The 72089-nt window shown below is 42.4% G+C and overlaps 1 protein-coding gene across 1 annotated transcript; it reads right to left on the bottom strand.

Moving 5' to 3' along the window:
• Nucleotides 1-16561: 16561 nt before the first annotated feature.
• On the bottom strand, nt 16562-58048 carry LOC139530566 (5-hydroxytryptamine receptor 1D-like). Its single transcript, XM_071327093.1, has 2 exons — nt 57332-58048; nt 16562-21311 (listed from the first exon to the last, which is right to left on the bottom strand). Exon 2 carries the CDS (start codon nt 20336-20338, stop codon nt 19160-19162), a length of 1179 nt encoding a protein of 392 aa, XP_071183194.1. The 5' UTR covers nt 20339-21311; nt 57332-58048; the 3' UTR covers nt 16562-19159.
• Nucleotides 58049-72089: the final 14041 nt, after the last annotated feature.

A 72089-nucleotide genomic window follows, 5' to 3' on the forward strand; every position in this document is an offset into this window, starting at 1 on the left:
CAAAACTCACAAGGCAGGCAATATGTTTCACCTCATCTTTACTAGAGGCTGCTCGTCTACTAATCTCACTGTAACCCCCCTCCAGGTCTCTGATCACTACTTTGTTTCCTTTTCTGTCTCCCTTTCCACCAACTCTACGACATCCATAGAGTACAACCCTACCTCACACAGGAAGCAGCACGGGTCCTAATCCAGGCACTTGTCCTCTCCCGTCTGGACTACTGCAACTCACTCTTGGCTGTTTTCCCCAATGGTGGAACCAGCTTCCCTCTGAAGCTTGGACAGCAGTCCCTGCCCATCTTCTGAAAACATCTGAAACCCTACCTCTTCAAACAGTATCTTAAATAATCCCCCCCCGCCCCCCAAATTAAAAACTTGAACTAGAACTTTTACTTGAATCCCACCCTCCCTTTCTAGCTCTAACTCTACTGTTGAGGAAAATGTACTTTCTTTGCCTGTGATATGAGGTTGTCCCACTTAGCTATCTTAAAATTAATGCACTAAATAATTATAAATTGCTCTGGATAAGCCTGTCTGCTAAATCGGTGTTTCCCAACCCTGTTCCTCGAGTACCCCCAAGAGTACACATTTTTATTGTAACCCTGGATAATCAGACCTGATTCAACTTGTCAACTAGTCATCAAGCCCTCAATGAGTTGAATGAGGTGTGTTTGTCAAGGACAAACGAAGCTATGTAATGTTGGGGGTACTCGAGGACCAGGGTTGGGAAACACTGGGCTAAATTACTGAAATGTAAAAATTTGGGAGATAATTATGAAAAGATTGTATGTCACGGAATGAAGGGTACCATACAAGTTTATCCTGGGTTGGGTTTATTTCAACCCTGCCCACAGCTGGCAGCACCCAAGTACACATCAATTTGGAGCGCAGCTACACGCAACTCGATCGTAATCCCCACTATACAATTTGGTTTTACAATCAATATCCCTATGGGACAATCAGTAAATTACACAATGTACATGGGACAATATTTTAAAATCTCAATATCTCTGTTTCTATTACTTAACCTCAAACCAACTATAAATTGTAGAAATATTGAAAGCATTTAATGAGACAACTAAAATGTGTGCAACATGAACATATTGTTCCATTTACATTGTGTAATTTATTCACGGTCCATAACTAGCCCCAGACATAACTGTTTGTCCTGAATACAGTCTTAATTGCTTTGTCACATTTTTTTGCATAATTTAGTCATATTTGCAAACAAGATGCATGTTTTGGAATATTTCTATTGTGTACAGGGTTCCTTCTTTTCACTCTGTCAATTAAGTTAGCATTGTGCAGTAACTACAATGTTGTTGATCCTTCTGCAGTTTTCTCCTATCACAGCCATTAAACTGTTTTAAAGTCACCATTGGCCTCATGGTAAAATCCCTGAGTGGTTTCCTTCCTCTACGGCAACTGAGTTAGGAACGACGCCTGTATCTTTGTAGTGACTGGGTGTGTTGATACATCAACCAAAGTGTAATTAATAACTTCACCATGCTCAAAGGGATATTCAATGTCTGTTTTTTTAAATTTCCACCCGTCTACCAATAGGTGCCCTTCTTTGCGAGGCATAGGAAAACCTCCCTGGTCTTTGTGGTCGAATCTGTGTTTGAAATTCACTGCTCGACTGAGGAACCTTACAATTATCTGTGTGTGTGGGGTACAGAGATGAGGTAGTCATTAAAAAATCTTGTTTAACACTTATTGCCACAGAGTGAGTCCATGCAACTTATGGCACTTGTTAAGCAGATTTTTACTCCTGAACTTATTTAGGCTTGCTATAACAAAGGGGTTGAATACTTATTAACGCGAGACATGATCACATTTCTAAATACATAATTCTGCTTTCACATTATGGTGCATTGTGTGTAGCTCATTGACAACAAAAAAAAACTATTTAATCCATTTCAAATTCTGGCTGTAACGCAACAAAATGAATAAAAGGTAAAGGGGTGTGAGTACCCTCTCAAGGTCAGATAATTACCTTGGTAATTCATAATTTAACACTAATCAATATAAAATTGGTTTATTGGCTTTGTAGTTTGGCTGTTGGCAGGTTTAAATTTGGAATTTGGCGATTAAGCAAGTTGAGGAGACTAAACTGCTTGGTGTAACTCTAGATTGCAAGCTTGGTTTACGGTAGGTGGAGGCGGGGAGTACAATATGAACATAAAATCACTTCCTTTACAACTTCCTTCACAACAGCTCTGCGAAGTGCAAGAAGTATAAATGCCCTGACTTCTGCAGAGGCCATATCACAGTAAATGCTGTACAGCCACTGCATACATTGGATTGACCATGGAGCGCTTTTAACATTAAAAGGTCTTCAGGATTGGTGGGTTTCCTGTGGGACGGTTGAGCTAACGTAGGCTAATGTGATTAGCATGAGGTTGTAAGTAACAAGAACATTTCCCAGGACATAGACATATCTGATATTGGCAGAAAGCTTACATTCTTGTTAATCTAACTGCGTTGTGCAATTTACAGTCACTATTACAGTGAAAGAATACCATGCTATTGTTTGAGGAGAGTGCACACTTTTGAACATGACAAGTTATTAATTAACAAATTAGGCACATTTTGGCAGTCTTGATACAACATTTTGAACAGAAATACAATGGTTCATTGGATCAGTCAAAACGTACACATACACTGCTGCCATCTAGTGGCCAAAATCTAAATTGCACCTGGGCTGGAATAATACATTATGGCCTTTCTCTTGCATTTCAAAGATGATGGTTAAATAAATAAAAAAACGTTTGTTTTTTTATTTGCATTATCATTTACTAGATCTAATGTGTTGTTCTCCTACATTCCTTTCACATTTCCACAAATTTCAAAGTGTTTCCTTTCAAATGGTACCAAGAATATGCATATCCTTGCTTCAGGGCCTGAGCTACAGGCAGTTAGATTTGGGTATGTCATTTTAGGCGAAAATTGAAAAAAAGGGTCCGATCCTTAAGAGGTTTAAACAACATACGTCAGTCTCTCCTGGCTCAAAGTAGAGGAGATATTGACTGCATTACAACTGGTCTTTGTGAGAGCTATTGACGTATTGAAGTACCAAACTGTCTGTTCAATCAGTTAACACACAGCTCAGACACCCATAGATACCCCACAAGACATGCTACCTGTAAATGCACAGTAGCAAATAGAGCCATTACTACATGGAACTCTCTCCAACCTCCGGTAACTTAAGCTAGCAATAAAATCAGATTTTAAAAAACATAAAACAACACCTCACGGCACAATGCGGACTGGGAAGAGACACACAGACACACACCCACACATTATTCTTAGTAATGTAATATTGTGAAATGGTAATGTAGTACTGGAGCAATGTACATTTGTATGAAGCACAATGTTTTGTACGGTGTGATGTTTTATTTCTGTTTGGACGAGTAGCTGCTGCCTTGGCAACAGCTAATGGGGATCTTAATAAAATAAAAAATGCACATTTTGCCACCTGACAACTAAGAGGGAATTCCACTCTCTAGGTGACCCTTGCCTTTACACGACCCACCTACACCCACCTCTGTGGGACTTGTCTTTGACATTGTCTCCGACATTTTCCATCCCACTGTCAGGGTTAAATTATTTATTTAAACATGATTTTCCTTTTAGCATGTCATGACTCTGACAGCGTGGTTTATGGATATGGCAAGTTACAGACATATTAAACACTCCAATACAAACCAGGGTGTTAGGAAGAGATCTGAAAAACATGGATTGCTGCAACCCCCCCCCACAGCAGGTGTCTTAAATACGTGTCTTCTTAATTTGTTTGTAAAGCACTGATGAAGGCATACGGCTGAAATGTGTGCTCCGTTTCTTTTCTTTTTTTATATAGCACCTTGCACTTTTTGTATTCTTTCGCGCATGGTTTAAATTAATGATATTATATTTGCATCTCGGCCACCTTGGGTTACTCCTTTCCATGGTTTTGAGTGCGAGTACTTTTTGAACTCTACAGATATTTTCTCTCTCACGCCCCTGCCACCTTTCATTCTGGCCTGAGCGCAAACCCTCATACTGGCTTTCTTCATTCATTATAATCCACATAATAATTCACATTTCCTTTTACTGCAGGATTATTTTCCTGATGCAGCAAACTGGCTCAAATGAAGATTCCACTTCTGTAGCCGTGCACATGACCAAGCCTAAACGGAAACAATTCTATTTCATCTTTGTAATCCTCTTCACTAAGGCATGTTGAATCAATGAGTCATTATGACAACTCCCCACATACTGGTTGAATCAATGTTTCAATGTCATTTGTCAACGTAATTTGATGTGGAATTTACATGGAAAACACATTTGGATTTACAAAAACTCATCAACCAGTACTGTTTTTATCTAATTTCAAACAATGAAAGGCAGAGTGGTTTATATATATTTCCACACTGAGGTTGGAATAATACTGTGAAATTGTGAAAATTATGATAATGCCCTTTTAGTGTAAAAGCTGTTTGAAAAGATGGCCTGAAATTTCAGCCTGTTGTGGTGGGATGGAGTTTTGGCCTGCCTCCTGAAATCACCAGGCGGTAAAATACAAATATGAAAGCGTTCCAAACCTCTCTCCCAATAAAAGCTAGTTTTCAGTTTTCCCCTCCAAAGAAAGTCCTAGTTAAATTCTTGCTTGAGAAATTGCTCTTTGCTAGGAAGCTACATGTATTTTTTGATTTCTTTTTTGACCATTTTGATTGAAACAATCACAGTAAGATACTTAATTGTTACCCAGGAATGATTTGATATTGAGATAAAAACAGCTGCATTGGATCTTTAAATACAATGACTAACATGACTAGCAGGTTATTACATCATTCTAATTGCAACATAATCATCAGAACTATGTATACGTTGATCGGGTTGAAATTTCCACGTAGAAATGTAAAAAATATTTTTCATCCTATATTCAATTGGGTGGTTGGAATTATGTTGAATTTCATACTTGATTGGACATATTTTATTTGACCTTGTTTCAATGTTGATAGTAAAATGGTATGTTTGAATCAATGTAATTTTTTCAAATTCATGCCATCAACCTAAATAAAGAGGTATATTGAAATAAAATGTGAAGCCACAGTCCAACGATTGCTGCCTGAACAGTGACTCTTACTGGTAACCCTCCTACTGAGGGTTAATGCACTTCAGTGAGAACGAGTCTATCGTCCAGATGCCTACCTATATGTACCCTTAGCTTTGGAAACGAGCTGTGTTCCGTCTCAGCTGAGCTATCATGTCAACACATTTAGACATTGATCACTCAGATAACATTGAAAGGTTGAAAGTAACTACTCTAACGGTTCTTAAAAGAGCTGTATGTGAAGGTAAATTGGGAGTGATTTGGGGTTTATGTAGGGTACATTGGCATCTGAATAGCACAAAGGACAACTTGAAGCTAGGTATGCTATCATTCATCTATGGTTGATTGGAACTTTGGAAGTTTAGAAGTAGTTTAGAAGTAGTTATCATTAGCTCTATAAATAGGATGCCAAATTCGTAATATTAATAATAAACTTTTACCTTTGGATATTGTCTCTTATATATTCTGAGTGTATTAAACATTAGCAACACCTGCTCTTTCCATGACAGGCTGACCAGGTGAAAGCTATGATCCCTTATTGATGTCACTTGTTAAATCCACTTCAAATAGTGTAGCTGGATTGGAGGAGACAGGTTAAAGAAGGATTTTTAAGCCTTGAGACAATTGAGATGGATTGTGTCTGTTCCATTCAGAGGGTGCCTTTGAATGGGGTATGGTCAGTGGCGACCCGTCATTCAGGGAAGGTGAGCTCCACCTGTTTTGAGCCCTACCTGTTTAGCTAAAAATAAAAAAATAAATTATATATATTTTTTATTATAATTGGCCAAATATGCATGTTATTTTGGCATTAATTCGTGTTACATATGAGTTTTCAAACGATGTAAAAAAATAATAATCCTTGAGTTAATAAAGCCACATACAAACATGTTCTCTTGAGTAAGGCAGCTTCAAAACGCAGGTGTTTCAGCTCAGTGCTTTCTGTGGTGCAGAGGCAGCCAGCGAAAGCTCAGAGCGTAGGCGTTGGACATTACACAACAAGTTGGAAATTGAAAATTCAACAATGAGTGGTTTGGAAGGAATCAGTGGCTTACTGCGACGCAAAGCAATCACTATTTTGTTTCCCCTTCCTGCTTTTCGGTGGAGAGGGTGTGTAGTCCAAGTCTGGGTTTAAGGATTTAAAACATCTGTCTGAAAGGGACTCTTTCCCAAGCTTAAAAGGATAAACATTCACACGCAACACCATGGGCCAGAAAAGGTTGGATACATTGGCCATGCTGTCAATCCAGCATGACTTCTGCCACATTCAAAACAACTTGGTACTCGAAACTGGGATATCTCTGACTTCTGTGCGTTCAAAAAAAAAATGAAGCTCAGACTGGGAAAATTCGTCTTGAACGGTCATCCAACTCGGAATTCCATGTCGGGAACTCGGGTCGCTTTCTAGAGCTCTGACCTGAAGATCACTGATGTCATGATTTCCAGTTGTCTTGAAAACACCAGAAATCCAGAGAATGGCAAACTTTGATGACAAAGTTTGATGACAAAGTTTGCCCACAAGAATGACCCCCGCGCCATCTTGTGAGCACAGCACAACAACGGTCCAAAAATAGGCCTATGTCTTGTATGCTGCTGCATAGATGTTGTAATATGCCAGGGAGATATGTATACTGCAGCTAAGAAAGTAATACCAAGTGTATGTTGTGTAGTAAGGTGTTAGTTTTGTCCCTCTCCCCCTCAGAACTTAGCTTACACTGTTCTGACTTGGTGGTACACATGTAGCCTATAGCCAGTTTGGGAGAAATGTCATCATTGAATATTGTAAAATCTTTCATTGTCTGCTTGTATACAATCCATGCAGAAGATACTCATTCAAATGTTTATTGGTTTGCGTTCACAATTCAATATCCAGTTTGTCTACAAATTAATGCTTGATATGTTGGATTCACATCTCCATTTCAACCAAAAATCTAAGTTCAAGAATAGCGATAAATCAAACTTTAAATGCACTTTAAATAAAGTTTGATTTGATTTATTGCTATTCTTGAACTTAGATTTTTGGTTGAAATGGAGATGGAGAATCCAACATATCAAGCATTAATTTGTAGACAAACTGGATATTGAATCGTGAATGCATACAAATAAACATTTGAATGAGTATCTTCTGCATGGATTGTATACAAGCAGACAATGAAAGATTTGACAATATTCAATGATGACATTTCTCTAAAACTGGCTATAGGCTACATGTGTACCACCAAGTCAGAACAGTGTAAGCTAAGTTCTGAGGGGGAGAGGGACAAAACTAACAGCTTACTGTTAGTGGTCAAGTCCCTGAGGTTCAAGGACAAGGTAGCTGTTCTGGAAAGAGCCAAGAACTTGAGAGGAACGTATATCTTCCTAAACGAGGACTATCCTGAAGCTGTGCGCCAGAAGAGGAAAGAACTGATCCCAGTCATGAAAGCTGTTAGTGCGTGTGGGGACATTGCATACAGTGGCTTGCGAAAGTGTTCACCCCCACTTGGCATTTTTCCTATTTTGTTGCCTTACAACCTGGAAATAAAATAGATTTTGGGGGGGGTTGTATCATTTGATTTACACAACATGCTTACCACTTTTAAGATGCAAAATATTATTTATTGTGAAACAAACAAGAAATATCACAAAAAAACAGAAAACTTGAGCATGCATAACTATTCACCCCCCCAAAGTCAATACTTTGTAGAGCCGCCTTTTGCAGCAATTACAGCTGCAAGTCTCTTGGGGTATGTCTCTATAAACTTAGCACATCTAGCCACTGGGATTTTTTTCAAGGCAAAACTGCTCCAGCTCCTTCAAGTTGGATGGGTTCCGTTGGTGTACAGCAATCTTTAAGTCATACCACAGATTCTCAATTGGATTGAGGTCTGGGCTTTGACTAGGCCATTCCAATACATTTAAATGTTTCCCCTTAAACCACTCAAGTGTTGCTTTAGCAGTATAATTAGGGTCATTGTCCTGCTGGAAGGTGAATGTCCGTACCAGTCTCAAATCTCTGGAAGACTGAAACAGGTTTCCCTCAATAATTTCCCTGTATTTAGCGCCATCCATCGTTCCTTCAATTCTGACCAGTTTCCCAGTCCCTGCCGATGAAAAACATCCCCACAGCATGCTGCTGCCACCACCATGCTTCACTGTGGGGATGATGTTCTCGGGGTGATGAGAGGTGTTGGGTTTGCGCCAGACATAGCGTTTTCCTTGATGGCCAAGAAGCTCCATTTTAGTCTAACCTGACCAGAGTACCTTTTTCCATATGTTTGGGGAGTCTCCCACATGCCTTTTGACGAACACCAAACATGTTTGCTTATGTTTTTCTTTAAGCAATGGCTTTTTTCTGGCCACTCTGTGGAGTATGAGGCTTAAAGTGGTCCTATGGACAGATACTCCAATCTCCGCTGTGGAGCTTTGCATCTCCTTCAGGGTTATCTTTGGTCTCTTTGTTGCCTCTCTGATTAATGCCCTCCTTGCCTGGTCCATGCGTTTTGGTGGGCGGCCCTCTCTTGGCAGGTTTGTTGTGGTGCCATATTCTTTCAATTTTTTAATAATGGATTTAATGGTGCTCTGTGGGATGTTCAAAGTTTTAATATTTTTTTATAACCCAACCCTGATCTGTACTTCTCCACAACTTTGTCCCTGACCTGTTTGGAGAGCTCCTTGGTCTTCATTGTGCCGCCTGCTTGGTGGTGCCCCTTGCTTAGTGGTGTTGCAGACTCTGGGGCTTTTCGGAACAGGTGTACTGTATATATACTGAGATCATGTGACACTTAGATTGCACACAGGTGGACTTTATTTGCACACAGGTAGACTTTATTTAACTAATTATGTGACTTCTGAAGGTAATTGATTGCACCAGATATTATTTAGGGGCTTCATAGCAAAGGGGGTGAATACATAATGTTCCAAATTAAGCAGCAGCAGCTGAAAAGATGAGCTCCTACAAATATTGAAATTTAAATGTTTTTTTAGAGTAAAGTACATCGAAAAAAAATCAAAAGAAAACTGCAAACTGAATAGGAGACCAAACAAGCAGCAAACAAAGAAGAAAGGCTTTTGAAAAAGTAACAATTTTTCATAAAATTATACCGTTTTCTTAGCTAGCTAAGTTGTTTACCTGTTGCTAGGCAGTTGCTAGGGACATTCCTGAAAGAAGCTAGCTAGCTAACAAGGAGTGTCTAGTTGGCAGAAGAGAAGAAGGGACAAAGAAGGGACAAAGTGGGACAAAATAAGGACAGAAGAAAAGGGAAAGGGGACATTAAGGTGAAGCAGTCCTCTAAAGACACAAAAGACAATAATACAAGAAACAACACTTCTATTGCCTCTCCCTCTACGATACGCACTTCCGGTTTGGTTTGGAGCGAGTAGTTGCATTCCGCTTTGCTCCACAGGTAGTATTACAGGTAGTATTACATTTCATTTCATTACAGTACAACAGTTTGATTTGTTTGATCTTAGCTGGCTACATAGCCGTCTTTGTATCCAAGATAATTGTGTAGTCTAGAGTAATTGTCGAGGTTACCTAGCCAGTTAGAGGTTACCTAGCCAGCTACACTTTCAAACAAAGTCAACAACGCAGCCACTGCTAGCTAGCCTATTTCACCAGCCAGCAGTACTATATCATTTTAGTCAATAAGATTTTTTGCAACGTAAGCTTAACTTTCTGAACATTCGAGACGTGTAGTCCACTTGTCATTCCAATCTCCTTTGCATTAGCGTAGCCTCTTCTGTAGCCTGTCAACTATGTGTCTGTCTATCCCTGTTCTCTCCTCTCTGCACAGACCATACAAACGCTTCACACCGCGTGGCCGCTGCTACTCTAACCTGGTGGTCCCAGCGTGCACGACCCACGTGGAGTTCCAGGTCTCAGGCAGCCTCTGGAACTGCCGATCTGCGGCCAACAAGGCAGAGTTCATCTCAGCCTATGCTTCCCTCCAGTCCCTCGACTTCTTGGCACTGACGGAAACATGGACTACCACTGATAACACTGCTACTCCTACTGCTCTCTCCTCGTCTGCCCACGTGTTCTCGCACACCCCGAGAGCTTCTGGTCAGCGGGGTGGTGGCACTGGGATCCTCATCTCTCCCAAGTGGACATTCTCTCTTTCTCCCCTGACCCATCTGTCTATCGCCTCCTTTGAATTCCATGCTGTCACAGTTACCAGCCCTTTCAAGCTTAACATCCTTATCATTTATCGCCCTCCAGGTTCCCTTGGAGAGTTCATCAATGAGCTTGACGCCCTGATAAGTTCCTTTCCTGAGGATGGCTCACCTCTCACAGTTCTGGGTGACTTTAACCTCCCCACGTCTACCTTTGACTCATTCCTCTCTGCCTCCTTCTTTCCACTCCTCTCCTCTTTTGACCTCACCCTCTCACCTTCCCCCCCCTACTCACAAGGCAGGCAATACGCTTGACCTCATCTTTACTAGATGCTGTTCTTCCACTAATCTCATTGCAACTCCCCTCCAAGTCTCCGACCACTACCTTGTATCCTTTTCCCTCTCGCTCTCATCCAACACTTCCCACACTGCCCCTACTCGGATGGTATCGCGCCGTCCCAACCTTCGCTCTCTCTCCCCCGCTACTCTCTCCTCTTCCATCCTATCATCTCTTCCCTCTGCTCAAACCTTCTCCAACCTATCTCCTGATTCTGCCTCCTCAACCCTCCTCTCCTCCCTTTCTGCATCCTTTGACTCTCTATGTCCCCTATCCTCCAGGCCGGCTCGGTCCTCCCCTCCTGCTCCGTGGCTCGACGACTCATTGCGAGCTCACAGAACAGGGCTCCGGGCAGCCGAGCGGAAATGGAGGAAAACTCGCCTCCCTGCGGACCTGGCATCCTTTCACTCCCTCCTCTCTACATTCTCCTCTTCTGTCTCTGCTGCTAAAGCCAATTTCTACCACTCTAAATTCCAAGCATCTGCCTCTAACCCTAGGAAGCTCTTTGCCACCTTCTCCTCCCTCCTGAATCCTCCTCCCCCTCCTCCCCCCTCCTCCCTCTCTGCTGATGACTTCGTCAACCATTTTGAAAAGAAGGTCGACGACATCCGATCCTCGTTTGCTAAGTCAAACGACACCGCTGGTTCTGCTCACACTGCCCTACCCTGTGCTTTGACCTCTTTCTCCCCTCTCTCTCCAGATGAAATCTCGCGTCTTGTGACGGCCGGCCGCCCAACAACCTGCCCGCTTGACCCTATCCCCTCCTCTCTTCTCCAGACCATTTCCGGAGACCTTCTCCCTTACCTCACCTCGCTCATCAACTCATCCTTGACCGCTGGCTACGTCCCTTCCGTCTTCAAGAGAGCGAGAGTTGCACCCCTTCTGAAAAAACCTACACTCGATCCCTCCGATGTCAACAACTACAGACCAGTATCCCTTCTTTCTTTTCTCTCCAAAACTCTTGAACGTGCCGTCCTTGGCCAGCTCTCCTGCTATCTCTCTCAGAATGACCTTCTTGATCCAAATCAGTCAGGTTTCAAGACTAGTCATTCAACTGAGACTGCTCTTCTCTGTGTCACGGAGGCGCTCCGCACTGCTAAAGCTAACTCTCTCTCCTCTGCTCTCATCCTTCTAGACCTATCGGCTGCCTTTGATACTGTGAACCATCAGATCCTCCTCTCCACCCTCTCCGAGCTGGGCATCTCCGGCGCGGCCCACGCTTGGATTGCGTCCTACCTGACAGGTCGCTCCTACCAGGTGGCGTGGCGAGAATCTGTCTCCGCACCACGTGCTCTCACCACTGGTGTCCCCCAGGGCTCTGTTCTAGGCCCTCTCCTATTCTCGCTATACACCAAGTCACTTGGCTCTGTCATATCCTCACATGGTCTCTCCTATCATTGCTATGCAGACGACACACAATTAATCTTCTCCTTTCCCCCCTCTGATAACCAGGTGGTGAATCGCATCTCTGCATGTCTGGCAGACATATCAGTGTGGATGACGGATCACCACCTCAAGCTGAACCTCGGCAAGACGGAGCTGCTCTTCCTCCCGGGGAAGGACTGCCCGTTCCATGATCTCGCCATCACGGTTGACAACTCCATTGTGTCCTCCTCCCAGAGTGCTAAGAACCTTGGCGTGATCCTGGACAACACCCTGTCGTTCTCAACTAACATCAAGGCGGTGACCCGTTCCTGTAGGTTCATGCTCTACAACATTCGCAGAGTACGACCCTGCCTCACGCAGGAAGCGGCGCAGGTCCTAATCCAGGCACTTGTCATCTCCCGTCTGGATTACTGCAACTCGCTGTTGGCTGGGCTCCCTGCCTGTGCCATTAAACCCCTACAACTCATCCAGAACGCCGCAGCCCGTCTGGTGTTCAACTTTCCCAAGTTCTCTCACGTCACCCCGCTCCTCCGCTCTCTCCACTGGCTTCCAGTTGAAGCTCGCATCCGCTACAAGACCATGGTGCTTGCCTACGGAGCTGTGAGGGGAACGGCACCTCCGTACCTTCAGGCTCTGATCAGGCCCTACACCCAAACAAGGGCACTGCGTTCATCCACCTCTGGCCTGCTCGCCTCCCTACCTCTGAGGAAGTACAGTTCCCGCTCAGCCCAGTCAAAACTGTTCGCTGCTCTGGCACCCCAATGGTGGAACAAACTCCCTCACGACGCCAGGTCAGCGGAGTCAATCACCACCTTCCGGAGACACCTGAAACCCCACCTCTTTAAGGAATACCTAGGATAGGATAAAGTAATCCTTCTAACCCCCCCCCTTAAAAGAGTTAGATGCACTATTGTAAAGTGGTTGTTCCACTGGATATCATAAGGTGAATGCACCAATTTGTAAGTCGCTCTGGATAAGAGCGTCTGCTAAATGACTTAAATGTAAATGTAAATGTACATATGCATGCACCACTTTTCCATTTTTTTATTTATTTTTATTTTTTAAACAAGTTTTTTTTTTCATTTCACTTCACCAATTTGGAATATTTTGTGTATGTCCATTACATGAAATCCAAATAAAAATCTATTTAAATTACAGGTCGTAATGCAACAAAAAAGGAAAAATGCCAAGGGGAATGAATACTTTTGCAAGGCACTGTACATCTGCTACGACAGGCTCATTGTCCACCCTCCCTCCCAAAAGCCTGGAAGGGATGAGAGAGCCAAGCCAATGGGTTCGTAGCCTCAACCACGTAGCACACACACACACACACACACACACACACACACACACACACACACACACACACACACACACACACACACACACACACACACACACACACACACACATACACACACACACACACACCAATTGATTAATGGACAGCTGAATGTATATTATTTTATCTTGCTTTGTCTGCTCTTTTTAATATTATGTCTATCTCTGATAAGCTACCCAGGAAAGGGCTGAAATTAATATATGTAGCCTTAGAAATAAGGTTCATAAAACCAATAACTTGCTAACATCAGATAACATTCATATATTAGCCATTTCTGAGACTCACTTAGATAATTCATTTGATGATACATCAATAGCAATACAAGGATATAACATTTATAGAAGAGACAAAAATGCTTATGGGGGAGGTGTTGCTGTATATATTCACAGCCATATCCCTGTAATGCTTAGAGAAGATCTTATGTCAAGTGTTATTGAAGTGTTGTGGTTGCAGGTTCACTTGGCACATCTAAAGCCTTTTCTTTTGGGGTGTTTCAATAGGCCACCAAGTGCTAACAGTCAGTATCTAAATAATATCTGTGAAATGGTTGATAGTGTATGTGGTGTAAACAGAGAGGTCTACTTTCTTGGGGACCTGAATTTTGACTGGTTTTCATCAAGCTCTCCGCTCAAGAGGAAACTTCTTACTGTAACCAGCGCCTGTAATCTGGTTCAGGTTATTAATCAACCTACCAGGGTGTTTACAAACACTACAGGAACAAGATCATCCACATGTATCGATCACATTTTTACTAACGTTGTAGAACTTTGTTCTAAAGCTATATCCGTACCCATTGGATGCAGTGATCACAATATAGTGGCTATATCCAGGAAAGCCAAAGTTCCAACAGCCGGGCCTAAAATAGTGTATTAGAGATCATACAAAAGATTTTGCTGTGACTCTTATGTGGATGATGTTAAAAATATTTGTTGGTCTGATGTGGTTAATGAGCATCCAGATGCTGCACTTGATGAATTTATGAAATTGCTGCTTCCAGTTATTGATAAACATGCACCTGTTAAGAAACTGACTGTTAGAACTGTTCAGGCTCCATGGATTGATGAGGAATTGAAAAATTGTATGGTTGAAAGAGATGGGGCAAAAGGAGTGGCTAATAAGTCTGGCTGCACATCTGACTGTTTTACTTACTGCAAATTGAGAAATCATGTGACTAAACTCAACAAAAAGAAGAAGAAACTGTATTATGAAGCCAAGATCAATGATATAAAGAATGATGGAAAAAAACTTGGGAGAAATTTTAATTAAATTATGGGCAGAAAGACAAATTCAACTCCATCTTTCATCGAATCAGATGGCTTATTCATCACAAAACCATTTGATGTTGCCAATTATTATTTCATTGGCAAAGTGGGGAAACTTAAGCAGGAAATGCCCACGACAAACAGTGAGCAATTATATTCATGCATAAAAAAAAAGATTATAATGAAAGGAAAGCAGTGCAAGTGTGAATTTTGTAAAGTTAGTGTGGGAGAGGTGGGAAATTTGTTGTTAAAGATCAATAATGACAAACCTCCTGGCATTGACAACTTAGATGGAAAGCTACTGAGGATGGTAGCTGACTCTATAGCCACTCCTATCTGTCATATTTGTAATCTGAGCCTAGAGGAAAGTCTTTGTCCTCAGGCCTGGAGGGAAGCCAAAGTAATTCCGCTACCCAAGAGTGGTAAAGCGTCCTTTACTGGTTCTAACAGCAGACCTATAAGCTTGCTGCCAGCTCTTAGCAAACTGTAGGAATAAATTGTGTTTGACCAAATACAATTTTATTTCTCTGTAAACAAATTAACAACATACTTTCAGCATGCTTATAGAGAAGGGCACTCAACATGTACTGCACTGACACCAATGACTGATGATTGGTTGAAAGAAATTGATAATAAGAAGATGGTGGGAGCTGTACTGTTAGATTTCAGTGCAGCCTTTGATATTATTGACCATAACCTGTTGTTGAAAAACTTAAGTGCTATGGCTTTTCAACCTCTTCCATATCGTGGATTCGGAGCTATCTATCTAATAGAAGAAAGGGTTTTCTTTAATGGAAGTGTCTCTAATGTCAAACATGTAAAGTGTGGTGTACCGCAGGGCAGCTCTCTAGGCCCTCTACTCTTTTCTATTTTTACCAATGACCTGCCACTGGCATTAAACAAAGCATGTGTGTCCATGTATGCTGATGATTCAACCAAATTTTCATAGTCCCCAAATCTAGAACAAATTCAAGAAAATGTACATGAACTTCCTTCCATCTCATATTGCTCAAATAAACAGCAAACCTGGTTTCAAAAAACAGATAAAGCAACACCTCACTGCACAACACCTCTCCCCTATTTGACCTAGATAGTTTGTGTCTATGCATTGATGTGTAGGCTACGTGTGCCTTTAAAAAAAAAATGTATGTAGTTCTGTCCTTGAGCTGTTCTTGTCTAATGATGTTCTGTATTATGTCATTCTATATTATGTTTCATGTTTGGTGTGGACCCCAGGAAGAATAGCTGCTGCTTTTGCAACAGCTAATGGGGATCCTACCAAATACCAAAACTAATATTGAGTTGCATCCACTTTTGCCCTTTTGCCTCAATTCGTCAGGGCATGGACTCCACACGGTGTCGAAAGCGTTCCACAGCGATGCTGGCTTATTTTGACTCCAATGCTTCCCACAGTTGTGTCAAGTTTGCTGGATGTCCTTTGGGGGGTGGACCATTCTTGATACACACTGGAGTGTGAAAAATCCAGCAGCATTACAGTTCTTGACACACTCAAAGGCACTTAAATCTTTTGTCTTTCCCATTCACCCTCTCAATGGCACATATACACAATCCATGTCTTAAGGCTTAAAAATCCTTATTTAACTTGTCTCCTCCCCTTCATCTACAATGACTTAAGTGACATCAATATGGGATCATAGCTTTTACCTGGTCAGTCTGTCTACACTCAGTGTAGAGGTAGGCATCTGGATGGTAGACTTGTTCTCATCAAAGCTCATTACCCCTCCTATACCAATAGGAGTCACAGGCAGGAACCATTGGACTGCGGATTCACATTTCATTTCAATATACTGTACATTCTCTATTTAGGTTCAAACAATTTCACTGATTCAAACATATCATTTGAATATCAACATTGAAAGAAGGTCAAATAAAAGGTCAAATATAAAATTAGACATAATTTCAACCACCCAATAGATATTGACTATAGGTTGAAAAATATTTTAAACATTTCTACGTTGGATTTTCAACGCAATTTCAACATATGCATAGTTCTGATGATTGTTGAAATTATTTTTAATGTAACAACCCGTTACTTTAAGTTTTAACTTAATTTCAATGTTTACTACGCTGGTTAAAAATATGAAAACAGTAATGATTGACTTTTTCCCACATAAATTCCCCGTCACAAACGGCTGACAAATGACATTGAAACAACGTTGACTCAACCACTGTGTGCCCAGTGGGTTTACAGTAGCTTATGCAGATTCATTTGTTGCCAGGGAACAGGACATCACTCATTTTTAGGTTCAATCCAAAGGTAAATGCTGTCTCCTACATAGAGAAGTCAGGCTCCTCGAATGTGGGTAATGTTTAAAGTTGAATCAGTTGGATACAATAAGCTGATGCCACACTGGTGAAAAATATGTCCACATTTCATTCACTGCAACTCTCCCCTCCCCACACATCATTACACCTAGAGCAAGGTGACAACTCCTCCACACATAAACAAATGCAGCCACATAGAGAGACACAGTAAGACTGAATCTTTATATACGAATTTCTCTATTGTACTGTACCACAGACGTGTTAAGGAAGATCCGCCTCTGTATGTGACACTTCTGTAACAATTTACCATGTCTTTCCCAGTCCAATGGGGCTTTATAAGCCACTGCTCAATAATAATCCACAGATTAATTACCTTATGTCTTTCATCCAAAGAAGGACCAGTTCTTATACTTTAGAGACTCCTTCATTTGTCTCAAACATGTATGATAAGTCTATTCCTTTGGGGTCTGTAATATCCCAACCCAAACCCTCATTTATAATGAGTTTCATAGTCCTTGGAATATTTTATTCAATTTGTCTTATGCATGCATACATTTCTAGTAAGGAAATATCTGTAAGATGTATGGCACTTCATAAGCATGTCAATGAAGTTCCAATGTACAACAAATGTACAGAGACCAAACACAATGAGCATGTGTTTACAACATGAACAAATGCCACAGTACAGTGTTTATATGAATAGACCCTATATTCCCATACCGGTATTTACTAAGAATTGCGAGAGAATAGCTTATGACAGGAGTTCCCAATCTTTTTTTGCCCACGACCCATTTCGATATTTTTCCACGACCCCATCCTGTAAAAAAAAAAAAGTGATGTAATCAACGGCCAATGTTTACTTTTTTAATCGGGTATATGACAGTCTATTACAAATCAGTCTGATAGTACTTTTGACAGTATTTCATGCTGAAGGAAGTATGGTTTGAAGTGACTGAAATGCATCAGAAAGGTATTGGGAAGTTCAGAAGATCGTCAGGCAACAGTTTTGTATGATCTTCTGTGTAGAAAAGAAGTTCAAGAACCACGTTTTGATCCAACCATTTCATGCAGATTAATTAACTGATGCATGAAAAAAATCAAGATGGGCAGAAGGAAACATGAATTGCCTGTACAATTTTATAAATGCCGACAGACAATTTGTTCATGAGACATGATGGGATATTTTTGTGTCGGTAAAATTCATTATGAGAAAAATGGCGTGGAAACGCCTTTATGTGCAACTATTGATATACTGTAATAACCATCACCACTCTATGTTGTGTGGTCCTCCCACTATGACTCGGGAAATCATGCAGTTTATTAAACAAGATTAAATCAATTATGATGAACTTCACAGGGAGGTGAATGTGCAAGGTGATGAGTTTAATGGTCCTTTTCAATAAATATTGAAGGTCATATTCTGGTGACATGATGATCGATGTTTGGCTTCCGTTTGACAAATACAACCTTATTTAGGCTACTTATGTATTGATTTTTACCTTACTTTTTTTCACTCTGTACGCGATGCGCAATGCAGAGAACACCGGAATAAGAATTCTCATTTAATTACCATAGTGAATTATTTTAATGTTTGTTTGTGTCAATGAATCCCATACGGGAATGGGTTGCCAATTGGCAATTTCACATGAAAATAAAATGTCATTCATTCATACAAATAATCTCGCCCTTGTCCATAATAATCTCAATGTAGGTAGCCTACCTGCACTGTATCTGCGAACTGTTGGCTACAGCGCATGTGCCAAGACCAGAGAGGGCACATTTGCAATATAACGCAAAACCATCAGTTGAGTTGAAAATGTGATGGAAACTCATTTAACTTGAACGGCAAAAGTTACTTTTATGTGCACTACGTCATCATGCACAGGATTTTATCCTCAATAATTCAGTTCAGTTGATGGCGCATATTGTTTTTGGCAGATTTGAGAATATTCGCATGAAAATCTGTTACAAATTGGATGGAAAATTAGCGAAGGATGTTCTTTTCTCCCCAGTCTGATTTAGTACCTGGTCTTGTCCACTCTGTTCTAATGAGGCTTGTGGGCACTGTAGAGGGAAACAGAAGACACATACATGTTCCTGAGTCTTATCTTTCAGTGATGGGATCATAATATTTTGTAGTTTAAACCCCCCCGCAAAAAATAGAACCATATTTGTAATAAGAAAACAGAAACCGCTCTGTTTATTACAACTGACGTAACCCCGGTTTTATGAACCAAGCACAATTCTTTTTTTTTCCTTCAGAGTTTCTCTCGCAACCCCATTTTCAAATCAGGAGACCCCACGTTTGGGAAACACTGGGTTATGATATATTTTGTATGTACAATACTCGCATTCCCTTAGTAGCATCTCTTGAACTTGATGAGTTTGTGGAAGGCCAGCTTGAACTCGTCATTGAAGGCAGTGTAGATAACGGGATTGATGAGCGAGTTCAGGTAGCCAAGCCAGGTGAACACGTCGAAGAGCACTGGGTGGAACCAGCATTCTTTGCAGATGGCCAGTACCAGGGTGACCACGAAAAAGGGTAGCCAGCACACGATGAAGGCTCCCAGGATGATGCCCAGCGTCTTGGTGGCCTTCTTTTCCCGGGCGGTGCACAGACGCTTCCTCTCCAGCACGCTGTCAGCCAGCTTCACCATCACGCAGTTATTGAAGAGAGGCGACCCACCACTGCTTCCTCCACCTCCGTTTACTGCCACTCCTCCCGTGTTGCCTCCCCCTCCGGGGTGCAGGTGGCCCTCTTGGTTGGAGGCGGAGTTGATGGAGCAAAGGGAGGAGCCGGCCGATGTCTGGATGAGCTGGGCCGTGGTGAAACGCTTGCCGCACGACACTGGTGTCTTAAAGATGCGTGAGCGGGCTGCCACGTAGATCCGGCCGTAGAGGATGATCAGCAACACAGTGGGAACATAGAACGCCCCGAAGGTGGAGTAGAGCGTGTAGGAGATCTGATCCGTGTTCACCATGCACTCCATCACCTCCTCGTTGGCCTTGGCCTGCCTCCAGAAGAGCGGCGGCATGGAGATGGAGATGGAGATCACCCATACCACTGTTATCATCAGGCCCGCTCGACGCATTGTCCGGCGCTTGGAGTACTCCAGGGCGTCAGTGATGGCCCAGTAGCGGTCCAGCGCGATGACGCACAGGTGCAGGATGGAGGCAGTGCAGAAGGTGATGTCCGATGACAGCCAGATGTCGCAGACAATCTGCCCCAGGGCCCAGGTCTTACTCACTGTGTACAAGATGCTAATAGGCATGACCAGGATGGACACCAACAGGTCTGTCACAGCCAGCGAGCCAATCAGAAAGTTGGCTGGCGTGTGTAGCTTCCGAGTCAGGAATATGGTGGCGATGACAAAGGCATTGGACAGCACGGTGGCCAGGGTGACGATTGCCAGGATGGCTGACAGGAAGATCTGGAGCCCCAGGAGAGTGGCTTTGTCCCATAGTGCCTCTGTGGGTTCAGAGCTCTCCGTGGCATTGGTGAAGAACGGATCAACGGAGCTATTATCCTGATCCATCTTGCCTTTCCCCTTTAAACCTTTGTTCAAGGTCTAGATGAGCCACATCACCACAATCAAGTCAGGGCCTATGCTTTCCTTTGTCTTCTCGGCATGGTGCGAGGGCTGCATTGATGGGTGTCACTGTTGGTTGTCACACGTATTCATGGGACCTGATGGATCCTTTATCCATAATTTCAGTCTTGGAGACACACTGGGTTCTGAGACAAAATCTCCAAAATTGAGATTTACAGAAAAGGTGATTGCTATTTAGTTTCATATTAGAGCTTTTGATTATGCTCGTACCATTTCAATGCACAACCAATAAAGCTATTATAGTTGCTGAATCACTGTCCATTTCAGCAGACACACTAATATTGGTTTGATTCGGCAGTCTGGCTGAGGGACAGTAGACACTGATTTGTATTCTGCTCGTCTCATCAAACTCTGTTTTCTCTCTCGCCCAAGCTCTTATCTCCACTCCAGCCAGGCCGAGCACAACACCTCAGACTCTGACTTCCTATCAACTGCTGCTTTCATGGTCTCCTCCTGTTTCAATAACCCTCAGTGGGTAAAATCTACACTGAAAGATTATGGTGATACACAGGGTTGGCTCACTCTGTCTTCATTTTAAGCTGAACCAGGGTTAATGTAATTTGCGCTCAGCTCCAAAGCCTGGGCGGTCCAGTCTTGTTGATATTGAGGGTTAACTAGAATGTTAACATGATCCACTTCATTCCAAATGTTTTTGGCTCGGCCTTAGAAATTCACCACTCAATGCGATAAAGAACAAGGCATTTGCAGATTCCCAGTTGGATGAAGCACAGCATGTGCTAATATTGATTGTTGATGTGTGTTCACTGTTTTCCTGTCAAAGCTGTGTTGGTCAGTTAAGCATTCAGGTGTGATGTCCAGATGGGAAGTATTAGTACTGCACAGCTTTTGTTCTGGTTTTGCTTCCCGAAAGTCCAAGCTTCAATTGAAGCATGACAACCTTAGAATGGGAAAGATAGAGAAAGAAAGTGTGCATTAGAAGTACATACGAGTCACCATTTCAAACCGCCAACAATCCCACCCACATAAAATATCCTACATGCAGTGCATGCACATAAGAATGAACAATATGTGAGCTCGACCTCTGGCATCTCATGCTATGAGGCATATTTCTACCTGAACCCTTATGTTCAGCCATTACATACATGCAAGATTGATAATACAATATTAAAGGGGAGTGGAAACAGTAGGCTTTAGAACACCAGCTAACTGTAACTGTAAATCACCATATTGGCATTGTTGTATAACCGGAAGGTAAGATTTGGAATTCCAGAATTTCCTCAGACCATGACCTCTGCATGCATTAATGAGCAATATTTGCTGGTGTCAACCCATATCTGAAAACATGATACATATTTTGAAAGCTGAGAAACAGCCCTTTCAAATGATATAACATACAATAGCACGACATCAATCAAATGGTAATCAGTCAAGAAAAACACCCGTGAAAATGTGTACTGTATCTTAAACAAATATCCGTTTTTTCCCCAAACTGCCTTTTACACAACTTCCTAATGAAGGTGGAGAAAAAACTTAGAGAATGTTGAATCTTCTTTATGTTGTAAGGCTTGATCATCTGAAATCAGAATAGTAATACCCTTTACAGTGAATGAGTCACAGCTGTTTTATTTTCTGGAATTCTATGGAATATTCTGTGATCAAACATTTTCTCATTTTGATAGTATATTAAACACATACAGTACCAGTCAAACGTTTGGACACACCTATTCATTCAAGTGTTTTTATTTTATTTTTTACTATTTTCTACATTGTAGAATAATAGTGAAGACATCAAAACTATGAAATAACACATGGAATCCTGTAGTAACCAAAAAAGTGTTAAACAAATCAAAATATATTTAAAATTTGAGATTCTTCAAAGTAGCCACCCTTTTTTGATGATAGCTTTGCACACGCGTGGCATTCTCTCAACCAGTTTCATGAGTAATGCTTTTCCAACAGTCTTGAAGGAGTTCCCCCATATGCTGAGCACTTATTGGCTGCTTTTCCTTCACTCTGCGGTCAAACTCATCCCAAACCATCTCAATTGGGTTGAGGTCAGGTGATTGTGGAGGCCAGGTCATCTGATACAGCACTCCATCACTCTCCTTGGTCAAATAGCCCTTACACAGCCTGGAGGTGTGTTTTGGGTCATTGGCCTGTTGAAAAAGAAATGACAGTCCCACTAAGTGCAAACCAGTTAAGTGTGCCTTGAATTCTAAATAAATCATACAGTGTCACCAGAAAAGCACCCCCATACCATCACACCTCCTTCTGCATGCTTCACGGTAGGAACTACACATGCGGAGATCATCCATTCACCTACTCTGCGTCTCACAAACACACGGCGGTTGGAACCAAAACTCTCATTTGGACTCATCAGACCAAAAGACAGATATCCACCAGTCTAATATCCACTGCTTGTGTTTCTTGGCTCAAGCAAGTCTCTTCTTATTATTGGTGTCCTTTAGTAGTGGTTTCTTTGCAGCAATTCAACCATGAAGACCTGATTCACACAGTCTCCTCTAAACAGTTGATGTTGAGATGTGTCTGTTACATGAACTCTCAGGAGCATTTATTTGGGCTGCTGTCTGAGGTGCAGTTAACTCTAATGAACTTATCCTCTGCAGCAGAGGTAACTTTAGGTCTTGACATGTTCCAGATGAACTGACCTCCATGTCTTAAAGTAATGATGGACTGTCATTTCTCTTTGCTTATTTGAGCTGTTCTTGCCATAATATGGACTTGGTCTTTTATCAAATAGGGCTATCTTCTGTATACCACCCCTACCTTGTCACAACACAACTGATTGGCTCAAACACATTAAAAAGGAAAGAAATTCCACAAATAAAATTTTAATAAGGCATACACGTGCCAAGAGTGTGCAAAACTGTCATCAAGGCAAAGGGTAGCTACCTTGAGGAATCTCAAAAATAAAATGTATTTTGATTTGTTTAACACTTTTTTGGTTACTACATGATTCTATGTTTTATTTTATAGTTTGTAGTTTGATGTCTTCACTATTATTCTACAATGTAGAAAATAGTAAAAAATAATGAAAAACCTTTGAATGAGTAGGTGTGTCCAAACTTTTGACTGCTACTGTATATGCACCAAAACATATTACCAAAATATATTACATACAACCTAAAACAATGTTTATCCCTTACAATGCATAACTGCTTGCCCTTGCATTCAGGTGCTACACAAATCACATATTCTTCTTCCTATCTTTCCTGTAAAGACAACAATTTCTACAGTAGTCCTCCAGTACATTGAAGTTCACCTAGGTTCATCTAGGCTGTGAGAGTGTGTGATTGTCTGCAGCCTCAGCAGCATGTTGTCCAGTCTCTCCAGCCCCTGCCTGTCCTTGTCACTTTGGGGACAGCTTCTATTGACTGCCTGGTCTCTGTCTATTGATTGCCTCCTCACGAAGGTCTGAGTGATGACAGTCCACCACTGTCCTATAAAAACTATAGACCTAATTTACATACTGTATAGGCCTAATAGTACACTGAACAAAAATGTAAAGTGTAAAGTTTTGGTCCCATGTTTCATGATCTGAAATTAAAAATCCCACAAATGTTCCATACATTTATCTCAAATGCTGTGCACAAATGTGTTAATATCCCTGTTCGTGAGCATTTCTCCTTTGCCAAGATAATCCTTCCACCTGACAGATGTGGATATCAAGAAACTTCTCAGGGATAGGGGGCAGTATTTGGAAGTTCGGATGACTGAGGTGCCCAAAGTAAACTGCCTGTTACTCAGGCCCAAAAGCTAGGATATGCATATATATTGGTAGTATTGGATAGACAACACTCTGAAGTTTCTAGAACTGTTAAAATCATGTCTGTGAGTATAACATAACTGATATGGCAGGCAAAAACCCGAGGAGAATCCATTCATTTTCTTTTTTTTGAGGTCACCACCCATTGAAATGGCTGTCTATGGGAGATTCAAAGGAAATCCTCACAGATTTCAGTTCCTATGGCTTCCACAAGATGTCAACAGTCTTTAGAAAGGGTTTCAGGCTTGTTTTAGTTTTTAAAAATTTGCTAGAATTTGTAGTTTTTCTAGGTGGCTCTCATTTTGACTGTAGTCTTGTGGCACGCGTGGATGAGGGCGCACACTTCGTTATTTATCTCCGGCAATGAACATACTATTCTCCGTCTTAAATTGTATCGTTTATTTACATATTGGGGTACCTGAGGATTGATTAGAAACGTTGTTTGACTTGTTTGGACGAAGTTTATTGGTAACTTTTGGGATTCCTTTGTATGCGTTTTGAACGAGGGGAACAGGTGGATTACTGAATCAAGCGAGCTAACTAAACTGACTTTTTGGGGATCTAAAAAAGGACTTTATCGAACAAAACAACCATTTGTTATGTAGCTGGGACCCTTGGGATTGCAAACAGAGAAAGATCTTCTCTATTTCTGACTTTCGTGACGCCTCTGCTGGTTTGGAAAATGTTTTTAATGCTTTTGTATGCTGTCCTCAGATAATCGCATGATATGCTTTCGCCGTAAAGCCTTTTTGAAATCTGACAAAGCGGCTGGATTAACAAGAAGTTAAGCTTTTAAACGATGTAAGACACTTGTATTTTCATGAATGTTTAATATTACGATTTTTGTATTTTGAATTTCGCTCTCTGCAATTTCACCGGATGTTGTCGAGGTGTGCCGCTAACGGCACGTCTAGCCCAAAGAGGTTTTAAACAGCATGATAATTACACAGGTGCACCTTGTTCTGGGGACAATAAAAGGCTGAGGGGTATTTATGTCTGTAATAAAGCCCTTTTTGAAAAAAACTAATTGTTATTGGCTGGGCCTGGTACCACAGTGTGTGGGCCTGGCTGCCAAGTAGGTGGGCCATTGTCATGTGAAATCCATCGATTAGGTTGCTAAGGGGTATTTATGTCTGTAATAAAGCCCTTTTGTGGGGGAAAAAATTATAATAATTGGCTGAGCCTGGCTCCCCAGTGGGTGGGCCTGGCTGCCAAGTAGGTGGGCCTATGTCATGTGAAACCCATATATTAGGGCCTAATGAATTTATTTCCATTGACTGATTTCCTTATATGCACTGTACTTCAGTAATATCTTTGAAAATGTTGCATGTTGTGTTTATAAAATGCATCATTGACAGGTACCTTCTGAGCCTGAGCTTTCAAAAGCCATAATCTAGCTGGTTTAGTTATCTATCATCATGAGGGTTAGGCTTTTAATTCTTGCAATCAACAGCCAGCAGACTTAACTACAATTTTTTTGGAATCATATCCCAGATAAACATACACCTCATGAGATATATATATTTATCTAGCTAGCTAGCTAATAAATCTAGCTATGGGGATTAGAGTTAGATTAGCTTAATTTTACTGGTAAAATAGCAATCCTGCAACAGGCCTCTGTCTGGCTAGCTAGCTACATATTGAATCACTAGCCAGTCGTTTTAGCTCCAAATTACAGCTGGCTTACTATTTTTAGGAATCATATCACAGATATAACCGATAGATACCAAATTAGATATCTAGCTATGTAGTAATCTAGCTAGCTAATAATTATATGGGTACCATGCCTTTTAATGGTAAAATAGCAATTCTGCAGCAGCCCTCTCTGAAACTTTTTGTCCCAAAAATATGCAGTAAAGCTAATCCATGCTTTTGTCACTTCAAGATTAGACTACTGCAATGCTTTACTTTCCAGCTACACGGATAAGGCACTAAATAAACTTCAGCTAGTGCTAAATACGGCTGCTAGAATCTTGACTAGAACCCCAAAATGTGATCAGATTACTCCAGTAATCAGATTACTCCAGCCTCTCAACACTGTCAAGGCTAGGGCTGATTTCAAGGTTTTACTGCTAACCTACAAAGCATTACATGGACTTGCTCCTACCTATCCCTCTGATTTGGTCCTGCTGTACATACCTACACGTATGCTACAGTCACAAGACACAGGTCTGCTTATTGTTCCTAGAATTTCTAAGCCAACAGGTGGAGGCAGGGCTTTCTCCTATAGAGCTACATTTTTATGGAATGGTCTGCCGATCCATGTGAGAGACGCAGACTCGGTCTCAACTTTTGTCTTTACTGAAGATTCATCTCTTCAGTAGGTCCTACTATAGAGTGTAGTCTGGCCCAGGGGTGCAAAGGTGAACAACAAGGCACTGGAGTGACGTAGCACCCTTGCTGTCTTGCCTGGCCGGCTCCCCTCGCTCCACTGGGATTCTATGCCCCTGACCCTATTACGGGGGCTGAATCACTGGCTTGGTAATGCTCTCCCATGCCATCCCTAAGAGGGGTGCATCACGTCTTGCCAGGCTTTTGTCGCTATACTCAACATGAGTGGGTTGAGTCACTGATGTCATCTTCCTGTCCGGTCTTGCGTCCCCTTGGGCTTGTGTGGTGGGGGAGATCTTCGTGGGCTATACTCTGCCTTGTCTCAGGGTAGTAAGTTGGTGGTCTGTTGATATCCCTCTGGTGTGGGGGCTGTGCTTCGGCAAAGTGGGTGGGGCTATAGCCCGCCTGGTTGATCCTGTCTCCCAACCCCCCCCCCGTCTCAGTCCCCAGTAGCTTTGCTGCAATAGTCTGTGCCAGGTGGCTAGGGTCAGTCTGTCCTATCTGGTGTATTTATCCTGTCTTATCTGATGTTCTGTGCGATCTCTCCCCTCTCGGAGGACCTGAGGCTTAGGACCATGCCTCAGGACTACTTGGCCTGACGACAGCCCAGGGAGATTGTACTGTGCATGTTTCGTCCTGATATGACACTGCAAATCACCTCCATTAGAACAATAGTGGTGATTGACAAGTAGCCACTCGAGGGGATTATGCTCTCATAAGCAATGTTCCCTCTAAACTGCGTGCAGTAGCCCAGAGACTGTCAGAGTGCAGAAGAAATATCAGCCCATGGAGAGAAGCATGAGATTGGACTTCAAATAAACTTTTTAGAGTTTTCCATGTTAGTCAACACAATCAAAGTTTCGCTTTACTGTGGCAATTGTTATCGATTCAACGTAATATTAGCCACTTTCAATGCAACATACCGAAACAAAACAAACTATGCAAGAGATATTGTTATAGGCAGAACGCATCGGAGTAGGATTCTATTACACACGACTCAGCCTGTACTATACACACACACCGGTGTGGCATAACCAATCAGAGCTGCAGTAAGCCTATATGCAAATCGACCATTGCCATATATGGATCTGTGCCATTTACTTTGAACTGGACTGTGTTTACAGCTGTGGTCATGAGTAGGTGCGCTTGTTTTGAGATGACCTTGTTTTAAGATCAAAACAAGAACTGCATGTAGCCACGTGTGTACATTTAATTCATATTCTTTGCTTGTTAGCGAGTTATTAGCCCAGTTATAGATAATTTGTAGTCAGAAATAGGGGAGTGATTGCTTCCCACAAGAGAACAAAAAGTGTACATTTCTAGATCGTTGAAAAGCCAGTCAGGTAAAGAGCTTTTTTTTTGTCTTAGAGGCAGTGTTGTATTCTGAGATAGGCTTGAATAAGCTAAGTATCCAATATGCAGAGGGTAGCATAATTTGCCTGATTCTCTTTTAAGTTTGCCTCTCACTGTTTGCCAGAAGCGCAGGTGTGTGGGAATAGTCTTAGCATAAACTTCAAGCAAATCAGAGGATTATTCATAATTTATGCCTGTCTCTAGCTAATCTTCATTGAGATGCCAATGAGTCTGAAAAATAACGTGACTACCATACTTCAGAGAGGATGTGTCGATATCAGATTTAAATCAGTAGACACCCCTAAAAACGCTATGTTAGACTTTGACCTATGACTTTGACCTTTTACCATATGGAATGTGATGTGAAGGGAAAAAAAATCACGATATTATTAAGCGTCATGATGAATCGCTTAAGCCTTCCCTGGGATTCAAGCCTGTCACCTATAAGAACGCGGACTTCTGAGCTACGACTGGTTACACCTAAAGATGGCAGCTCTACCCTTTAGTCTTGTCAGATCTAGTTACATTATGGCGTTCTAAAGAATGTGACCCATTGGAGATGGGCTTCATCTGAGATGTAGGAAAGGAGGACAAACCTGGAATAGGAACTCCTAAGAGCAATAAATGCCCTTTAAGTTAAAAATAGAATCCTCAGTTACTACAAATAAATGAATGATATATGCCTATTGATTATTGAAGAATCTATAAATGCCTCATGAGCTTAGTTCAACTGTCGTAAAAATATAAATATAAGCTTATTTTACTATAGCCTCAAAACATTCTATCAGAGTCGGTTTATCTGACCTGTGACCAACAATTCGTGCGATGTAAACATAAATAAAGATCTTGTCTCTTTACCTAGGAGCCTTCCCTGCGGATACAGCAACGCAGTCAAGCTATAATTGCGTAGAAAATACAGTATTCCTACGTAAGAGAGAAAGATCCCCCTGGGAACAGACGTTGGTTCAATGTAATTTAGTTTCAATGATGTGGAAACAAAGTTGATTCAACCAGTGTGCGCCCAGTGGGATTAAAAAAAAAAAATCTGTGTGTATAATAAGAAGATAACAGACCAAATGAGAAAGAGAGAGATACATGAGTAATTGTCCGTATCGCATCCTCTAAACGGAAACCTTCACCAATCTAACTCAACAATACCATATGTATAAGATACTGAGACTAAATAAGAGTGTATCACCAAAACAGCATGACACATACAGTAGCAATGCAGTATTCTGGCTTGGCTTGTTTCCAACTACTGAGCTAACGATTGAGTGGAAAAAGCCAGACCACAGCAGAACCCAGGTCCTCTCTGGAGATACTGCTGGTCAGCTGCTAATCCTTCTGAACACAGCCCTGTGAGCTCCGCATGGCAGAGGTGGAGACAGGCTAATTGATTTAGCTTGGGAGAGCTGATGCCTCACTGTGGACTAATGTTCAGCCAAGCGAATTGTAAGCGGCAGGTGGAGAGGCGTAAACTGGTGGGAATACGGTTAGTCGAGTGGCAATGGAGGATGGAGACAAAGCTGGACATCTACTCCAGGTGGTGTCTGAGGAAGGCCCGCAAGATAATCAAGGACTCCAGTCACCCGAGCCATGTACTGTTCACTCTGTTACCATCTGGCAAGCGGTAACGAAGCATCGGGTATAGGACCAACAGGCTCCGAGACAGCTACTACCACCAGGCCATCAGACTGCTGAACAGCTAACACTAGCTGTCTCCCTGCACCTTAAAAATGATTTGCATCTCAGAGACTATCTACACCTTAGAGATTATTTGTACTGACTACCCACATATCCAACCCTTACACACACACACAGACACACAGACACACACACACACACACACACACACACACACACACACACACACACACACACACACACACACACACACACACACACACACACACACACACACACACACACACACACACACACACACACACACACACACACACACGTATAAATCAAATCAAATTGTATTTGTCACATGCGCCGAATACAACAGGTGTAGGTAGACCTTACAGTGAAACGCTTACTTACAAGCCCTTGTTTTGCAGTTTTAAGAAAATACCTAAAAACAAATAATTATAGACTATACACAGTCAACACTGCTGTTCTATTATATACAGTGGGGCAAAAAAGTATTTAGTCAGCCACCAATTGTGCAAGTTCTCCCACTTAAAAAGATGAGAGAGGCCTGTAATTTTCATCATAGGTACACTTCAACTATGACAGACAAAATGAGAAAAAAAAATCCAGAAAATCACATTGTAGTATTTTTAATGAATCTATTTGCAAATTATGGTGGAAAATAAGTATTTGGTTACCTACAAACAAGCAAGATTTCTGGCTCTCACAGACCTGTAACTTCTTCTTTAAGAGGCTCCTCTTTCCTCCACTCGTTACCTGTATTAATGGCACCTGTTTGAACTTGTTATCAGTATAAAAGACACCTGTCCACAACCTCAAACAGTCACACTCCAAACTCCACTATGGCCAAGACCAAAGAGCTGTCAAAGGACACCAGAAACAAAATTGTAGACCTGCACCAGGCTGGGAAGACTGAATCTGCAATAGGTAAGCAGCTTGGTTTGAAGAAATCAACTGTGGGAACAATTATTAGGAAATGGAAGACATACAAGACCACTGATAATCTCCCTCGATCTGGGGCTCCACGCAAGATCTCACCCCGTGGGGTCAAAATGATCACAAGAACGGTGAGCAAAAATCCCAGAACCACACGGGGGGACCTAGTGAATGACCTGCAGAGAGCTGGGACCAAAGTAACAAAGCCTACCATCAGTAACACACTACGCCGCCAGGGACTCAAATCCTGCAGTGCCAGATGTGTCCCCCTGCTTAAGCCAGTACATGTCCAGGCCCGTCTGAAGTTTGCTAGAGAGCATTTGGATGATCCAGAAGAAGATTGGGAGAATGTCATATGGTCAGATGAAACCAAAATATAACTTTTTGGTAAAAACTCAACTCGTCGTGTTTGGAGGACAAAGAATGCTGAGTTGCATCCAAAGAACACCATACCTACTGTGAAGCATGGGGGTGGAAACATCATGCTTTGGGGCTGTTTTTCTGCAAAGGGACCAGGACGACTGATCCGTGTAAAGGAAAGAATGAATGGGGCCATGTATCGTGAGATTTTGAGTGAAAACCTCCTTCCATCAGCAAGGGCATTGAAGATGAAACTTGGCTGGGTCTTTCAGCATGACAATGATCCCAAATAGACCGCCAGGGCAACGATGGAGTGGCTTCGTAAGAAGCATTTCAAGGTCCTGGAGTGGCCTAGCCAGTCTCCAGATCTCAACCCCATAGAAAATCTTTGGAGGGAGTTGAAAGTCCGTGTTGCCCAGCAACAGCCCCAAAACATCACTGCTCTAGAGGAGATCTGCATGGAGGAATGGGCCAAAATACCAGCAACAGTGTGTGAAAACCTTGTGAAGACTTACAGAAAACGTTTGACCTCTGTCATTGCCAACAAAGGGTATATAACAAAGTATTGAGATAAACTTTTGTTATTGACCAAATACTTATTTTCCACTATAATTTGCAAATAAATTCATTACAAATCCTACAATGTGATTTTCTGGATTTTTTTTCTCATTTTGTCTGTCATAGTTGAAGTGTACCTATGATGAAAATTACAGGCCTCTCTCATCTTTTTAAGTGGGAGAACTTGCACAATTGGTGGCTGACTAAATACTATTTTTGCCCCACTGTACTATTGATTTTACTGCCTGACCAGGTCACTACCCACTTTATATTTGTAAATCATGTGTAACACAGTCCATTATTACTATAAATACTACCTCTTATTACTTTTATTAGTTGTTATTCTTGACTTGAGAAGGATGTTTAAGTAGCATTAAATAGTAAAGACCAAGACATTGTGTTTAACGTGGCAGAGGAGATATTGATACAACGCACTTTGGTGGGTAATACATACAGTGGGGAGAACAAGTATTTGATACACTGCCGATTTTGCAGGTTTTCCTACTTACAAAGCATGTAGAGGTCTGTCATTTTTATCATAGGTACACTTCAACTGTGAGAGACGGAATCTAAAACAAAAATCCAGAAAATCACATTGTATGATTTTTAAGTAATTAATTTGCATTTTATTGCATGACATAAGTATTTGATCACCTACCAACCAGTAAGAATTCCGGCTCTCACAGACCTGTTAGTTTTTCTTTAAGAAGCCCTCCTGTTCTCCACTCATTACCTGTATTAACTGCACCTGTTTGAACTCGTTACCTGTATAAAAGACACCTGTCCACACACTCAATCAAACAGACTCCAACCTCTCCACAATGGCCAAGACCAGAGAGCTGTGTAAGGACATCAGGGATAAATTGTAGACCTGTACAAGGCTGGGATGGGCTACAGGACAATAGCCAAGCAGCTTGGTGAGAAGGCAACAACTGTTGGCACAATTATTAGAAAATGGAAGAAGTTCAAGATGACGGTCAATCACCCTCGGTCTGGGGCTCCATGCAAGATCTCACCTCGTGGGGCATCAATGATCATGAGGAATGTGAGGGATCAGCCCAGAACTACACGGCAGGACCTGGTCAATGACCTGAAGAGAGCTGGGACCACAGTCTCAAAGAAAACCATTAGTAACACACTACGCCGTCATGGATTAAAATCCTGCAGCGCACGCAAGGTCCCCCTGCTCAAGCCAGCGCATGTCCAGGCCCGTCTGAAGTTTGCCAATGACCATCTGGATGATCCAGAGGAGGAATGGGAGAAGGTCATGTGGTCTGATGAGACAAAAATAGAGCTTTTTGCTCTAAACTCCACTCGCCGTGTTTGGAGGAATAGAAGGATGAGTACAACCCCAAGAACACCATCCCAACCGTGAAGCATGGAGGTGGAAACATCATTCTTTGGGGATGCTTTTCTGCAAAGGGGACAGGACGACTGCACCGTATTGAGGGGAGGATGGATGGGGCCATGTATCGCGAGATCTTGGCCAACAACCTCCTTCCCTCAGTAAGAGCATTGAAGATGGGTCGTGGCTGGGTCTTCCAGCATGACAACGACCCGAAACACACAGCCAGGGCAACTAAGGAGTGGCTCCGTAAGAAGCATCTCAAGGTCCTGGAGTGGCCTAGCCAGTCTCCAGACCTGAACCCAATAGAAAATCTTTGGAGGGAGCCGAAAGTCCGTATTGCCCAGCGACAGCCCCGAAACCTGAAGGATCTGGAGAAGGTCTGTATGGAGGAGTGGGCCAAAATCCCTGCTGCAGTGTGTGCAAACCTGGTCAAGAACTACAGGAAACGTATGATCTCTGTAATTGCAAACTAAGGTTTCTGTACCAAATATTCAGTTCTGCTTTTCTGATGTATCAAATACTTATGTCATGCAATAAAATGCAAATTAATTAATAAAAAATCATACAATGTGATTTTCTGGATTTTTGTTTTAGATTCCTTCTCTCACAGTTGAAGTGTACGTATGATAAAAATTACAGACCTCTACATGCTTTGTAAGTAGGAAAACCTGCAAAATTGTCAGTGTATCAAATACTTGTTCTCCCCACTGTATCTCATACACTAGAGGCCTGTAGATATGAATTATAGATCTGGTAGCTGTGTGTGTATGGTATAGGCTATTGAAAGTGTAAAACATTTATTAGATAAGAATATCAACGGCAAAGATTGACTACGTATCTTTACATTACCAAACTTGGATCAATGGTCTATAATGGGGAGGGCTGCAAGAATACAGAGTTTTTGAATTGGAACAACTTTACTTAGTAAATTAGAAGAAATACAGATTCACTGAAATGGCTTTGAAGGTAGACAATATGACCTGAAAATGGACCATAAACCAAGTCATGAAATGTTGAGAGCTAAAGGGTGGGGAAGAGAACTTGAGAAAAGACACTTTGTGGAATCGGCCCTACATAGGATTCTAATCTCTTAACATCCGTGGGCGAGCTACTCAGTCAACAGAAGGGCTGCAGCAATTGAGCCATCAGAGAAAGTCTGCCAAAGAGTGCTGCTGGAAGACTTGGAGGGCTTTGAACAATTCCTGTGTTGATTTTGACTGTGGTTGTGGGAGATGCAGATGGTGCAGTGACAATGCAGTAATCCTAACCTCTGGGCACAAACCTCTGGACAGATAGGAGAGTTTGGGGGAAATTATCTCTGGCTATCTGTCTGTAAGCAGATATGGGAGAGACGGAACACAAGAGATGAGAGGACTGTCTGTCTGGAACACTGTTTTATGCTCAATCTGTCTATCTCTCTCTGTCTATAGTTATCCATCTGTCTTTATCTAGTATACACTGAGTATACCAATCAATTTAGGGTGGTGCCCATGTTGACTCTAATGATTCCCACAATTGTATCAAGTTGGCTGGATGTCCTTTGGGTGGTGGACCATTCTTGAAACACACGGGAAACTGTTGAGCGTGAAAATAAGCGTAATAAAATTGTTATTTTGATTGAACATTAAAACATACAATCTACCTGCAGTTGAGCCGATCAACATTTACATTACATTGTCATCTAACCATCTCTCGTCCAGAGCGACCCACAGGAGCAGCCAAGGTCAAGCGCCCTGCCCAAGGGCACGTCGACAGATCTCCCACTAAGTCAAAACGGGAACCCGAACCAGCGACCTAAGCTCCCAACCGCCAGTCCACCAACCACGCAAGATCCCCTGACAGCTGTCCCTCAACCAAAAATGAAATGCAATTAAAAAATAATCTCTCCCTCACCTGGTCAGTCCATGTCATGGTCTTAATGTTTCGTATACTCAGTGTTTGTCTGCCTTTATTCGCCTTTATTCTACCTTTATTCGCAGTGTCAACATTCTATATTTAAGCAGTAAGGCACGAGGGGGTGTGGTATATGGTCAATATACCACGGCTAAGGAATGTTCTTACGCACAACACAACGTGGAGTGCCTGGATACAGCCTTTAGCCGTGGTATATTGGCAATATACCACAAACCCCCAAGGTGCCTTATTGCTATTATAAACTGGTTACCAACGTAATTAGAGCAGTAAAAATACATGTTTTGTCATACCCGTGATATACCACGGCTGTCAGCCAATCAGCATTCAGGGCTCGAACCACCCAGTTTATAATTCTATTTTCATCCCTCTGACAACTATCCTCTGTGACACCTTCGGAAGCTTAGCCTGAACTTCGGAAGCTTAGCCTACACTTCTGATCATCAAGCTTCAACGCACTCACATAGAATCAGTCCACTCTATTGTTCTGTACCTAACACACGGCCATTCAAAACACATTATTTCCCTGCTATTGTACACTATGCTCCTCACAGCCTAGAGAAATTGGGATGAGTCCAGAGAAATCTAGGCCACCTGAGTTCTTTACATGGAATGTGGAGATATATGCTGATGTGGTCTGTATCTTAGTCACAGCTGCCCCAGGTAGAAGAGGGGGCCATCCAGTTTATGCAAACTGGGCCTACACAATAAGTGATTATTTCTGTTATTTGTATATAATATTTTGGTTACATTTTCACAAGTATGTGGTACATTTTCACAATGCTTTGTACAAAATTCCAAACAGATCATCAAAGAAGGCAGTTGTTTCAAAACTCTAAGCACATTTCACATTTACTAAGTAACAACACACAGAATAAGTCACTTTTTCACTAAACGTAGTGTTTCATCTAGAAATACATGTTACACATTGCAATACACATTCATATAAAGTACACTGAACAAAAATATAAAGGCAACATGTAAAGTGTTAGTCCTATGTTTCATGAGCTGAAGTAAAAGATTCCAGACATTTTCCAAACGCACAAAAAGCTTATTTCTCAAAAATGTTGTGTAGCTGTTTGTAAGTATTTCTCCTTTGCCAAGATAATCCATCCACCTGACAGGTGTGGCATATCAAGAAGCTGATTAAACAGCATGATCATTACACAGGTGCACCTTGTGCTGAGGACAATAAAAGGCCATTCTAAAATGTGCAGTTGTCACACAACACAATGCCACAGATGTCTCAAGTTGAGGGATCGTGCAATTGGCACGCTGACTGCAGGAATGTCCACCAGAGCTGTTGCCAGAGAATGTAATGTTAATTTCTCTACCATAAGCAGTCTCCAACATCGTTTTAGAGAATTTGGCAGTACGTCCAAATGGCCTCACAACTGCAGACCACGTGTAGCAATGCCATCCCAGGACCTCCACATCCGGCTTCTTCACCTGTGAGATCGTCTGAGACCAGCCACCCGGACAGCTTAAGAAACGGTGGGTTTGCACAACCAAAGAATTTCAGAAACTATCTCAGGGAAGCTCATCTGCGTGCTCGTTGTCCTCACGACTTAACTGCAGTTCGGCGTCTCAACAGACTTCATGCTCACCTTCGATGGCCACTGGCATGCTGGAGAATGCTCTTCACGGATGAATCACGGTTTCACCTGTACCAGGCAGATGGCAGACCACATGTATGGCATCATGTGTGCGAGTGGTTTGCTGATGTTGTGAACAGAGTGCCCCATGGTGGCGGTGGGGCTATGGTATGGACAGGCATAAGCTACGGACAGCAAACACAATTGCATTTCATGGACGGCAATATGAATGCACAGAGATACCGTGATGAGATTCTGAGGCCCATTGTCGTGCAATTCATCCGCTGCCATCACCTCGTTTCAGCATGATAATGCACGACCCCATGTTGCAAGAATCTTTACACAAGTCCCTGTTCTTCCATGGCCTGCATACTCACCAGACATGTCACTCATTGAGCATGTTTGGGATGTTCTGGATTAACGTCTATGACAGTGTGTTGCAGTTCCCGCCAATATCCAGCAACTTCACACAGCCATTGAAGAGGAGTGGGACAACATTCTACAGGCCACAATCAACAGCCTGGTCAACTCTATGTGAAGGAGATGTGTCACACTGCATGAGGCAAAGGGTGGTCACACCAGCTACTGACTGGTTTTCTAATCCACGCCCCTACCTTTTTTTAAGGTATCTGTGACCAACAGATGCATATCTATATTCCCAGTCATGTGAAATCCATAGATTCGGGCCTAATGAATTTATTTCAATTGACCGATTTCCTTATGAACTGTAACCCAATAAAATATTTGAAATTGTTGCATGTTGCGTTTATATTTTTGTTCAGTCTAATTGCATTTCACAATTCAATGCTCATATTACTCTTGATATGTCTTCTCATTTGTTAAATTAGAATGGACTATTATCAATTAAGAGCAGTCGGATGAAGTAATCACTTCACCATGTGGTAAACCTATACATTTTAAACTGGTTTGTCTACAACAGATTTTGAGAACTACATAATGAAAATATGTTTGTAAATTCTAAACATAAGGTATGATACATACATACATACTTTAATGTACTATAATGGCTATTATATTTTGAGTCCACACATTTTTGCATGTGACCCCAGTTAGAATCGAATCGACCACTCGTGTCGCTAGTGCCATGCGCTTACTAACTTGATGCTGAAAAAGCATCTTGCCTCCAACTAGCAGCTCTAGTGTTGCCGGTCGGGAGAAGGGTGGGTCATGGGCGGGTGGGCTACGTGAGGTAAATGGCACGTGAACGGCATGAGCATAGCTGCCGCTTGAGAAATAGCATTTTTTTTCTATTGGAATAAGTGTTTGTTGAAAAAACTAAATTGAGAAGATGTTCTCATGGTCTTTCACAGTACACTTACATTTTAGATCAATTGGTGTGTTTTGAAAGATGTCTCCAAACAAAATGAATGCACAATCAAATATTTTGAATATAAAGACTTGCTGCGTTACAAGTGTCAGCAGTTTGGAGTTTTATACTAAGAATTCGAAAAATGTACCATATACTTGTGAAAATAGCACCAAAGTGATTTCAAAAACTGTTAATCGTTCAGTGTATCCAATCAGTTATAACCCTCAAGAAGGTCTATTTTTGCTATTGTGTAGAGGATGTTTCAGTAGGAGTGGACTGACAGTGTGTTTAGATGTTTCTTCCTCTTCATACTCCTCCAACTGCGGAAACGCCAATGATTAAGCTGATTACAGTAACACTCAGGAGAAGAACTTGAAGAGAATCACGGATGACTGACAGTGACTGAGAGTGTGTGTTAGTGTTTCTCCTGCATTTAGCACCCTAGGGACAACTCTGGTTATCACGCTAAGTTGAAATGCATTGATTTAACTCTCAATTTGTTCCACTGCTGTCTGACCCCAATAACATCTATTTTCTTCTAAATGAAGGGAACCACTCTTGTATACTACTATGTGAGAGAACTACTATACAAAACACATACTTGGGGGACATTAAGAGATAAATAGGGAGATTCTTTCAGCGTATTAAGTTACTGCAAATACAAACCGACAGTAAGTATTTGCCCCTTGGGATGTTGCAGCTGTGAATCTGTAATATCTGCTTGGTGTCTTTCTCCCCAATATATCCTCCAAGGTCAACAGATACCACTCTCATTTGACTATAGAGTTGGTGGAAGTTTACTGTAATGCTGAGAAAATGGATTGAAAAAGAAATACATTCTTTGAGCTACAACTTTGACCCATGACCTTGTTTCAAGTTTTTCATATCAGCACCCTGATAATGACCGATACACAGTCACGTGGGGAGACTGGTGAAGACGGTACAGATACACTTGAACTATCTAAAGGTTGCAGCATACAGTCCCTTGACTTCAGAATATTCTCAAATCCTTTTAAGACTATGAACGCACTTTGATTCACAGCAAGATATAAGAGGGGCTTGGGGACTATCTCTGCCAGATACAAGGGTTGATTCGAGAGCTGAACGCCTGGCAAGAATCAGCTCACCTTGTTATCTTCTTGAGGATCACAGACAGGTAGCTATCTAGGGGTGCAGTGTGGCGTCTTATCACCCGAGTGCTTTATTAACACTGGGAGAGTAAGAGACAGACAGACAGAGTCAGGCTTTCCTTGTCTGTCACCATGAGATGTTCAGACAGAGGCCGGTCTAACCCCACACAACCCCCCGAGGGAGTCCCCTGGAACGCAAGGAATACACAGAATGTCTTTTGAAGTAAATGTGTTTTTGTGCTATATGGCTTTCAAACTATTGGAACGCACTTTGAGTGCTTTTACCTCTTCAATATTGCAAGATGTCTGCGCAGTGATTGTTAAATCTCGAGTTGGACATGTTTTCACAAAAGTGACAGGATGTTAGACTGGGGGAAAGTTGAAAGAAAATGTCCTGCTGTTTTTCACAGTTGGTTTCCCAAAGACAAATTACAAACACTTATCTCCCTGGAAGGGACTTAAGTAATGGATGAATCTATCAATGCACAGAAGGCCTTCTAGAGTCCCCACTAATGGTTTCACATGAGATCTGCAATATACGGACTATGTGGCAACTATGGCTGCTAATGCTTTTCCTGTCATTTCCCCCTTATTGATATATTGTCCTGATCTATAATTACTGAACAGGCTGATAATTACATGGTTTCCATCTGGAGAGCCCATTCTTAGGACACAGTAGCATTAGTTGAAGGCATAATTACATTCCCTGCCCATATTACTGAGAGATATATTGTGGATACAGAGATAGGAAGAATTGGAGGGGATAGCAGGGGATGAGAAAATAGGAGGGGATGCAAGGAAAGAGATAAAAAGAGACCTGAATAAAGAGCGTGATAAAGAGAGGGGGGAGATGGACGGAGGGAAGAAATTGTTTAAATCCATGACTGAGAAACTGTGTGATTGTGTCACTCAGGGCAATGAAATCCTGGATTAAGACCTAATAGGATTAGTGATTTTGTCTCAATAATTCTGGTGTGTGGGATGCTGACAATTATTTTAGCCTGGTGGTCAAAATAATTTATATGGGAACCGTCAAACGGTATTGAGACAGAGAGCTTGGCTAATTTACCCTGGCGTCAGGTATATTTAGCGACAATTCAAAAGGCTCATTTCTGAGATGATGATTGTCTTATTTATCTCCATATTTGTTACTCAAAATTGTCAAAGTCTCCAGCCACCCTAGTCATAGACTGTTCTCTCTGCTATCGCACGGCAAGCTGTACCGGAGCACCAAGTCTAGGTCCAAGAGGCTCCTAAATAGCTTCTACACCCAAGCCATAAGACTCCTGAACAGCTAATCAAATGGCTACCCAGACTATTTACATTGCCCCCCCCCCCCCCCCCCTTTGATAACTCTACTTACATGTACATATTACTTCAACACCGGTATCCCCGCCATTCGACATTGACTCTGTACCGGTACCCCCTGTATATAGCCCCGCTATTGTTATTTACTGCAGCTCTTTAATCATTTGTTATTCTTATATTTTTTTTCTTTTTTAACTGCATTGTTGGTTAAGGGCTTGTAAGTAAACATTTCACCCGTGACAAAAATTTGATTTGATTCATAATCGCTTTCAGAAATTACAATGCAATTCCTTCCAGCTTTTGCTTCTGATTGAGTCATATCAAAATTCTGCCATGCATCACAGACAAGTAAATATGAATTATATTCAACATCCATTCAATCATACAGTACATGCAAAGTGTAGGCCTACTATTCATACAGTGCATTTGGAAAGTATTCATGACCCCTGGACTTTTTCCACATTTTGTTACGTTACAGCTTTATTCTAAAATGGATTCAATAGTTTTTTCCCCCTCATCAATATACACACAATACCCCATAATGACAAAGCAAAAACAGGTTTCTAGACAAGTTTCTCTCATTCTTCTCTGCAGATCCTCTCAATCTCTGTCAGGTTGGATGGGGAGCATTGCTGCACAGCTATTTTCAAGTCTCTCCAGAGATGTTTGATCGGGTTCAAGTCCGGGCTCTGGCTGGACCACTCAAGGACATTCAGAGACTTGTCCCGGAGCCACTCCGGCGTTATCTTGGCTGTGTGCTTAGGGTGGTTGTCCTGTTGGAAGGTGAACCTTTGCCCCAGTGTGAGTTAAAAAAAAATAAAGGATCTCTCTGTACTTTGCTCCGTTAATCTTTCCCTCGATCCCGACTAGTCTCCCAGTCCCTGCACTGAAAAACATCCCCACATTATGATGCTGCCACCACCATGCTTCACCGTAGGGATGGTGCCAGGTTTCCTCCAGATGTGACCCTTGGCATTTAGGCCAAAGAGTTCAATCAGGTTTCATCAGACCAGAGCATCTTGTTTCTCATGGTCTGAGAGTCTTTAGGTGCCTTTTGGCAAACTCCAAGCGGGCTGTCATGTGCCTTATACTGAGGAGTGGCTTCCGTAAAGGCCTGGTGGAGTGCTGCAGAGATGGTTGTCCTTCTGGAAGGTTCTTCCATCTCCACAGAGGAACTCTGGAGCTTTGTCAGAAGGACCATCGGGTTCTTGGTCACCTCCCTGACCAAGGCCCTTCTCCCCCTATTGCTCAGTTTGGACGGGCGGCCAGCTCTAAGAAGAGTCTTGGTGGTTCCAAACTTCTTCCATTTAAGAATGATGGAGGCCACTGTGTTCTTGGGGACCTTCAATGCTGTCTCGGAGCTCTACGGACAATACCTTCGACCCCATGGCTTGGTTTTTGCTCTGACATGCATTGTCAACTGTGGGACCTTATATAGACATGCTTGTTCGTTTACAAATCAAGTCCAATCAATTGAATTTACCTCATGCGGACTCCAATCAAGTTGTAGAAACATGAAGGATGATCAATGGAAACAGGATGCACCTGAGCTCAATTTCAAATCTAATAGCAAAGGGTCTGAATACTTATGTAAATAAGGTATAGTTATTTTTATTTTTAATACATTTACAAACATTTCTAAAAACCTGTTTTCACTTTGTCATTATGGGGTATTGGGTGTAGATTGATGAGGAAATGTTTTATTTTATCAATTTTAGAATAAGGCTAACGTAACCAAGTGTGGAAAAAGTCAAGGAGTCTGAATACTTTCCAAAGGCACTGTATGTATGCCTGTATGGTGAATTACAATAAGAAGAGGACATTAGGCGAATATGTTCTCCACATAGAGTACTTGGATAAGATATTCAACCCACCTCCTGACGGGTTATCTACAGCCAGTGTAGGAAGGAGCCTCGAGTTAGGGTAACACACCACGGTTGAAAGTGTTTCTGCACTTACTGAGCCGTAACATTTCATATCTTGTGAGACAATGTCAAGACACCCATGGTGTGAGAGAGCGTGCGTGCGCTCGTGCGTGCTTCTTCTCGCCTCCAATTCACAATCCCCCTCATATTTAATGCATTTTAATCTGCCAATATCACTTTAAGCTTCCAATTGATTTCACTTTGCTACTGCCTGAAGGGATGGATGTCCTTCAGCCAGGAGGGAAGCACAGCTGGTCACAGCTGGACAGTGCATTTGTGTCACATTGAAAACAGTCCTCCAGCAGAGACCTTGACAGGCCATGATAGTTCCAGAAATATATGTAATAACTTTTTTTTCATGAAGTTCATTCAAGTCTCTAGCTCCACATGTTCTGTTATTAGGGAGCGGAAGGTTTTACACTTTGCCTAATGAGTTCCGAATGGGGCTTGTCCTAATATTGGCTCCTGAGTGGCGCAGCGGTCTAAGGCACTGAATCTCAGTGCTAGAGGTGTCACTACAGACCCTGGTTTGATTACAGGCTGTATCACAACCGGGCGTGATTGGGAGTTCCATAGGGCGGCGCACAATTGGCCCAGTGTCGTCCGGGTTAGGCGGGGGTAGGCCGTCATTGTTAATAAGAATTTGTTCTTAACTGAATTGCCTAGTTAAATAAAATGAACAACAATTTTAAAAAGATGTTCCCACATCCATTAGGAAAATCCTCAACGATTGTGGAAGTATATATCCAATGCTTTAATAAATATGTCCCCTAATACACCACTATTCACTATCAAGTGCTGATTATTCATTGTAAGGGCCCATCCAACAACGTTCATTGTCAGCTTGCAGTCTTGTATGGCGCTTGCGATGCCAGGATTGTGGGTTCAATTCCAAGGACCACCCATACGACAAACGTATGCACTCATGACTAAGTCGCTTTGGATAAAAGTGTCTGCTAATGGACAAAAGTGTCTGCTAAATGGCATTTTATTATAATAGTTATGAAAGCACTGAGATGGCATTAATGCCTTCACACACCAAAGAACATGGAGCGGAGGATGGTGTGGAAGAGAGATGTGTGTCGGAATGAAGGAGACGAGACAAGAGACAGAGGGGAAGGATGGAGAGAGAAAGTAAGAGAGAACATCCGTTGATCTGACATGAAGACACTGAAGCAACACCTGCCTTTCAGACAGTGTCAGACTGGGAATTATAGGGGATTCTCCGGTACTTTTGTATAACTTCTTAGCCACTAGTTCTGAAAGTAGTGCTCACGAGCTAAAAGTGGTCCCCGAAAATTGCGTACTGTCACATATGTGCACCACGCATTGCACGCTCTCTCTCAATCTGCTGTGTTCATCTTGCTAGTGGTCACTCAAATGGCAAGGGGCTGAATCTCATTGGCTAGAACTAAATTTGCTAGGGGGCTGGCCCACGTGGGGGGAAATGAAGGGAAAATTACGCAGCACAGCTTTCAGAAGAACAGTCGCTTTCAAACTAGGTATTTCATGTCTAATTGAGGTAAGACAGTAATTATCCTCACAGATTATGCATGTCTGAACTACACATTAACACATCCAGCCCAAAGCGGGAGCTTTAAAAAATACTTAGCAGTCGCTAATGTTCCACAGCATGTCTCCTATTTGTTTAAAATGCAATTTTGAACTGCTACAGTGGTAAATATGAAAGTAAAAGCTTAACCCACACCCCCACCTCTGTCATGGTTTAAACACATGTTTTTCCCATGTGGCTGCACTTGTCATCCCGGGACAGTCCTGTATTTCAGCCCCTTTGCAGATTTCCCAACTTTTCATTTTACAAAAAAGGTTTGTCAGCAAGATGCATCAATTAATTCAGGTTACAAGGGTGTAGGCCTAATGACAATCGGATATTGTAATTACAGTTTGTGGTGTTTTGTACCAAATGGCGGGAGCACAGTGCAGTGTTTGGATGCTGGAATTATTTTGGAGTGGACGAACATGCGCAGGCAGTCTACTTTGAAGTGATTTGTTTGACAATCAGATGAAAACATCATGACAGGTTCTGTTCATGTCCCATTAAAAAGTAATACATTTTTACCATTAAATTAAATGTCTTTACAATTAGGCACATGCACCCAATAGAGGGCCCCCCCGAATGTCATTGTATAATTCACACACTAGACTGTAGTCATGGCCCATTAACTCTAAGGTCACTGGCAACATGGATATAACATCACCAGCAAACAGCATTGCTCACAGACCCAGCACATGCCTGGCAGCATTGTGCACAAATACCACTTCACCCCAGATCAGATCAGATCTGCAGTGGTGCATGTTATGACTGAAGACAGCAACAATATGCACTATATGGGCAGGTAGAGAAATGGCTGTGAAAATCAAACGTTATTTGTCACATGCTTCATAAACAAAAAGGTGTAGACTAACAGACTCAAATAATAAAAGAGTGACGAGGAATAAATACACCGCGAATAACGAATAACGGGTAAAAATATACATGGCTATATAGAGGGAGTACCATTATCAAGTTGACGTGCAGGGTTATGAGGTACAGTGGGGAGAACAAGTATTTGATACACTGCCGATTTTGCAGGTTTTCCTACTTACAAAGCATGTAGAGGTCTGTCATTTTTATCATAGGTACACTTCAACTGTGAGAGACGGAATCTAAAACAAAAATCCAGATAATCACATTTTATGATTTTTAAGTAATTAATTAGCATTTTATTGCATGACATAAGTATTTGATACATCAGAAAAGCAGAACTTAATATTTGGTACAGAAACCTTTGTTTGCAATTACAGAGATCATACGTTTCCTGTAGTTCTTGACCAGGTTTACACACACTGCAGCAGTCATTTTGGCCCACTCCTCCATACAGATCTTCTCCAGATCCTTCAGGTTTCGGGGCTGTCGCTGGGCAATACGGACTTTCAGCTCCCTCCAAAGATTTTCTATTGGGTTCAGGTCTGGAGACTGGCTAGGCCACTCCAGGACCTTGAGATGCTTCTTACGGAGCCACTCCTTAGTTGCCCTGGCTGTGTGTTTCGGGTCGTTGTCATGCTGGAAGACCCAGCCACGACCCATCTTCAATGCTCTTACTGAGGGAAGGAGGTTGTTGGCCAAGATCTCGCGATACATGGCCCCATCCATCCTCCCCTCAATACGGTGCAGTCGTCCTGTCCCCTTTGCAGAAAAGCATCCCCAAAGAATGATGTTTCCACCTCCATGCTTCACGGTTGGGATGGTGTTCTTGGGGTTGTACTCATCCTTCTTCTTCCTCCAAACACGGCGAGTGGAGTTTAGACCAAAAAGCTCTATTTTTGTCTCATCAGACCACATGACCTTCTCCCATTCCTCCTCTGGATCATCCAGATGGTCATTGGCAAACTTCAGATGGGCCTGGACATGCGCTGGCTTGAGCAGGGTGACCTTGCGTGCGCTGCAGGATTTTAATCCATGAGGGCGTAGTGTGTTACTAATGGTTTTCTTTGAGACTGTGGTCCCAGCTCTCTTCAGGTCATTGACCAGGGCCTGCCGTGTAGTTCTGGGCTGATCGCTCAACTTCCTCATGATCATTGATCCCCCACGAGGTGAGATCTTGCATGGAGCCCCAGACCGAGGGTGATTGACCGTCATCTTGAACTTCTTCCATTTTCTAATAATTTCGCCAACAGTTGTTGCCTTCTCACCAAGCTGCTTGCCTATTGTCCTGTAGCCCATTCCAGCCTTGTGCAGGTCTACAATTCTATCCCTGATGTCCTTACACAGCTCTCTGGTCTTGGCCATTGTGGAGAGGTTGGAGTCTGTTTGATTGAGTGTGTGGACAGGTGTCTTTTATACAGGTAACGAGTTCAAACAGGTGCAGTTAATACAGGTAATGAGTGAAGAACAGGAGGGCTTCTTAAAGAAAAACTAACAGGTCTGTGAGAGCTGGAATTCTTACTGGTTGGTAGGTGATCAAATACTTATGTCATGCAATAAAATGCTAATTAATTACTTAAAAATCATACAACGTGATTTTCTGGATTTTTGTTTTAGATTCCGTCTCTCACAGTTGAAGTGTACCTATGATAAAAATTACAGACCTCTACATGCTTTGTAAGTAGGAAAACCTGCAAAATCGGCTGTGTATTAAAAACGTGTTCTCCCCACTGTAGCTACTGTATGTACACTACCGGTCAAAAGTTTTAGAACACCTACTCATTCAAGGGGTTTTCTTTATTTTCACTATTTTCTACATAGTAGAATAATAGTGAAGACATAAAAACTATGAAATACACATAAGGAATCGTGTAGTAACCAAAAAAGTGTTAAACAAATCAAAATATATTTTATATTTGAGATTCTTCAAATAGCCACCCTTTGCCTTGATGATAGCTTTGCACACTCTTGCCATTCTCTCAACCAGCTTTATGAGGTAGTCACCTGGAATGCATTTCAATTATTAACTGGTGTGCCTTCTTAAAAGTTCATTTGTGGAATTTCTTTCCTTCTTAATGTGTTTGAGCCAATCAGTTGTGTTGTGACAAGGTAGGTGGGGTATACAGATGATAGCCCTATTTGGTAAAAGTCCAAGTTCATATTATGGCAAGAACAGCTCAAATAAGCTGTTCAAATAAGTCCATCAATACTTTAAGACATGAAGGTCAGTCAATACGGAAAATGTCAAGAACTTTTAAAGTTTCTTCAAATGCAGTCGCAAAAACCATCAAGCGCTATGATGAAACTGTCTCTCATGAGGACCGCCACAGGAATGGAAGACCCAGAGTTACCTCTGCTGCAGAGGATAAGTTCATTAGTTACCAGCCTCAGAAATTGCAGCCCAAATAAATGCTTCACAGAGTTCAAGTAACAGACACATCTCAACATCAACTGTTCAGAGGAGACTGTGAGAATCAGGCCTTCATGGTTGAATTGCTGTAAATAAACCACTACTAAAGGACACCAATAATAAAAAGAGACTTGCTTGGGCCAAGAAACACGAGCAATGAACATTAGACTGGTGGAAATTTGTCCTTTGGTCTGGAGTCCAAATTGGAGATTTATGGTTCCAACCGCTGTGTCTTTGTGAGACACAGTGTGGGTAAACGGATGATCTCCGCATGTGTATTTCCCACCGTAAAGCATGGAGGAGGAGGTGTTATGGTGTGGGGATGTTTTGCTGTTGATACTGTCTGTGTGATTTATTGAGAATTCACACTTAACCAGCATGGCTACCACAGGATTCTGCAGCGATACGCCATCACATCTGGTTTGCGCTTAGTGGGACTATCATTTGTTTTTCAACAGGACAATGACCCAACACACCTCCAGGCTGTGTAAGGACTATTTGCCCAAGAAGGCGAGTGATGGAGTGTTGCATCAGATGACCTGGCCTCCACAATCACCCGACCTCAACCCAATTGAGATGAGTTGGACTGCAGAGTGAAGGAAAAGCAGCCAACAAGTGCTCAGCATATATGGGAACTCCTTCAAGACTGTTGGGAAAGTATTACAGGTGAAGCTGGTTGAGAGAATTCGAAGAGTGTGCAAAGCTGTCATTAAGGCAAAGGGTGGCTACTTTGAAGAATATCAAAATATATCATATATTTAGATTTGTTTAACACTTTTTTGGTTACCACATGATTCCACATGTGTTATTTTATAGTTTTGATATAGAAAATTGTTTAAAAAAATAACAACCCTCGAACGAGTGTCAGGGAACCATAGTGAGGCAATACAATTTATGCTGATTAAGTCTCGTCAGGTTTCTGTGGTATTAGGATTATCTTGGCTCCAGCGACACAATCCCATCATAGACTGGACCGCTGGTAACATTATGGGCTGGAGCCCGTTTTGCCACGGCCATTGTCTAAAGTCAGCGCAGCCTTCCCCAGGACGTCTTCCTGTGGGCTCGGAAGTTGCCCCGGACCACTCCGCCATTCCCGCAGAGTACCAGGACCTTTGAGAGGTGTTCAGTAAGGCCCGGGCCACTTCCCTTCCGCCGCACCGACCCTATGAGTGCAGGATTGACCTTCTCCCAGGCACCACTCAGCCCTGGGGACGACTGCACTCTCTGTCGGGTCTGGAGACCAATGCTATGAAGACCTACATTGAGGACTTCCTAGCTGCATGATTCATCCGTTCTTCTGCCTGCCCTGCCGGCGCAGGGTTCTTCTTTGTGGAGAAGAAGGACAAAACCCTACGCCCATGCATTGACTACCGGGGCCTCAACGACATCACGGTGAAGAACCGCTACCCGCTACCACTCATCTCATCGGCCTTCGAACCACCCCAGGTGGCCACCGTGTTCTCCAACCTGGACCTACGGAACGCCTACCACCTGGTGCCGATACAGGAAGGGGACGAGTGAAAGACTGACTTCAACACGGCCAGCGGTCACTACGAGTATCTGGTCATGCCATTTGTCCTTACCAATGCCCCAGCTGTGTTCCAGGCTCTGGTTAATGATGTTCTCCAAGACATGTTAAACCGGTTCGTCCTCGTCTTCTCCCGCTTCGCCCAAGAACACGTGCTCCACGTCCGACAGGTTCTCCAACTTCTCCTAGAGAACCATCTTTTTGGAAAAGCGGAGAAGTGCGAATTCCATCGCTCCACAATCCCCTTCCTGGGTTACATCATCGCTGCAGGAAGAGAACAGATGGATCCCGGGCAGGTGAGAGCGGTGGTGGATTGGCCCCAGCCTTTTATCGCCGCTTTATCCGGGGTTACATCAAGCCTGGCTACCCCCCTGTCTGCACTCGCCTCTCCCAACGTTCGGTTCACATGGTCCCCAGCTGCTGACCGGGCGTTCCCCGATCTCAAACACAGTTTCACCACAGCTCCCATCTTGGTACATCCTGACCCATGGGGAATGTCCTGTCCCAGCGTTCTGCCATGGATCTCAAGTTACATCTCTGCACCTTCTTCTCTCATCGCCTTAACGCCACGGAGAGGAACTACGATGTGGGGAATCATGAGCTTCTCGTGGTGAAGATGGCGTTGGAGAAGTGGAGGCACTAGCTGGAGGGGGCGGAACATCCGTTCATTGTGTGGACCAACCACAAGAACCTGGAATATCTCTGCACCGCCAATATCTCCGCACCGCTCTGCCTGCCCTTGACCTGTCGTTTTGTCTACCCCCTGTTCTAGTAATAAACTTTTGTTACTTCGACACTGTCTGCATCTGGATCTTCCCTAAAACATGATAATGTCATCTGGGGATCTGTTGGGGCCATATGATAATTGTAGTTGGTCTAGGGTGTCTGGGATGATGGTGTTGATGTGAGCCATGACCAGCCTTTCAAAACATTTCATGGCTATAGATGTGAGTCTTACGTGGTGTTAGTCATTTAGGCAGTTGTTCAATTTTCATTGTTGTTGAACTGCAAACCCCTAACCCTAAAAACACAAATTATTGTGATGTCTTTAAGGTCATTATTGGTCGTTATTACAATTTATTACAACCTATACGTCATGGTCATGCTCTGTGTGTTATTATTAGGGTGGCTACTGGAATAGGCAAAATTGCCACGAGCAGCTTGATTCGTCTCTGACAATAATTTCTATTAAGTCAACAACAATAAAAAAATATATACTTTTTGGGATTGGGTGCCCCCTGGAAGTCGGGGGCCCCTCAGCTAGCATATGAACACGTCGAAATTGCAGGACATTCGCTTTAGTGGTCGACTTTAGGCACAAAAAAACTGTCCAACTCTTCCTCTTTCTCAATTTTATAACAAAACGTAGCTAGTTCATTAGCAAGTCATCAACTTCTCTAGTATGTGTTGTCATTTCACAGGGTTTGTTTTGGATGGAAGCTAGGCTTGGGCGGTATACCGTATATATGCGACCGACCGCCTTCATTTGGTTTTATGTAGCTACATTTGAAATTGTGTTTTTTACATTGGATAAAAGCAGAGACACAGAGCTACAAAATGATACATCACACACTGCCTTCGAGGAACAATGGGAAAGTAATTCTGCTTTGAAAGTTTATTTTTTATTATTTTTATTAAAAGTGCCGGTTTTAGCCAGCCGGCTAATTTTCAACCGCAGTCCCTGGGCAAGTTACAAGTTGATTAAACTTGTAACTTCATCTTTGAGAAAATGGCCTTTGAATATTTTGGTACCTACTGGAGAGCTCTTCTCCCTTTACACCCATTCCGCATCGTTCACACCCTTTTAAGCTGTAGCCCCACCCATCTCTTTAAGGGTTCATCCGAGCGTTCTGTCCTAACAACAACAGTCAAGCACTCAAGCAAACTGATTAACCGTTCACTGACCATTTAACTTGCCCTAGCAGAGCTGGTTAGGCTGTTTTCATGTAATCCAGAGCGTTGGTGACTGCAACTGTGCTGCTGGCAACAATTTACACTTTTTTGCCAACGTTTACTGACACCGGACATATTCAATGGGTGTTGAGCGTTCGTATATTTGTCAGTTATTCTGCGCTCTGGCAGTCAGATGAGAGTGCTCTGAGTAGACAGCCAGAGCGAATTTACAAGCTACATCTATCAACAGTTGTTGCAGACACATTCTATTGAAATGTTTACTTGCATAGTGGAGTCTATGGTTAAGACATGTAGATAGCTAGACAACGAACCATAATCCCAACTCATGAAGTTACTAACCTGCATGAATCAGCAGGTAGCTAACCAACCAGGTTCAATGTTAGCTAGCTAACATTAGGCTATAACTAGCAAAGCAAATGGCTCTGAGATACAAAGATCATACACGTAACGTTATTTAGCAGCTTGCTAATAGTACACTAACTTGAAATTAAAACGACTTTGTGATAATTAGAAACGTGTAATATCTGAAAATGTAGCTACCTAGACTATCTTACCTGTATACATCATGGATGAAAGCCTCTAACCTGTCAGATGCCATGGCTAACCTTAGTTTGAAGATGTAATCCGGAGACAGGTGTTTTCTCCATCTCCTTAGCTATCATATTCTAATTCCACTGATTTCAAAACTCGGTCCTCCAGAAAGTGGAGAGCAACACTTATGCAGTTCTATTACGCGATACATTTCCAAAAAAAGCATTGCGTACACATACTGACCAGCTCAAATAGACAGAAGCAAACTCATCTCTCGGCATGTCCAGCCCACTCATTATCTCACCCAATCATGGCTAGCGGGAAGGTTGCTGACCAACTAGGCTTGTAATTTAACAACTGTATTCGTATTTACAGATGGCATACAAGTCTGTTATTAAGGCGCATGGAAATTCACGTTCCAGAAGGCATTTCTGCCAAAAACGCATTTTGATTTTTTAAAAATGGCTCTTCTGTGTAGTAGTGAACTGCGACATACGCCTAGTTTCCTGAAACGAGTCACGTAAACCGGGGTATTTTGAAATAGCCATGGGATATAGGAAATAGCCATTCATTCTAACCCGAAAGCTTATAAGAAATCCCGCTATGCCCTGTATGATCACGCTCTCAAATCCAATCAAACTTTATTTGTCACATGTGCGGAATGCAACAAGTGTAGACCTTACCGTGAAAGGCTTACTTACAAGCCCTTAACCAACAGTAAAGTTCAAGAAGAAAATATTTACCAAATAAACTAAAGTAACACATGGCTATATACAGGGGGTACCGGTACCGAGTCAGTGTGCGGGGGTACAGGTTAGAGGTAATTTGTACATGTAGGTAGGGGTGAAGGGACTATGCATAGATAAACACCTTTAAAACAGGTCAACATTCACAAGGCCGCAGGGCCAGATGGATTACCAGGACGTGTACTCAAAGCATGCGCGGACCAACTGGCAAGTGTCTTCACTGACATTTTCAACCTGTCCCTGACTGAGTCTGTAATACCAACATGTTTCAAGCAGACCACCATAATCCCTGTGCCCAAGAACACTAAGGTAACCTGCTTAAATGACTACCGATCCGTAGCACTCACGTCTGTAGCCATGAGGTGTTTTGAAAGGCTGGTCAGGGCTCAAATCAACACCATTATCCCAGAAACCCTAGACCCACTCCAATTCGCATACCGCCCCAACAGATCCACAGATGATGCGATCGCTACTTCACTCCACACTGCCCTTTCCCACATGGACAAAAGAAACAACTACGTGAGAATGCTGTTCATTGACTGCAGCTCAGCGTTGAACACCATATTGCCCTCAAAGCTCATCACAAAGCTAAGGACCTTGGGACTTAACACCTCCCTCTGCAACTGGATCCTGGACTTCCTGACGGGCCACCCCTAGGTGGTAAGGGTAGGTAACACATCCACCACACTGATCCTCAACACGGAGGCCCCTCAGGGGTGCGTACTCAGTCCCTCCTGTACTCTCTGTTCACTCATGACTGCACGGCCAGGCACTACTCCAACACCATTAAGTTTTCCGATGACAACATTGGAAGGCCTGACCACCAACAATGATGAGACAGCCTATAGGGAGGTCGTCAGAGACCTGGCCATGTGGTGCAAAGATAGCAACCTCTCCCTCAACGTGATCAAGACAAAGGAGATGATTGTGGACTACAGGAAAAGGAGGACCGAACACGCCCCCATTCTCATCGACGGGGCTGTAGTGGAGCAGGTTGAGAGCTTCAAGTTCCTTGGTGTCCACATCACCAACAAACTATCATGGTCCAAACACACCAAGACAGTCATGAAGAGGGTACAACAAAACCTAATCCTCCTCAGTGGACTGAAAAGATTTGGCATGGGTCTTCAGATCCTCAAAATTTCTACAGCTGCAACATCAAGAGCATCCTGACTGGTTGCATCACTGCCTGGTATGGCAACTGCTCGGCCTCCGACCTCAAGGCACTACAGAGGGTAGTGCGTACAGCCCAGTACATCACTGGGGCCAAGCTTCCTGCCATCCAGGACCTTTATTCCACGCAGTGTCAGAGGAAGGCCCGGTAAATTGTCAATGACTCCAGCCACCCTAGTCAGACTGTTCTCTCTGCTACCGCACGGCAAGCGATACCGGAGTGCCAAGTCTAGGTCAAAAGGCTTCTTAACAGCTTCTACCCCCAAGCCATAAGACCCTTGAACAGCTCATCAAATGGCTACCCAGACTATTTTCATTGCCCCCTCTTTTACGCTGCTGCTACTCTCTTTTATTATCTATGCATAGCCACAATAACTCTACCTACATGTACATATTACTTCAATTACCTCAACTAACCGGTGCCCCCGCACATTGACTCTGTACCCCTGGTATATAGCCTCGCTACTGTTATTTTACTGCTGATCTTTAACAATTTGTTATTTTTTTAACACTTATTTTTCTTAAAACTGCAATGTTGGTTAAGGGCTTGTAAGTAAGCATTTCACTATAAGGTGAAATGCTATTATATTCAGCGCATGTTACAAATAACATTTTATTTCATTTGGTTCAATACTGTCACTTGTGCAATAGGAGATTGAGCAAATCATGTTCTTCATTTCACCTGTCACCTTTTACATTATGAAGCTTACTGTAGTTCTCCAGAGCAGTTGAGCCAGTCACGTGCTTGTTTGTAAATAGCACAATGGGAGCAGGTGAGTCCGGCTGTGTATTGACAGGGGTTGCATTTTATATTGAAAGTCAACTGTGTTTTTTTGCTTCAACAGAGTGATCAGGGGCATGCAATTATAGTTTTCCTTCACAGAAAATACATTGGTGCATCACAATCGGCAGAATATAGCTTCATTTTCATCAGATGACAAGAGAAGTTCTTAACGTTATTAACGCTGGCAGCCACAAGCAAATTAGCTTACAATGAAAAAGCAAGGTATTTTTTGCATAAACAACGCATGGCCATCATCCCCCTTCTTCTCCGAGCAGAGCAGGCAAGCTCGTTGCCCTAGCGACTCCAGACTCAACACAGACACAGCGTGTAAACATGCTGCTCCAGAGCTTGTGCTGTTCTTCCTTCAGACAAGCATTTGTCAAAACTTTGTTCATTTGTCTCTCATTCAAATTCCTTGTAAATGTCCAAACTCACAAAAAAATGACATTCTGTAGCTCCTACCAGGATGCATTTGGTAAATATTCAGTACCGTTACCTTTTTCCACAATTTGTTACATTACATTCTTGTTGTAAAATGGATTCAATAAAACATTTTCCTCGATCTACACACAATACTCCATAATGACAAAGCAAAAACATTATTTATGTACAGTTGAAGTCAGAAGTTTACATATACCTTAGCCAAATACATTTATACTCAGTTTTTCACAATTTCTGACACTTAAACCAAGTAAAAAATCCCTGTGTTAGGTCAGTTAGGATCACCACTTTATTTTAAGAATGTGAAATGTCAGAATAATTGTAGAGAGAATTATTTATTTCAGCTTTTATTTATTTCATCACATTCCCAGTGGGTCAGAAGTTTACAAACACTCAAATAGTATTTGGTAGCATTGCCTTTAAATTGTTGAACTTGGGTCAAACATTTCGGGTAGCCTTCCACAAGCTTCCCACAATAAGTTGGGTGAATTTTGGCCCATTCCTCCTGACAGAGCTGGTGTAACTGAGTCAGGTTTGTAGGCCTCCTTGCTTGCACACGCTTTTTCAGTTCTGTCCACAAATTTTCTATAGGATTGAGGTCAGGGCTTTGTGATGGCCACTCCAATACCTTGACTTTGTTGTCCTTAAGCCATTTTGCCACAACTTTGGAAGTATGCTTGGGGTCATTGTCCATTTGGAAGACCCATTTGCGACCAAGCTTTAACTTCCTGACTGATGTCTTGAGATGTTGCTTCAATACATCCACATAATTTTCCCATCTCATGATGCCATCTATTTTGTGAAATGCACCAGTCCCTCCTGCAGCAAAGCACCCCCACAACATGATGCTGCCACCCCCGTGCTTCACGTTTGGGATGGTGTTCTTCAGCTTGCAAGCATCCCCCTTTTTCCTCCAAACATAACAATGTTCATCATGGCCAAACAGTTCTATTTTTGTTTCATCAGACCAGAGAAGACATTTCTCCAAAAGGTACGATCTTTGTCCCCATGTGCAGTTGCAAACCGTAGTCTGGCTTTTTTATGGCGGTTTTGGAGCAGTGGCTTCTTCCTTGCTGAGCGGCCTTTCAGGTTATATCGACATAGGAGTCGTTTTTCTGTGGATACAGATACTGTTGTACCCGTTTCCTCCAGCATCTTCACAAGGTCCTTTGCTGTTGTTCTGGGATTGATTTGCACTTTTCGCACCAAAGTACGTTCATCTCTAGGAGACAGAACGCATCTCCTTCCTGAGCGCTATGACGGCTGCGTGGTCCCACTGTGTTTATACTTACTATAAACATGCGTACTATTGTTTGTACAGATGAACGTGGAACCTTCAGGCATTTGGAAATTGCTCCCAAGGATGAACCAGACTTGTGGAGGTCTACAATTCTTTTTCTGAGGTGTTGGCTGATTTATTTTTATTTTCCCATGATGTCAAGTAAAGAGGCACTGAGTTTGAAGGTAGGCCTTGAAATACATCCACAGGTACACCTCCAATTAACTGAAATGATGTCAATTAGCCTATCAAAAGCTTCTAAAGCCATGATTTTCTGGAATTTTCCAAGCTGTTTAAAGGCACAGTCAACTTAGTGTATGTAAACTTCTGACCCACTGGAATTGTGATACAGTGAATGATAAGTGAAATAATCTGTCTGTAAACAATTGTTGGAAAAATTACTTGTGTCATGCACGAAGTAGATGTCCTAACCGACTTGTCAAAATTATAGTTTGTTAACAAGAAATTTGTGGAGTGGTTGAAAAACTAGCTTTAATGACTCCAACCTAAGTGTATGTAAACTTTCGACTTCAACTGTAAGTATTCATATGCTATGAGTCTCGAAATTGAGCTCAGGTGCATCCTGTTTCCATTGATTATCCTTGATGCTTCTACACACCTGTCTAGATAAGGTTTTTCAGCGGCAGGGACTGGGAGACTAGTCAGGATTGAAGGAAACATGAACGGAGCAAAGTACAGAGAGATCATTGATGAAAACCTGCTCCAGAGAGGCTACCTGCCACCTCCACCACTAGGCTACCTGCCGCCAAACCCTAACGAAAGCGTTAGAGATCGGTAAGAAATCGTACTTCTGTAGCCATATCTTATTCATTTTTTTGTTTTTAAGCATTAAATGACCTGGTATGATGGTGCATTAATCAGTTATACAGTTTGAAAATGTTATTTTTTACGTTTTGGCCCAAAGTCAACTTTGAAAGTATCCAGTGCTTTCAGATTTCTATTAAATATGACCTATAATTAATTGAGGGAAATAGTTTTAATTAAGTATGTTAAAAAGCAGATTTTCTGTGATGGAATGGTGTGGGCGTGTACCGGTCATAAAAAACATATTCATATGAGTAGAACGCTGATTGGCCAGCTAATCCTCATCAGGAGGATGATATCATCATTTGAGGAAATAGCAAGCATTTTTTAAACGTCTGTTTGAGGTGGGGTTTTTGAAGTGTTTATTTCTCCAATATATGTTTTGGGCACAAATACGAGTATAGGATGACTTAACAACATTATTTGGGTATTAGTTAACAGAATATTAACTTTTAGAATTGAGATTTTCACTGGATAGTTACTTTAAAACTGCAACCTTTTCTCTCAGCCTCATGGCAAAATGTGAAGAATTGAATGAGATGAGCTATGCCATGCCAAAATGTGTAAAACAGCATTATAAAACAGCACATTTTCTCCATGGCAAAATGTTTTGAAATGTTGGAAGTTAATTAACATATTTTTTTATAGGAAAACAGGTTTCCCTAAAATACAGTATATATTTCTTTGTGGGGGGCATTCCACTTAAACCTAGTTTTCAAAATACCCCTCGACAGGCATAAAAAGTAATGTCAAACGTGTATAATTGCAGGGGAGGACCACCATCTACTGTTTGTCCACCCTAATATCTACACAACAATTTCACCCTTGACTGCTCGTGCGTTTCATGGTACTAAAATACTTAACAGGATTTGCTATTGTATCTCCCCAAGACACATTTCAGGAGCCTTTCCAAGCCAATTCTACATCCTTGGGCGAGCAGAGTATAATACAACAACTCTTGGGCAGGTTCCTCCACACGCGCAATCTGCGCAACTGACCACATACTCTCGCGCACACAGCTACACCATTCAGACCTACAGGACCCCCGTTTTGTTGAGAGATGTGCTTATGTTATTGACTGCGCCTCCATATAACAGAATTCACCTATATATCTTAATGTGTTTATCGAAAATATCTGGATAGCCCTTACTATGTGTTTTTACAAAGTGTGCAAATCCATGCTTCCTATTTACTTTCTTGATATGCTCTATCGTGGAAATCCAAGTAGCTTACCAGATCTTGTTTTAGGTATTCAGAATCAGGGTATCTTGAATTATCAATGCATAATGGTAACGAAGACAACAAGGTTACACGGCTGCACTTTATAGCCTAACATGGAAACATCTAAATGCATACATATACATTCTACTTACCTTGTTTTTCGATTTTAGCCACAGGATAATTAGGTGTTTTTGCTCTCATATGAACAGTGAGAAGTAAGATAACAAATGTCTTCAGAACCCTACTAAGTTATGTGCGAAATGTCCTTTACGCACGTCCATTTAGAACATTCTGTTCAGATTTCCTTCTGCTGAAAGACAACAACAGACACCTAAATATTCGGGTGTTTCCAAAGGTCTCTATACTATGTCTCACAAGACTTGAGTGGTCCCAACATGTAGTTCATATGTAGTGAAGCATCCTCTGTTCTGATCTGATGTTTCCTATTGAAACATCAGAAAAAGTACTACCCGAATCCTTTTCAACCGTAAGACAATCCTTTTGGTTATGAATTGGTCCCACAACAGTCCAAGCAGACGCTATTTAATGGATAACCAAATGAAGCTACACTTTCCCTGTGTTTGAAATGGAGAAATATAGCACCAGTCGCATTGTCCTGTACACCCTCTGTATTTACCAATGAGAGCTGTAACATGCCACAGTGTCTACAGCGCGAGGTGTGTCGATGCCCCCTTGGAAAGAGGGGTTACCAACCGCTGTGTTGATGCGCTCTGGATTCATGGCTCTCAAGTAAATCAGTGAAACTTCAACAAGCTTTATGAGAAAATTGTATCCAGGCAGCGTTGAAGAAATTCACCCATTAAATATATTGAGTGCGTCCGTCGCGTTAACCCAAGTTTGCTCGTACTTCTGACAGTTTTATTGCCAGGCTGCGCGCTAACCATGTTGCGAACTGACGTTCATGCAGGGCTGTCTTTGGCTCGGCGTGGGGATGAGTCTTTTTTATATTGATGGTGATGTTGGCAGGTCTTTTGGTACTAGACCATTCTTGGACGGTTGGCTGCTGCAGTATTTAAATGGATTTCCAGGGGACCAGGGCGTCATCACAATGGTATATTACATAATTAACACTCATAAACCTATGTTAATGTTAAATCCTATAAATATTTGAAATCCATCCATTTGACCACTTACTATTAGACTTCATAGGCTATTGCAGCCTGAACAATATAAGTAACCTTACAGGGTCAATTCTGAGATGGATGACTTGAAAACAGGGAATAGGACATACTTCCACCTGGTGTTGACTTTTATCATTTTCAGATTATACATTAGTTTTACACCTTGTTGAGCTGCACTAAGCTTCCTCCACAGGGCCGGCTCCAGGCATAAGCGACATAAGCAGTCTTGGTAACACTTAACTTGACACCCAGCATTATGACACGTCATACACATGTTATAATAATGTTATAATATTGTCATGTTTCTGACTTAGGTATTTGTAGTTGTCCACATATTCTAGGTGTCTGGTTAGACTGTAAACTCTCCTTCCAGACTTACATTAAGCATCTCCAATCCAAAATTAAATCTAGAATCGGCTTCCTATTTCGCAAGAAAGCATCCTTCACTCATGCTGCCAAACATACCCTCGTAAAACTGACCATCCTACCGATCCTTGACTTCGGCGGTGTCATTTACAAAATAGCCTCCAACACTCTACTCAGCAAATTGGATGCAGTCTATCACAGTGCCATCTGTTTTGTCACCAAAGCCCCATATACTACCCACCACTGCGACCTGTATGCTCTCGTTGGCCGGCCCTCGCTTCAGATTCGTCACCAAACACACTGGCTCCAGGTCATCTATAAGTCTTTGCTAGGTAAAGCCCCGCCTTATCTCAGCTCACTGGTCACCATAGCAGCACCCACCCTTAGCACACGCTCCAGCAAGTATATTTCACTGGTCACCCCCAAAGCCAATTCTTCCTTTGGCCGCCTTTCCTTCCAGTTCTCTGCAGCCAATGACTGGAACGAATTGCAAAAATCACTGAAGCTGGAGACTCATATCTCCCTCATTAACTTTAAGCATCAGCTGTCAGAGCAGCTCACAGATCATTGCACCTGTACATAGCCCATCTGTAAATAGCCCATCCAACTACCTCATCCCCATATTGTTATAATTCATTTTTTTCTCTTTTGCACCCCAGTATCTCTACTTGCACATTCATCTTCTGCACATCTATCACTCCAGTGTTTAATTGCTAAATTGTAATTACCTCTCTACTACGGCCTATTTATTGCCTAATCTCACCTCATTTGCATACACTGTATATAGATTTTATCAGATGTTATTGACTGTACGTTTGTTTATTCCATGTGTAACTCTGTGTTGTTGTTTGTGTCGCACTGCTTTGCTTTATCTTGGCCAGGTCGCAGTTGTAAATGAGAACTTGTTCTCAACTGGCCTACCTGGTTAAATAAAGGTGAAATAAAAATAAATTAACAATAACAGCTGACATAACCCATATTTACACCTGTTGTGACATATATTGCTATATTTTATGGCTGGTTATGACACCTACTTAAGACTGTCAAAACCCACATTCATTCAAATGTGTTATTTCGTCTGAAAGCTTGATTCTTAAGTCCTTTGTTGTTGTTGTAAAGAATTCTTTACATCCATGTTTTTTTCCCATAATTTTAAATAACTTGTAGAAAATACGACATTGTCATGAAGCATTATGGCCATCCTGTGTCACTTTACTTGGACTATGAAAATACACTGTCAAGAAGCATTTTGACCATCATGTACATGCCCTTATGTCAGTCATCAGTCAAAAAGAGGGTGTCTTGTTCTGCTACTGCATTCACAAGTTCGACATTTGTTATTGCATCAGTAGTTTGTCACTCAATTAGCCATGTCAGTTAACAATTTTTAGATTGGTAAATTAATTAGGCTAGACAGCTATCTAAACTTGAATAGCGACCAGAAACGCAGGGCACGTGTCCAGAGGTCCTGACCTCCAGGGGGCCCCCATTTATTTTGTTAGTCACTCTGCTATCATTAACATGGCATAAGTGTAGAATGCAGGGGGAAAAAAGTCATCTCCACCATCAAGAGGGTGACCACTAAAATGTTTTCCCCTCAAGGTGGGGTGGGTCCCCCCAACCAAATCTCAGTTAGGGCCCCCAAAAGGCTAGAGCCGGCCCTGTTCTTCCATAACTTTTTAGGGATAGGTGTCAGGTTTTGGCCAGGACTGTTCTGGTTTTTTGTCACTAGATGTCCCCATTGCACCTTTTTTGTACCTTTTTGTTTTTCCCTTGCTCTAATTATTGTTTGCACCTGTATGTCGTTCCCTTGTTAGTATTTAATCACTGTGTGTTCCTCAGTTCCTTGCTCAGTGTTTGTATGTTAGCACCCAGCCCCAGCCCAAGCCTTGTTGTGAACATATATTTTTCTCTTGTTGGATTTTCCAGAGGTTCTCTGGTTTTGTTCTTTTGTATTTTGTATTAGTCTTTTGAGGTTTGTTTTTCCCTTGCTGTTTTTACCACTTTGTGGATTTTCTTTGTATTTTGGAAGATATCTATTTTTTATTAAACCACCATCTCTAGTACTGCTGTGTCTGCCTCATCTTCTGGGTTCTGACGATTTAGTGACTGTTTCTCGCACCGGGTCCTGACAATAGGGGGCAGCATTTTTACTTTGGATGAATAGCGTGCCCAGAGTGAACTGCCTCCTACTCTGTCCCAGATGCTAATATATGCATATTATTATTACTATTGGATAGAAAACACTCTGAAGTTTCTAAAACTGTTTGAATGATGTCTGTGAGTATAACAGAACTCATATGGCAGGCAAAAACCTGAGAAAAAATCCAAACAGGAAGTGGGAATTCTGAGGCTGGTCGATTTTCAACTCATCGCCTATTGAAATCCCAGTGGGATATGGATCTGTTTGCACTTCCTACGGCTTCCACTAGATGTCAACAGTCTGTAGAACGTTGAATGAAGCTTCTACTGTGATGTTGAGCCGGATGGGAGCTGTTTGAGTCAGTGGTCTGGCAGAGAGCCAAGTCCTGGTCACGCGCATTCCACATGATATCGACTTGCGTTCCATTACTTCTATAGACACAAAGGAATTCTCCGGTTGGAACGTTATTGAATATTTATGATAACAACATCCTAAAGATTGATTCTATACTTAGTTTGACAAGTTTATTCGACATGTAATATAACTTTTTGAAGTTTTCGTCCGAAGTTCGCCTGGACCTGCACGAGCGTTTGGAAATGTGTACTAAACGTGCTAACAAAAGTAGCTACTTGGACATAAATAATGAACATTATCGAACAAAACAACAATTTATTGTGGAACTAGGATTCCTGGGAGTGCATTCTGATGAAGATCATCAAAGGTAAGGGAATATTTATGAAGTAATTTCGTATTTCTGTTGACTCCAACATGGCGGAGAAATTTTGTTTCTATCTGAGCGCCGTCTCAGATTATTGCATGGTTTGCTTTTTCCGTAACGTTTTTTTGAAATCTGACACAGCGGTTGCATTAAGAACAAGTGTATCTTTAATTCTATGTAAAACATGTATCTTTCATCAAAGTTTATGATGAGTATGTAACGATTTTCTTCTTCATCGGATGAGGAATATGAAATATCGGACCAATACGCAGCGTGGTAAGTGTCCGTGTTACTTTAATATATCAGAACACGGAAAAAATACAAAAATAACAAAGTGAATGACAACGAAAACCGAAACAGTCCTGAATGGTGAAACAAACACAAAAACAACTACCCACAAACACAGGTGGGAACAGGCTACCTAAGTATGATTCTCAATCAGAGACAACGATTGACAGCTGCCTCTGATTGGGAACCATACTAGGCCAAACACAGAAATACAACACATAGAACAAAACATAGAATATAGAACATAGAATGCCCACCCCAACTCACGCCATGACCAAACCAAAATAAAGACATAAAAAAGGAACTAAGGTCAGAACGTGACAGAGTATTTCTGTTATTTGATGTGGCTCTCTGCAATTTCTCCGGATATTTTGGAGGCATTTCTGAACACGGCGCCAATGTAAACTGAGATTTTTGGATATAAATATGCACATTATCGAACAAAACATACATGTATTGTGTAACATGATGTCCTATGAGTGTCATCTGATAAAGATCATCAAAGGTTAGTGATTAATTTTATCTCTATTTCTGCTTTTTGTGACTCCTCTCTTTGGCTGGGAAAATAGCTGTGTGTTTTTTGGACTTGGCGGTGATCTAACATAATGATATGTTGTGTTTTCGCTGTAAAGCATTTTTTAAATCGGACACAATGGGTAGATTAACAAGATGTTTATCTTTCATTTGCTGTATTGGACTTGTTAATGTGTGAAAGTTACATATTTCCCGCGCTGCCTTTTCAGCGGAATGTTGTCGAGGGGTTCCGCTAGCGGAACGTGTGTCCTAGAAAGGATGACATCCACTGGGTTAGTTCGGAGTTCAGTAGGTAACATGTTATCCTAAAATGTTGATTTTTATGTTTCCTGGTGGTTGAGCTTTAATACAGATTTTAAGAACTTTTTCTAAATGTTTATATTTTATTTAACCTTTATTTAACTAGGCAAGTCAGTTAAGAACAAATTCTTATTTACAATGACGGCCTACACCGGCCAAACCCGGACGACGCTGGGACAATTGTGCGCCGCCCTATGGAACTCCCAATCACGGCCGGTTGTGATACAGCCTGGATTCATACCAGGGTGTTTGCAGTGACGCCTCAAGCACTGAGATGCAGTGCCTTAGACAGCTGCGCCACTCGCGAGCCAAATGATCTGGCATAAGAAGGGAGAGGTGAAGAAGTTAAACACTGATCAAAATTGTGTTTTTCCCATCCTGCTTTACTTTCCCTAATTGAACCAGTACCAGGTCATCCACGAGATGGGATTCTGTTTAAAGTGGAAATCAGACATCTCCTGGGCCCTACAGGTTAGACAGTGGACCCTTTCATTCTCTCCACTTCCTTCACTACCGAGGGAACTACTACCTAATAACTTAGAAGACTGGCTGTAGGGAACAGTCCAGTCCTTTGAAATCTGGATGAATGTCAATGACATTTGTTAAATCTTAATTATGGTGCTACAGTACTTATATACATAATTACTCCTGACATATTTTAGACTAGAAACTGTGTGTGTGTGTGTGTTCTGCTCATATCAGTATGACTAAAGACATCCCCAGGGCTGTATACTACTGAAAAACAAAGATGAGTGAATTGAAAGGATACCTTTTTTAGTGTTGATATTTCATATGCAAGGCTTTTGACAAGGTTTCCTGTAAATTCCCCTGTTTTTTCTCAACTATTTTCCAATTGTTTAGTTCAGAACAGAACCACCATTTTTTTCCCGTTTCGTTCCACTGTTCCGGGTTCAACAAAATAAATGTTGAACCCGGTTTGAACCCCCAAAAAAGTACTGGTTTTTAAATCGATCCTCTTTTCTTTTTTCTTTTTTACATTTAGCTCATTAAATTACTTCACCACCATAGAGCAGGCAAGCTAGTTGTTTAAATGCGTGATGGACAGACAAGTGTAGCCTATGGCGCAAGATGCGCAAGTGGGGAAGGCGTGAGAGAGGTTTGAAGAGTGCTGGGCATCTTATGATATGCATTATATGAATTGGGTCCACAGAATTATACCTAGAAGAAGTGGCTTCTATGGAGGAACTTTGAATGTCCATTGAGCTAGCTAGCTAACAATGTGCAGAGCTGCACTAGAATGAAAAAAAGGGTATTTTTCTATTTAATAAATCCAACATGAAACGTGATAACTAGCATTGAACAAGTTAATCCATTCTTCTCTAGCTAATTAAAAATCTCTCCCAATCTTCTAAATGAAGCTTGTAAGGTCAGTACAGTAGCCTGTGTGTCGTGGTGGGGATGGGCATGTAGCCTAAACACGCACAGGCAACGTTTTTCAGCTTGCAGGCAGACACTGGAATAAGTTTGAGTGACTGAGTGAGGGCTTTGCATAGGCATTATGGGACTAGAAAAAAAATGCCTGGAACGTAAAATAACATTAACCATGCTTTTAAAATAAAGTTTGTTCCAGAACAGTATGGATCACTTTCGTTCAGTTTCTGTTCCTAAAAGAAAAACATGTTTTCAGTTCTGTGTCCTGAACCGGTTCGAAAGACCTTCACCTTTCGGCCTCTATTTTAACAAACCTAACACAATGGTAAATCGTAGCACTGGCGGTAGGGCTATAGGTCCGGGGGTGTGTCAGAAATATTTTAGCTATTTTCACTGCAGGAATTATGAGTGCAATAGCTGCCGGTGGCTCGAAAGGGCTGGGTTTTGATGAATAAATAAAGTATAGGTGTGACGAGGGCTTAGCCACTCACTGCCCAATTATCGCATTTCATGGCTTTATACATCAAGTTGTTGTCTCAAGTTCTTTAGGTTATAGATGGTATTTGCGTTGTCATTGTAATGATGTACACTGAGAGTTGGAAAGCAAGTTCAGGGAGTGAATATATTTAATTAATTAATTAACAAAACACAAACAGCACACAGCAACAATGACGACTGGGGAAGAAACCAAAGGGATTGACATATATATACAGGGCAGGTAATCAAGGAGGTGATGGAGTCCAGGTGAGTGTCATTATGCGCATAACGCTGGTGACAGGTGTGCGCCCTAACGGGCAGCCTGGTGACCTAGAGGCCGGAGAGGGAGCACATGTGACAGTACCCCCTCCCCAACACGCAGCTCCAGCCGCAGGACGCCGACCAAGATGATGATCCCGGTGATCAGGAGCGGACTAGTCACCTCTGCTAAGGCACGTGAGCATGACGACCTAGAGCACCGGAGAGAGAGCATACGTAACAGTAGCCCCTCCCCGGCGCGTTCGGCTCCAGCTGCAGGACACCAACCACAGGAACGATCAAGGGGTTCCGGAGCGGACCTTCGCCTCCGCTGAGGCTTAGAAACATGACAAACCGGCTGAGAAGTGAGAGCCTGATGAGCCTACAAACCGGCCGAGGCCTCCGAAGTAGCTCCGGCGCCAACACCCGGACTCGACATCATCCCCAACACAAAAACAAACATTGAGTTTGTTTTTCATTCTGTAACAATGTACGCTGAGAGTCGGGAAGCAAGTTCAGGGAGTGAATACATTTAATAAATAACTGAACAAAACATGAAAAAAACACAAAGAGCGCACCGACATGAAACAGCAACAATGACGACTGGTGAAGAAACTAAAGGGAGTGACATGTAAAGGGCAGGTAATCAAGGAGGTGGAGTCCAGGGCAGTGTCATTATGCGCGTAACGCTGGTGACAGGTGTGCGCCCTAACGAGCAGCCTGGTGACCTAGAGGCCGGAGAGGGAGCACACGTGATAGTCATCAACTCTGATTAGGCTGGGGGAAACAAATATTATTCCTCTTAGTCCATTGTGGATTGATGCTGTTTACTAAATAGCATAGGTTATGTGTGAGGCACGTTCTCAATAATCAATATCTAGCCTAGGCTTACCGTTGATATAGGACTGAATAATTTGAATATGTTTGGAAGAGTGTGTCTTTGGTAACCGGACAAGAGGCGCTCTTTGAAAATGGGGATGGATACAAGCCGAATGGAGTAGCCTATGCACTGTAGACAGGCCTCTGTGAATTGTGAATAATGCAAAAGCATGATGGCAAAAGCTGACGAATAAACCATTTTAGAAACCTTTTATGGATAGGCTACTTGAATACTGCATGGCCAGCTTTTGTTATAGTAGGGTAAGGGTAGCCTATCACGGCTTGTTTTTTAATAAAAATGAAAAACAAGCCATTTTACAGGAAAATACCTTAAATGTTTCTAAATATGAGTGTCATCTCTCATTCCATGATGGGCATATAGCCTAAATGGAGGGTTTTTACGAACATCTAAAATAATAATAGGAGCTGGCTAAAATAATGACAAAAGGGGATTCTCAAACTTTATAGTTTAATAAAGCTTTGGTGAATAATACTTTTGTCAAAGCGTTCTCACGAGCCAAACCCTTTATGATAGTTTTTACACTTTGGCGAATGCATTGGGCAGGACAAAACAAACAGCCTTCATTGAGGAGGCTGTGCTTGGTTTTTAATCAAATCAAATGAAACAAAGAAAAAAAATACGAAATACGAAGAACATGCACAAAAAGCACATCTTGTTCAATGTGCATATGGGCACTATGTGTACGGGCTGGAAAAGTTGTGCTTCCGCTGTCAAAATCCATGCCATATCCAACTGCGTTACTGTTAAGACCAGCTTTTGTTTGGTCTTGAATATCCGCACCAGCACTGCCTGAAATTGGCACTTTGGCACACGTTTTTAAGGACACACCTCAGATATTGCCACCCCTCCCACCTCAGCGCAAGCAAGCTCACATAACGAACAGTTCAGACGTCAAACTGAATAGAAATTAAGAGCAGGCTGGTACAGTTGAGAGCTTTTCTTGAAGTGCCAATTGGTTTCATACAACCACTCAACACTTAAGCAGACTTCCGATGGTTTTGGGTCGAATTCAGGCATAACAGCGACTTCTCACAGAAGTTCTCCACCTGCAAATCCGAGACAATGATTGTGCTTCCGTTGTCGGTGTGGTAGCAAACAACCTTTATTTGCATGCAGTTAACACATTAATATGCATTACCATTTCTCCCGACAGTGGAAGAACTACTCTGGCGAGCTGCATGAAACGGAGGGTAAAAGTCCTATGAGGCGCACTTAATGGCTTCTGATGGCACTCTATCCCCTCTCTCCCAAAGAGAAAGTACTTTTTTTTTGTTCAGTGTGGCGATAGAGCGGTGTTTGAACTAGGGCTAAGACAGGTAAATGACCAATCCTGGTACTAGGGTTTGAAACCAGAAGAGCGTCAGCTTTAACAGGTCGAAATTGCAAACAAGCGTGCATTTGACAATTCCTCTGGCGTAACGCCAGCTGAAAATAGAGCCCTTTGAGGAAAGTCAGTCCCAAACTCAACATTACTGCAAACTGAATTTGTCTGCGCCAAGAAACTGTTTTGACACTAAATGACACAATGATTCATAGCTTATAAGGGCAGTACGCTCCTTTTTCAATTTCTCACACAAGGATGTTGAGGTCTGACAGAATAGGGCCTTCCCTCCCCTTTGGAATCTTAAATCATGTGTTTTTAGATAACCCTTGACAGCGGATTTTAGCTAATGGAATCTCCTCCTTAAAACCATGCGATTTGAATGTCTCCAATCGTTGGCTTGGCGTAATGCAGGGCTCTCCAACCTTGTTCCCGTAGAGCTATAGTCCTCTATGTTTTCACACCAACCCTAATCTAGCACACCTGATTCTAATAATTGGTTGGTTGTTAGGCTCAATCAATTTAGTTACAACTGGGGTTGGAGAAAAAAAAAAACTTACAGGAGGGTAGCTTTCCAGGAACAGGGTAGGAGAGCCCTGACCTGATGTATCTCATGTCGGGTGATACGCTCATTGGGGGACCTAGTCATGACCAGGGATCCTATTAAAATCTATTGTCATGACTATTAGAAGGCAATTACATTGACTCTCAATTACTTCTATTGCACTGACTAGATTTAATTAATCTACAGTTGCAAGAAAGAAGGGTCGTCATGCGATCTAAGAACATTTTATACTGTATATATGTAGTGTGGAAATTGACTGGCGGTAGTGTCATCGAAAGGAATTGATCTACCAAAGAATTTCCATGGAACTTCCCCTCAATGCAGGTGTCTCTCCCTCAGTGGCACAGTCTCTCCACCATGAAACAACAGTGACAGCCGGGCATACAGATACTGCGTACCAATGACAGGAGGGAACGAGAGAGAATTAGGATTTTTATTAGGATCCTCATTAGCCGACGCAAATGGCAGCAGCTAGTCTTCCTGGGGTTCGAGTTATAACGACATGAAACCCTGGTGAGCTGACAGAGCTTCTCAGGGGAGAATGAGGAGACCAGCGCAAGTAACTATCAGCAAAGCCTGACTGACAAAGAAGCCAAGCCGCATGGGGAATCAACTGTGGTACCGAGACAATGGGGGGGTGATCGGAGAGATGCTTCACACTGCCATTGTGCAGTGTTGGGGAGTAGTGAACTAAACTCAGCAAAAAAAGAAATGTCCTCTCACTGTCAACTGCGTTTATTTTCAGCAAACTTAACACGTGTAAATATTTGTATGACCATAAGATTCAACAACTGAAACATACACTGAACAAGTTCCACAGACATGTGACTAACAGAAATGGAATAATGTGTCCCTGAACAAAGGGGGGGGGGGGTCAAAATCAAAAGAAACAGTCAGTATCTGGTGTGGCCACCAGCTGCATTAAGTACTGAAGTGCATCTCCTTATCATGGACTGCACCAGATTTGCCAGTTCTTGCTGTGAGATGTTACCCCAGTCTTCCACCAAGGCACCTGCAAGTTCTGGGACATTTCTGTGGGGGAATGGCCCTAGCCCTCACCCTCCAAGCCAACAGGTCCCAGACGTGCTCAATGGGATTGAGATTTGGGCTCTTCGCTGGCCATGGCAGAACACTGACATTCCTGTCTTGCAGGAAAACACGCACAGAATGAGCAGTATGGCTGGTGGCATTGTCATGCTGGAGGGTCATGTCAGGATGATCCTGCAGTTAGGGTACCACATGAGGGAGGAAGATGTCTTCCCTGTAACGCACAGTGTTGAAATTGCCTGCAATGACAACAAGGTTAGTCCGATGATGCTGTGAGACATCGCCCCAGACCATGACGGACCCTCCACCTCCAGATCGATCCCGCTCCAGAGTACAGGCCTCGGTGTAACACTCATTCCTTCGACGATAAACGCGAATCTGACCATCACCCCCTGGTGAGACAATACCACGACTCGTCAGTGAAGATCACTTTTTGCCAGTCCTGTCTGGTCCAGCGATGGTGGGTTTGTGCCCATAGGCGATGTTGTTGCCTTACAATAGGCCTAAGGCCCTCAGTCCAGCCTCTCTCAGCCTATTGCGGATAGTCTGAGCACTGATGGAGGGATTGTGCGTTCCTGGTGTAACTCGGGCAGTTGTTGTTGTCATCCTGTACCTGTCCCACAGGTATGATGTTTGGATGTACCGATCCTGTGCAGGTGTTGTTACACGCAGTCTGCCACTGCGAGGACGATCAGCTATCTGTCCTGTCTCCCTGTAGAGCTGTCTTAGGCGTCTCACAGTACGGACATTGCAATTTATTGCCCTGGCCACATTTGCAGTCCTCATGCCTCCTTGCAGCATGCCTAAGGCACGTTCACGCAGATGAGCAGGGACCCTAGGCATATTTCTTTTGGTGTTTTTCAGAGTCAGTAGAAAGGCCTCTTTAGTGTCCTAAGTTTTCATAACTGTGACCTTGACTGCTGTTAGTGTCTTAACGACTGTTCCACAGGTGCATGTTCATTCATTGTTTATGGTTAATTGAAAAAGCATAGGAAGCAGTGTTTAAACCCTTTACAATGAAGATCTGTGAAGTTATTTGGATTTTTACGAATTCTCTTTGAAAGACAGGGTCCTGAAAAAGGGACGTTTCTTTTTTGCTGAGTTTACATAAAATCAAATGTATTTATATAGCCCTTCTTACATCAGCTGATATATCAAACTGCTGTACAGAAACCCAGCCTAAAACCCCAAACAGCAAGCAATGCAGGTGTAGAAGCACGGTGGCTAGGAAAAACTCCCTAGAAAGGCCAAAACCTAGGAAGAAACCTAGAGAGGAACCAGGCTATGAGGGGTGGCCAGTCCTCTTCTGGCTGTGCCGGGTGGAGATTAAAACAGAACATGGCCAAGATGTTCAAATGTTAATAAATGACCAGCATGGTCAAATAATAGTAATCACAGTGAACAGGTCAGGGTTCCATAGCCGCAGGCAGAACAGTTGAAACTGGAGCAGCAGCACGGCCAGGTGAACTGGGGACAACAAGGAGTCATCATGCCAGGTAGTCCTGAGGCATGGTCCTAGGGCTCAGGTCCTCCGAGAGAGAGAGAAAGAAAGAGAGAATTAGAGAGAGCATACTTAAATTTACACAGGACACCGGATAAGACAGAAGAAATACTCCAGATATAACAGACTGACCCTAGCCCCGACACATAAACTACTGCAGCATAAATACTGGAGGCTGAGACAGGAGGGGTCAGGAGACACTGTGGCCCCATCCGATGATACCCCCGGATAGGGCAAAACAGGCAGGATATAACCTCACCCACTTTGCCAAAGCACAGCCCCCACACCACTAGAGGGATATCTTCAACCACCAACTTACCATCCTGAGACAAGGCCGAGTATAGCCCACAAAGATCTCCGTCACGGCACAACCCAAGGGGGTGCGCCAACCCAGATAGGAAGACCACGTCAGTGACTCAACCCACTCAAGTGACGCACCCCTCCTAGGGACGGCATGGAAGAGCACCAGTAAGCCAGTGACTCAGCCCCTGTAATAGGGTTAGAGGCAGAGAATCCCAGTGGAGAGAGGGGAAGCGGCCAGGCAGAGACAGCAAGGGCGGTTCATTGCTCCAGTGCCTTTCCGTTCACCTTCACACTCCTGGGCCAGACTACACTCAATCATAGGACCTACTGAAGAGATGAGTCTTCAATAAAGACTTAAAGGTTGAGACCGAATCTGCGTCTCTCACATGAGTAGGCAGACCATTCCATAAAAATTGAGCTCTATAGGAGAAAGCCCTGCCTTCAGCTGTTTGCTTAGAAGTTCTAGGGACAATTAGGAGGCATGCGTCTTGTGACCGTAGCGTACGTGTAGGTATGTACGGCAGGACCAAATTGGAAAGATAGGTAGGAGCAAGCCCATGTAATGCTTTGTAGGTTAGCAGTAAAACCTTGAAATCAGCCCTTGCCTTAACAGTAAGCCAGTGTAGGGAGGCTAGCACTGGAGTAATATGATCACATTTTTTGGTTCTAGTCAGGATTCTAGCAGCCGTATTTAGCACTAACTGAAGTTTATTTAGTGCTTTATCCGGGTAGCCGGAAAGTAGAGCATTGCAGTAGTCTAACCTAGAAGTAACAAAAGCATGGATACATTTTTCTGCATCATTTCTGGACAGAAAATCTCAGATTTTTGCAATGTTACGTAAATGGAAAAAAGCTGTCCTTGAAACAGTCTTGATATGTTCGTCAAAAGAGAGATCAGGGTCCAGAGTAACGCCGAGGTCCTTCACAGTTTATCATCAAGATTAATTTTCAGATTCAACAGAAGATCTCTTTGTTTCTTGGGACCTAGAACAAGCATCTCTGTTTTGTCCAAGTTTAAAAGTAGAAAGTTTGCAGCCATCCACTTCCTTATGTCTGAAACACAGGCTTTCAGCGAGGGCAATTTTGGGGCTTCACCATGTTTCATTGAAATGCACAGCTGTGTGTCATCTGCATAGCAGTGAAAGTTAACATTATGTTTTCGAATGACATCCCCAAGAGGTAAAAGATATAGTGAAAACAATAGTGGTGATAAAACGGAAACCTTGAGGAACACAGAAATTTACAGTTGATTTGTCAGAGGACAAACCATTCACAGAGACAAACTGATATCTTTCCGACAGGTAAGATCTAAACAAGGCCAGAACTTGTCCGTGTAGACCAATTTGGGTTTACAATCTCTCCAAAAGAATGTGGTGATCGATGGTATCAAAAGCAGCACTAAGGTCTAGGAACACGAAGACAGATGCAGAGCCTCGGTCTGACGCCATTAAAAGGTAATTTACCACCTTCACAAGTGCAGTCTCAGTGCTATGATGGGGTCTAAAACCAGCCTGAAGCATTTCGTATACATTGTTTGTCTTCAGGAAGGCAGTGAGTTGTTGCGCAACAGCTTTTTCAAAAAAAAATTGAGAGGAATGGGAGATTCGATATAGGCTGATAGTTTTTTATATTTTCTGGGTCAAGGCTTGGCTTT

The sequence above is a fragment of the Salvelinus alpinus genome, chromosome 9 (genome assembly GCF_045679555.1).
Source record: "Salvelinus alpinus chromosome 9, SLU_Salpinus.1, whole genome shotgun sequence".
Lineage (NCBI taxonomy): Eukaryota > Metazoa > Chordata > Actinopteri > Salmoniformes > Salmonidae > Salvelinus > Salvelinus alpinus.

Bases quoted from the DNA above. Each gene is read 5' to 3' on its own strand.
- LOC139530566 (XM_071327093.1), bottom strand. From the start codon at position 20,338: ATGGATCAGGATAATAGCTCCGTTGATCCGTTCTTCACCAATGCCACG.